Consider the following 72,089-nt stretch of genomic DNA (forward strand, 5'->3'; position numbering starts at 1 on the left):
CAACGACACCCAGGAACTGGCAACAGTGTGAAGCCCCTGGAGCGGCCTGATTTGGCAAGAAGAGGGACAGCTCCAGTGAGAGAGGGAGGGTGGCTGAGAGGCACAGCTGCAGGATCGGGAGCCAAGGAAGGCAGCCTCTGTCCAAACTGCAGCTCAGCAAGAAGGATGGGGGTGGGTGAGGGGTTGGGAGGGAAGCAAGCACCCCGAACTCTCTCTGCTCTGGGGCCCCACTCACATATGATTCCCTAACAGCGCTGGGCCTGCTTGGACACCAGCGGATAAGGAGGCCCAGGTGATGTCGCCATAGAATGAGGTGCAGAGCAGAGAAGGGTGAGGAATGGATTTGAGTGGAACGCAGAGGCTAAGCGGCATAAGTGATCAATCTAAAGTAAAGTGTTCCTTTCATAAGCAGAATTTTGTTTTAAATGCCACTTGCTGATCCTACTGAAGAAGTTGTCTGTCAGTAACAGAATTGTGTGCATTACTAAGGATATCCCATTTCTGGGAAATGCTAAGTTACTTACAAAGCCATTGTACCTAAGGGTCTATCTCTCCCCATTCAGGTGGTTTTTATTTGCTCTTTGATGTTATGCTGCCTCAGGTACCAGGACACCTGCAGAGTAAGGCAAACCCTCACAGGTGCCTCCTACCCCCAACCAGGTTAGGTTGGGTCCCGCTTCCTCCCCAGCTCTCCTCATCCCACTGCATCCCAGCATCAAACCAGCACGCCTTTGCCTGAGCTGAGGGGCAAGGAAGTGGAGGCATCTCCCCTGCCCACAGGCCTGCTGCCTTGCCCAAGGTATGGCAGCTTCCGCTGGGGGACTCACTAGGCACCTGGAACAAGGGAGGGCAAGAGCCTGGTCCTGTCAGTCACCTTGGATAAGCCACACTGCTGCCAGCCCAAGGTGGGGACAGCTTCCGCCATGCTCAGGCCAAAACATTGTGGTCCCTTGCCCGCATCAGCACCCAGGTAGATCCTAGGAAGCCAGAAAGGGGCCAGCAGGTGAGTCCAGGGACCAGGGGCCTGGAACAGGTGACTTAGAACCTGACTGGTGGGAGCTGGACTATGTGAGCTGAGGCTCCAAGCCCCCAGGGCATGTTCCATTGTCCCACGGGATTTCACAAAATTCAAATTTGAAGAGAAAGCTGTTCACAATTCCAGCACAGAGATTAACCCACAATTGTGAGACCCGTCTGACTGTGGAAGCCTGGGCAACTGTGCTAGTCCCAAGCCCATAGAGCCAGCTCTGGTTAGGGCTTCAGAGTACTTTTTTTTTTTTTTCCTAGAAATTCTCTCAGGGATTTTAACCACGCAGCCAATTTCCTGTGTCTGGAACATCTTGCAAATATTCATGAAATGAGACTGAATTGTTGAATGTCTGGACCTCGAGATAAAGATTTTTTTGTTTGTTTGTTTTCTAATTTAGTGATGGGGTTTTCTATTTATCAAGTAGTCATTAAGTGATGTTCCTATAATCTGGCTGCATTTCCAATAACAAGAAATGTTTAATACTGATCTAGGATGAGAAGGATTTTGTTTTGAAAGACACTTGGGATTGTTGTGAACTCGAGGTGGCTTTGATAAGCAGTTGGAAGATATTTTACAAGGCTCCAGTTCTGATTCTGACTCTAAAAAACAACTATTTTACTTCTTTCCAGATATTAAGGTTTTGAAGTTTTATTCTGACACTGATAAAGTGAACTATTGCTACTCTTGGACAATACTTAACTCTTTTTAAAAATTTTTTTTAAATGTATTTCTTTATTGATTTCAGAGAGGAAGGGAGAGATAGAAACATCAATGATGAGAGAGAATCATTGATTGCCACCTCCTGCACGCCCCCTACTGGGGATCGAGCCCACAACCCAGGCAAGTGCCCTTGGCCAGAATCGAACCTGGGACCTTTCATTTCCCAGGCCAATGCTCTATCCACTGAGCAAAACCAGCTATGGTATTTGACTCTTTTTAAAATAAACACTAAAACTAGTGGTTAGGGGCAGCTCAGCTGATTGAGTATTGTAATGTGTACTGAAAAGTTGCCAGTTCAATTCCCGGTCAGGGCACAAAGGCACAAACCCTGATTGCAGGTTCAGTCCCTGGTTAGGTGTGAGGGAAGCAACCAATTGATGTTTCTCTCACACACTGATGTTTCTCACTCTCTCAAATCAATAAAAACATTAAAAAGTAAAATAAAATAAAATAAAAATAGAAGATCCCATGTAAGCATTTCCACAGCCCACTTGAGTTCCTCATAGCAGAGCTATTGGTATCAATTAATTTTATTAAAACTGAATGTCAGTTTCAGTGTGGCTATTCCCACTGATTTGATACATTAAAGAAACTATAAAAATTTGCCTACTACTTTTATTATTTTAGTTATTTTGAAAAAATTAACAGGAAAGCTCTGATCTTGCCTTTTAAATATGAACTAGAGGCCCGATGCACAAAGATTCATGCAAGAATAGGCCTTCCTTCCCCTGACTGCTGGCACCCAGGACCCGGGCCTTCACTCTGGCCGCTGCCTTCCGCCTTCGCTCTGGCCCGGAGTCGCCTTCCGCCTTCACATGCTGCCCAGAGGCCCGGAGCAGCAGGGGCGGGGTGGAATGCCTGCATCGTTGCCATGGCGACAACGCAAGCGGCCCGGCCGCTGCCATCTTTGTTGCATCAATTTGCATATTCCCTCCTTATTGGCTGTGGGTGCCGTATCTTTGTCATGAAGTGATGGTCAATTTGCATATTCTATCTTTATTAGATAGGATTATTTATAAGCATAAAATAATTTGCGAGGAACCAAGATGGTGGCATAGGTAAACACCTGTACTTGCTGCCTCCCACAACCACATCAAAATTATAACTAAAATACAGAACAACTATCATCCAGAACCGCGGGAAAGCTGGCTGAGTGGAAGTACTACAAATAGAGAGGTAAAGAAGAAAGCATACTGAGACTGGTAGGAGGTGTAGAGGCACAGAATGGGCTGGTCCGGCACCTGGGTGTGCCACTTTTTTAATTGGGCGGGAGTTCGCCTCTTTAGAGGTTGCCTGGAGGAGCAAGGAGTCCCAGCCCCACACCAGACCCCCAGCCCAGGGTTCCAGAGCTGGGGAAAGAAGTCCCTATGGGCATAAGAACTACAGACTGTAACAACAAGTGCGGATTGGGGCTGAGTGACACACAGGCTGCTGGAGACCCAGCTGCTCAGCTTAAAAGGCCAGCACCGTGAACTGAATTTACAAGCTCCCACCTGTTCTGAGCTCCAGTGCCGGTTGAGGCTCTGGGGGACCCAGACAGATACGAGGAGAAACTGCACTGCCTAGCATCAGGGTGGGAATGCGGTGGCAGCTTTCTTCCAGGCAGAGGTGCTCCCAGTAGTCATTGTTCCCATTCTGGGACCTCCTCAGTGCAGGGCTGACTGGCAGACATTTCTGTTTGCTCCGCCCTGGAGATTCCCTGAGACCCCGCCCCACCCAATTTACAACACCACCCAAGCTGTGTGCAGCAGCTTTTGCATATGAATGGCCTGTCCTTTCTCAGCCTAAAACCTGTCAAACAAGCTGCAGCTGGGTCAGGAAGCCCAAAACTTATCAATAAAAGGCCCAAGGCCAGCACCAGCACCAGCCTTCCTGCTTCACAGCTGGGCCTTGTCAATGCTGTCAGTTACCCAGTTCCAGCTCAGGTCTACAGGTCCACAGAATCCACGGGTGGCTCCCTCCCCTTGGCCTGCCTCACTCCCAGGTGCAACCTGTCTCTTCGTTCAGCTGCTGGGGGAGGGCAGCTCCAGTCGGTCTATGTCCTTCAGCATTTTCATGTGTGAGTCTGACACCAGGCCCTCCACAACTCAAGTACCAAGGGCACAGGTCAGGCCCTCTGGTTTTCTTGAAGGGTCTCATTCTTTGGCTTAACATAGGGAGGCAACAACCCTTCGCGCTCTCTCTCATGGAGGAGAGAACACATCTCTTTTGTTCCCTGAAGCTAGGTAGGTTGGCTAATTCTGGCGAAACAGGTTTGGAGCCACTCCTTTTGCAAATCTGGCCTACTTTAGCCCTTAGTGTAAGGTGCTCAGCACCTATTGTTCCCCAACCTCCAGCCAAAACTCTGAGCCAAGGTGACATTAACATGGATCCTGGAGGGGAAACCAGTCACTGAAAACACCTCACAGTACTTCTTGCACAGCGGGTGCCTTTGATCTCCCAGGCCCTCAGCCAGCCACAGCTGACATGTGACTCAGATAGGAAGTCTATTCACACCAATGCCAAAGGTGTGTTCGTTACTGCTATGCCACAAGATGTTTGAACGACTAATATGTTTTTCTTGCTCCAGCACAAATCTCACGCTTTCCAAATATACCTGCTGTTCATTGAAAAGAGTAAAATTAGTTCTATATAAATTATACTCAGTCTAAATGCTTTCATACTCACTGATTGGTGGCCTTGTGTATCACGACTTATGATACACATTCTTCATATTCGTCTTGGGTGGCTCACTGAGTGATGTAACACTACACCCTGACAGCTCCAAAATCTGCCCCTTTAATTAAGGAGATAAATCCTATGTTCAGCACAATTAAGGTATTCTGTAATCTGTGACTGGCTTCATTCTTAAGAATGTATCTGAACAGTAAACTCAAAGACAGCTACCCTAAAGTAATTGTTGCCGATCCAGCACTTTTTAATTTTTAAAGGGGATCTGTACATGCCAGCCTAATATATGCCACGTTGGCACATTGGTTATTTTGAGCTGACGGCAATTGAAAAACAGCAGCAGACAAAGAAAGAGCTCTCTGCCCTCCTCCTTAAAAGCAGGGCATAAAGGTGACATAAATTTCCATTTATAAGGGTGTTCCCCTCTCGAGAAAACAGAGATGTGAGAGATGAGTCCGCATAACAAACCTTATTAAACAGCCCTTAATCACCATACATTTCTTAGTCACTTTTCTGTAAGTTTCTGCCCCTGGAACCCAAACACCCTTTCCTTTGTCTGGTCACCTTTCTATAATTTATCTCCTGCTCTTAAAATTCTACATAAGCCCTCAAGTTTAACTGCTTCTTTGGGTTTTCATTTCTTTTCTGTGAAGCCCTGTGCACATGAAAATATTAACATCAATTTAAAAAATGTATATGCCTTTTCTTCTGTTATTCAGTCTTTTGTTTAATTTGCATGCCCCAGTAACAGAACTTAAGAGGTGAGAAATTTTTCCTCTTTCACACTTTGGGTAACTAGCCTCTGAAAAACTAAAAGATTTGGTAATGAATTAGGCTTTTATTGACAGGTTTCAGAACATGTTACCCCAAAATATAGCACTTCAATATATTGAAGATTTCAGGCTGAAGAAATTTGAAGAATAGTTTGTGTAGTGTCTGACCTTCCTTGAAGCAGGTCATAAAACTAAGGAAAGACTTTCTAATCTAGCTCTGATGCAGGTCAGATATGCTCTTTTTTCTTACCTGAGGAAAGGAGCATCCTTATCTCCAAAGACAGATGGACAAAGAGAGAAATCTGAACAAACACCTTGCTAAGCTTCCTCAACTTACTACCCTTAACTCAAACTCTTTGTCCTAGCATATCTTTCCGCAACTTTCCACTCTTCATCAAACCTCGGATGAAAACACTCAGGTTTAAACCTTTCCTCGGGTCTTATTTCTCTTATGAAACCTACTGTGTCATGTAAAACTTTTCACCACATTCCAGCCAGATCCGTCTTTTTCCTTCCTCAAATATGCCAAGTTCTGTCACGGCTCAGAGATTTTCCTAGAATACCCCTTTGCTACGTTGTCTCATCCTCATCCTTCAAGTCACTTGCTCAGGGTGGCCTTCCTGTACCAACTCATGTAAATGCCACCGACCCCTTTCCTAGTTACTATTTACCCCATCACCCTGTTTATTTCCTTCATGGAGTAGCTGTAATTTTTTGTTCAATTGCTTCATAATTTGGTCTTCCCTCTCCTCTCTTCCCCTACTCCCATTACATTAATCTTTTTAAGGTCAGATACCTGGTCTGTCCTATTCATTCCCAGATCCCCTGCACCTAGAACAATGCTTGGAACATAGGCGATGCTCAATAAATACGTGTTGAATATTGAAGGATTGAAAGCTACAGCCTTGTTCCATGCATCCCAGCAGTCTTCATGATTGCTTCCTTTCTACTTGAATGAGATAATCTTGTAAGTTACCTGTGTTTGTTTCCTAGAGTTGCCTTAACAAGGTACTACTAACCGAGTGGCTTAAAACAACAGACATGTATTCTCTCTCAGTTCTGGAGGCGAGAAGCCTGAAATCAAGGTGTTGGCAGGGCCATGCTCCCTCCTAAAGCTCCAGGGGAGAATCCTTCCTGCCTCGTCCAGCTTCCAGTGGTTGCCAGCGATCTTGGCATGCCTTTGCTTGTAGCGGCAGCACTCCATCTCTGCCTGCATCCTCGCAGGGCATTCTTCCTGTGGGTCTTTGATAAATGCTCCTCTCCTAAAGAACCAGTCAGTGAATGTGGCCCAATCAAATCCAGTATCATATTATGTTGATTACATCTGCAAAGACCCTATTTCCAAATAAATTCACATTCACAGCTTGAAGGGTTAGGACTTCAACTTACCTTTTGGGTGATACGTTCAACCCACAACAATACCTGATACAGTATTGAGACTAGAGGCTCCAAAAAATAAATTCCTTTCAACTGACTTTTCCGTGAGCCCTACCTGAAATTCCCTGCTTAGATTGATTGCTAGCCCTAGGCCGTTGGCTTACCTGAAGCTCTGATACCCTCTAATCCTCCCAGCTCTTCCTCTTGGAAGCGAAAACCTGGTATATGAATAGCTCTGGTTGAACCCCCTGGTTGCCAATTGCTACTCATTCCTCAGGAGCCGACCACTAATACACCAGAATAGCTTTCACATGACATGTACTTCATTGGATCACTAGGAAGACCTAATATCCATTGTGGTTGTATAATTTAATTGTAGCATCGGCTTTTTTAATGGGGTAGAGGAGCTAATCTGGGAATCTAATGGCCATTTTTAACACTGCATTTGTCCTTAGAAACATTGTAGATTGAATTGATAACCTAAATTACAAATAAACCGTTGGAATGGAATTGCATAAGTAAACGGGAACACATAGATATAAGAAAGTTAAAGATGATGTGAGAATCAAATAACAATATGCTTGTAACATAGGATTACAGGGTAATAAACAACTGATGACATTTACAAGTGCTATTGCTTCTAGGGAGGTTACAAATACCTTCAATAACTCCAAATCTCAAGGAACACAGCTGCAATCAGTTTTACTCAATGCCATAGGAAATACAGTCTTTCTTCTTTTTTCTGATTGCCAGGCCTTCCTGTTGCTTTCGAATCCCAAACATGGGTGGAAATTTGTTTTATCTGTAAATGCTGACCCTGCTATGGAGTTCCAGCTTTCGAATTCAGTATACTAACAACTCACTCCATCTTGCCATAAAGAAGGGAACTTGACGAAATGGGATTCTACCCAGGTAGCAGTCTCGCTGGCAAGAGATGGTAGTTTGAGGCCACCCTGAGCCGGCCAAAGGAGCTCTGGCTCTCTGCCTATTGGAGGGAAGAATTCCAGTACTTTCTTCCATTGTTGGGTGCATAGGGGGAATTTTATGTGATGTTATTCTCTGCTGTAGGACACACCTCCTCCTACGTTTCCAGAAGACGCAAACACATGCCATTAACTCCTCATAATAAAATGGGTATTTGCTGGATTGCTTTGCACTAAATCAACAGTTATCTGATGAAGTGAAAGACTTCTCAGCGGTCAGAGGGGCCTGGATCATGGAAGCAGAGAGGGCAGATAGGAGTGAGGTATTTCTTTTAATTATCTACAAATAAAAATCTTTGATCTGAAATGGAAAATAATGTTTAGCTGGGCTTGATGTACCAGAGACTCTTGTCACGTAGGAATAATATTTGCCCAAGTGATACCTTTCTGAGGAAATAAACAGGTACACACCTACCAGGTCTTAAAATTCCTCAGAGCCCCTTGTTCTGGGAAGAAGGCATCACTCCTTTGTCCTCAGTAGGTCCCCAGCGAGCAGAACCTAGCTGCTGATGGAAAGAACACAGACATTTTCCCTTAGTAATTATACTCTGGAAGGAAGGTATTTTTCACTTCTTAAAGGACAAACCAGCCACTCCTATATCTTAAAAATGAATCTTTGAAAGCATTTTGAAAGCCCATTTATCTCCAGGCTAGTCTCAAATAGATGGAGAGAGGAATGGAATATTCATCTTTATTCATCCAACATTTCTTGAGTCCCTCTTGTGTGAAAAGTCTTTTTTCAAGGCACTGCTATGCATAACACAAAGATGAGTGAACAAAACACCTGCATTCAAAGGAGAAGAGAGCAGAATTATGGTTGCAATCCCGGTGGAGTATGAAGTGTGCTCTAAGGGCTTGACCTAGGTGGGGTTTCTAATGGGGGATCTGATCCTTGACTGATGATGGGCAAGATTTTTTAATATGAGGTGGAAGAATATTCTAGGCAGGGAGAAAAGCATGAGTTGGAGGTGAAATTACCCAGCCACGGGGCAAAGTGTCATTTAAGGAAACAGAGAAATTCCAGGTAACTGAGTCATTATTTCACACTTCAGGTGGAAGGCAGAGTGAACACATAATTTATTATAACCTGGTTCTGTCCTGGACAAGCTGGGACCTATTGTGACACTAGTAATTGGGAAATTGCAAGAACAGCCTTTTTTTTTTTTTTTTTTTAAATCCTTACCCAAGGAATGAGGACATTTTTTCCATTGATTTTAGAGAGAGTGGAAGGGAGGGGTAAAGGGAGAGAGAGGGAGAGAGAGAGAGAGAAAGGAGGGAAACATTGATGTGAGAGAGATACATTGACCAGTTGCCTCCTGCCTGGGGTGGGGATCAAACCTGCAACCCAGGTACACGTCTAAGACCAGGAATCTAACCTGTGACCCTCCAGTGCGCAGGCTGACACTCTAACCACTGAGTCATGCTGGCCGGGGCTGCAAGAGAAGCTTTGATTGGGAGGAGACTGCAGTGACTTCATTACAGAGAACAGGGGTGGGGATGGGGAGAAAGGTGGGGAGGCGTGGGCAGGCCTAGGAGTACTATATTAGTTTCCTGTGGCTGCCACCACAAAGTACCACAAACCAGGTGCTTAACATACTAGAAATATATTCTCTCATGGTTCTGGAGGCTAGCAGTACAAGGTCAAGATGTTGGCTGGGCTGTGCTCTCTCTCAAGGCTCTCGGGGAGGTTCCTTCCTGGCCTCTTCCTAGCTTCTGGTGTCGGTAGAAATCCTTGGCTTGTGGACAAATCACCAGCGTCTGCCTCCGTGGCATTTCCTAGTGTGGTCTTCGGCGGCATGCTGTCTCTGTGTCTCCTGTCTGAGACACCCGTCATATTGGATTAAGGATTCACCCTACTCTAGTATGCCTTCGTACTAACTGAACTACATAGGCAAGGACCCCATTTCCAAGCAAGGTCACATTTGGAGGTTCTGGGGGACACTCCTCAACCCAGTACTAGTACCAAACAGGGAAGTTTGACTGGGTGAAGATGCTCATGACACTCAGGCAGGAGGGCAAGGGGACAGGGACAGAGGAGTCCAGGTTTGGAACTGTGCTTCCGTGGGCGGCTCCCCCCAGGGGCACAGGGGGTGCTTTAGCTCTGAGAGGGCACTTGAAATGTCCAGGCGAGGCTGGAAGGCTGCCCACTGTATTCCGTCCTGTGTCCAGCCAATGTTCTCACGTCTACGCTTCTCTAGTCTCTATTTTCCTCTTCTGGAAATCAAACCAGACTTGAAATTGGGTGATAGGAGTTCACGTCATGATGACTCAGCTACTTTCAACTTTGGGCAGTCCTGTGACTTCTGAGTCTGTTTCCTCCTCTATAAAATGAGGATGTTTGGAGGATGATCCATAAGGATCCTTCTGGCTCCAGAAGCTATGACTTTAGGAGGAAGAAGGTGAACTATGCTCCGCTGCCCCTGTTAGGATACTTTCAATAGGACCCTTCATCATCCCCATCTTTTCCCCCCAATGTATCTATCGACAACATTTGTGGTTGCAAACAACAGAAATTTATAATCTTTTTAAAAATATGTTTTTATTGATTTCAGATAGGAAGGGAGAGAGAAACATCAATGATAAGAGAGAATCATTGATCAGCTGCCTCCTGCATGCCCCAACTGGGGATCAAGCCCGCAACCCAGATATGTGTCCTGACCAGGAATCGAACTGTGACCTCCTGGTTCATAGGTTGACACTCAACCAGAGCCACGCCGGCCGGGCCAGAAATCGATTATCTTGAACACAACAGAGATTTATCAGAAAGCAATTGGGGGCTGGCACCAAGAACAACCTGGTCCCCCCTCATCTCCCATGAACTCTCCAAGTTTGTGATCTCTTACTCAAGGGTCAGCTCCCTGGGTGAGAGTCTCCTCTGTGTTGGGTGTGAGCAGAGAAAAGATAAGATTCCCCAAAGGGAGATTGAGTTGCTGATAAAAGGAAGGGTTGGATGGTGGACAGCCAAGAGAACATGTCTACAGCCAATAAGTACAGTGTTTGGAATTCAGCCAAGGATGAAGATTTTCATAGTATATTTAGCCATTAGTATCTCTAAAGTTGTTGTATTATTAGACTGTTATCAATCTTATTTTAAGTTAGTGGTGAAGAGCTCATATTCTGGAGTCAGAGAGACCTAAGTCTGAATTCCAGCTCTGCCCCAGGGTAGTGGTGACTTTGGGGGAAGTTATTTATTGCTTATACTTACATACAAGGAGCCTCATCAGTAATGTAGGGATGGTCAGACTGACCTTATAGATTATTGTTAAAATTAAAGGAGATGATATATACAAAAGAGCTTAATGCAAAGCCTGGCCCACAAATATATACATTGCCTAGTAGTACATTCAGCCAATTACCAAAGAAATGAGTCAAGGTATCGGCTCCATAGTACCTCTGAGCTCAGCGGCACAAACCAGAGTGAACTCTTCCTTGTAGAAAACCCCACTGAAAAGGACTACACGGAAACGCAGACGGCTTGAAATAAGGACTAAGTTCTCTCGGAGCAAGCACATTTCACGATTAAGGCAGAGGAGGTGTGGCAAAGGCTTCCCCACGGCGGCCCTGCCGTCCCCGGCCTCCCCCTCCCCGCGGGGACAGGCTGGGGTCCCCGCGCCAGGTGAGCGAACCTCGGCGGGCAGGCGCCGGAGGGCGGAGAGAGCAGTCCGGCCCGCCTGGGCCCGGGCCCCCGGGCGGGGAGCAGAAAGGGAGGACGGCGACCGCAGGAGCTGCCTCCAGGGGGAGCGCGGGGCAGCCCCGGCTCGGACCCCACTGCAGCGCGGGACGGCTCCCCGCCTCCCTAGCCCCCCGCGCGTCCCCGTCCCCGGGTCCCGGTCTCCACGCATCCCCGCCTCCTCCGGGTCCCCGCCCCCGCGCGCCCCCGCGTTCCCGCCCCGCACCCCCCCCCCTCCCGCGCGCCCCCGCCCCCCGCGCCGGACGCCCGCCAGCGCCGCGGGCCGAGTAGTGGGCGCGGGCGGCCGCCGGGAGGTGGAGGAGGGGGCGGAGGAAGAGGAGGAGGAAGGCGGCGGGAGGAGGAGCCGTGGGGAGGAGGGCCGCGGGGCAGTCGCGCCGGCGCTGGGCGAGGAAGCGGAGCGGCCGCCTCCGGGTGAGCGTCTGCGGGGGTCGGGGCCGGCGGTGTGTCTGCTGCCTCCTCGGTGACCCGGCCGCCGGCCTCGGGACGCTTCTTCCTGGGGCGGCGGGGCCGGGGCCGGGGCCGGGGAGGCGGCCGGGGCCGGGGTCCCGGCGGCGCGAGGCCCTGCGCCTCCTCGGCGGGCCGGCGGGCGGGGAGCGGCGTCCAGGAGCCGGCGGGAGGGCCGAGGCCTGCTTCCGCCGCCGCCGCCGCCCGACCCTCGGCCTCCCGGGCCGCCGCGCGCCGGGCCGGCCGCCGCCTTTGTGGCTCGCAGCCGCCGAGAGAGGCCGGGCTCGGCGAGGCCTGGGGCGGCGCGGGCCTGCGCGCTCCATCGCCCGCTCCACGCCCGCTCGGCCCGCTGGACCCCTCGGCTCGGGGCTGGGGACCGGGGACGGCGGGGCCCAGGCGGGGCTGGGGCAGCCGGGACCCCGGGCTGCCCTCCGCGGGGGTGCTGCTGGGTGCATTCACTTCCCGGGCTGTGTGGATTGTGGGGTTCAGGCAGCTCCCCTGGACCCGGGGCAGGCCGCGATTCCGTGTGCTTCGGGAGTTGGCAACTTCAGGGACACGGCGGTGGCTCCGTGCGGAGCCGGACTGTTGACATTTCTCAGTGTGGGTCCTGGCACAAAACTTGGAATGGGGTGCAGGTACCTGTGTGCCAGCGTCACGGGCAGCCGGGATGTGGAATTCGGGGTTCCGTCCCCGCTCTCTGGAATTCGGGGCCAGGTGGGAGCACGCGGTAGAGCCCGGGCTTCCGGGAAGGAAAGCCATACCTTTGAATTCAGTGCCACCCAAGTTCCTTGACCGCTTTCCCTGGACCAGGCAACGCGCATCTCAGTAACACTGTGAACGGGACAGAAGGGCTCCAAAACACGTTTCTCATGGGCCGTGTGCCCTGGCATAAAAGCATGTTTGTAATCAAACAAAAGTAAACTGCTCTCTCCTTTTAGATGAAATCACCGGGGTGTTCTCACCCACAGGAGGCATGCGTTTCTCCACGTTTTTCCTTAATCCACCAGATACCACCACAGGAGACTCGCTTCACTTACTTTAATGAATGAATGTTAAGTGGCTTATTTAGTGCTAGAGAGAGTTAAGCGTTATTTGCAAACATGAATGGCATGGTTGGCCAAGTTTCACAGGTAAAACCCCAAAACGTAGCCCCTGATACAACTTTCCCCAGGCTCCTGATTTCTCAGTGCCGCTCGCCTGGTGCGCAGGTGGTAAGGTTCAGGATTTCACGGGCTCTGATGGAAATGTGTGGCCTCAGCACTTAGGTTCCAGCCCAGTCCCTGACGCCCTTAGGGAAGCTGGCTCTGATCGGGGACCTGATAAGAATTCTTAGAAGAAGTTACTCGGTTTGGTCAGTGCTTGCCACTGGTCTAGTTGAGGATCAAACATGTTATTCACCTGAACATTTGTCTTTTTTAGGACTCCCTTCAGCATCTCTTTGAAACATTTTTCCCTCTTTATTATGGTCCTTAAATATCTTCTGAGTTGGTGGGAAGTATACTGTCCCTTTCCCCTTCTTTTTATTTTTTATTGATTTTTTTTTAGAGATAGAGGAAGGGAGAGGGAGAGAGAGATAGAAACATTGATGAGAGAGAAACTTCAACATCAATTGGCTGCCTCCTGCAACAGCCCCCACTGGGGATTGAGCTGCAACCAAGCATGTGTCCTGACCTGGAATTGAACCAGTGACCTTCTGGTGCATGGGTTGATGCTCAACCATCTGAGCCACACTGGTTGGGCCCTTTCCCCATCTTTTAATGGGAAGATCTTAAACATGACTGCCACAGGATCCAGGGACACACTGCTGGGTGTCACCTGGCGCCCTCCCAAGGCAGCACCTTGCCAGGAGTGGCAGAGAAGGGGTTTGGGCATCATTCACCTGGGCTGCAGCCCACCTGGGACTGGATTCCTACTCGTTCCTTTCAGTGGCCCTCTTTATAGGGAACAGAAGCAAGTATCTTAAGACTGTCTTGTTATGCAACTTCACTCCTCACAGATAACCGGTAGTTTTCTCCATTGTGGCCAGTTGTCAGGAAACTTTCGTGTTACTAATAGTGTGTCTTTTATTTTGCTCATGGAAGTCATTGTGCGATCTTATTGAAAAGTCTTAACTATACTCTGAAGAAAAGGAAATGTTCATTTCTGAGTTTGTGGCAGTTACTGTCTTCTCTCAAAAATACACAGTCATGTGAAATGGGTTGGTACAAACTATGTTGAATTATGATCTTTATAATACAGTATAAATTTATAATCCAGTATAACTAGTGGGTGTGTATGCATCCATTTTAATACTTCAGAAGGGTAGACATGTAAATGACCCAGAACTAAGATCACTTTTTTGCTGTTTTCTGTTTGTTGTGCCTGTTATGGGAAGTGAAGGTTGTCTGTTTTGGTCCTCTGACCTCATCCCTCACCTCCTCCAGTTTTGGCAAGGGTACATCTGTGGTCCCTGTGTACTTTTGTAAAATTATTCCTTTTACAAGGGAGGAGTTCATAATGTCACAGAAAGAGCAGACTTTTTTGTGGGACTAGATTGATCAAAAGAGTTGTCCAGGTAAGTAAACTGGGAACAGCGGTGGGACATGATTTATGTTGGACCAATAGTGAAATTGGCATTAATATTTTATGGTTAATTTATTATGCTTATAAGTAGTGAAAGCTTTAGGGCTAAGTGTACATTTTATTTATTTATTTTTTTTAAAATATATTTTATTGTTTTTTTTACAGAGAGGAAGGGAGAGGGGGAGAGAGTTAGAAACATCGATGAGAGAGAAACATCAATCAGCTGCCTCCTGCACACCCCCTACTGGGGATGTGCCTGCAACCAAGGTACATGCCCTTGACCGGAATCAAACCTGGGATCCTTGAGTCTGCAGGCCGATGCGCTATCCACTGAGCCAAACTGGTTAGGGCACATACATTTTACTTTAAACTCGGGGCCTTCTCTGATGATTCACACAAACATCAAATTTTGCTTAGTTGGAACAGTTGTTTTTAGGGGGCTGCTAGTCTTCTTGATGCTTTCAAGAATAGACATACTAGGTAAAGTCATTTAAGATTTCAGTTCTCAAATTGCACCTAAAGGACATTTTGGAGGTGTTAGATCTTCAGTAAGTATACCTTACTAGCTTTGTGACCTTGAACATATCTTATGTTCCCTCCGAGTCTATTCCTCATATGGGGCTAACGTGGGGATACTCATCCATTTGACAGTTATTGTGAGCGTCATTTGTTTAAAGTAAAATCCAAGCTCTCATGGGTTACAGTATTTCTATCTGGTTCTGCAGAATTCACAGGTTAGGTATTTATTTTTAATTGACTTTATTGGGGTGACATTGGTTAATAAAATTATATAGGTTTTGGGTGTACAATTCTATACTAAATCATCTGTATATTGTATTATGTGTTAACCACCCAAATCAAGGTTCCTTCCATCACCATTTATCTCCTCTTTACCCTTTCCTACATCCCTCTACTCCCCCTCCCCTTTCCCTCTGGTAATCACCATTACCAGACATTGTCTGTGTCTATGAGGTTTTTTTTGCTTAATCCTTTCACCTTTTCACACAGCTCCATATCCCCAGTCCCCTCTAATAGCTATCAGTCTGTTTTCTAAAGTCTGTTTCTATTTTGTTTGTTATTTTGTTCATTAGTTTCCACATATAAGTGAAACATATGGTACTTGTCTTTCTATGAATGGTTATTTCACTTAGCATAATGCTTTCCAGGTCCATCCATGTTGTCATAAAGGGTAAGATTTCCTTCTTTTTTTTTTTTTTATATAGCTTTGTAATATTCCATTGTGTAAATGTACCACAGCTTTTTTATCCACTTATCTAGTGGTGGACACTGATGTGTTTCCAGATCTTAGCTATTGTACTAGTAAATAATGCTGCAATGGTGTGTATATTTTTTTGAGTCAGTGTTTTGGGCTTCTTTTGTTATATTCCCAGAATTAGAATCACTGGAACATAAGACAGTCCCATTTTTAATTTTTTTGAGGTATCTCCATGCTGTTTTCCACTGTGGCTGCACCAATCTGCATTACTACCAACAAAGGACAAGGATTCCCTTTTCTTCACATCTTCGCCAGCACTTGTTTGTTGCTTTACTGATGGTAGACATTCTGGCAGGTGTGAGGTGATACCTCATTGTAGTTTTAATTTGAATTGCTGTGATGATTAGTGACTTTGAGCCTCTTTTCATATGTCTATTGGTCATCTGTATGTCCTCTTTGGAGAAGTGTCTATTGAGGTTCTTTGCCCATTTTTTAAATTGGATTGTTTGTTTTTTTGGTGTTGAGTTTTATAAGTTCTTTATAAGGGTAGGTTTTTAAAAATAAACAGGAAATCTCATTTGCTTTATCTGTACAACTGCCTTTCTCAGCATTGGTGTGAACTTTAAAGAGACAATGCATGTAGATGTGTGAGTTAAGTGCCTGGCCTATAACAAGTACTACTACTAATAATTAGATTAAAATAAACTGTGATCGGTTGAAAGGAGTATTCTGGCTTATCAGCAATGTCTATGTAAGACTTGGTTTTCTTGTTAAGGAAACCCTGTGTGGGAAAGGGTGAGAGTCCAAAGGGACAAGAAAAATGTCAATAGGAGAGGAGAGAGTGGGAGTCCACATAAGTACTAATGGTGCCAGCTACTAGAAGCGTGAGGTTGGCAAAAGCTTCCAGTGTCAGCCACCATTGGGTTCCTTGGCCCTGGGTCATGGCGGCCAGTGGTGGAGGATCGAGAACAAAAAAGGTACTACACATGGCCCTCTGCAAGGCCCCATGCTCGATTCATGCTGTTTTAATATTGCTTTATCAGTCTTAACAGCTATCATACTAAACTTGTTTCTTTAAATTATTAAAAGGGCATCCACTCGGCGACTATGTTTGGGGAGCAGTGGCTATCCCCTTGTCCCTGGGAGCAGACCATTGAATAAAGAAAGAAAGAGGAGAAGAAAGAAGACAAGATCTGGTCTCTGAAGACCTAGATGACAAGCAGTTATCTGAGCATCACTGAACCCTGAAGGTGTCACTGTGCCATCCTGAAATTTGCCAACAGGTAAATTTAGTTATCTGAAGAGGCATCCATCTCCAGCAGTTCAGTAGCAGTCTGAGATTACTGTATAATCAGTGTACACATTTCTATTCAAAGCTTTTATTCTGAAGGCAAAGGAATATATAGTTCATATTAGATAAAATTTTCATCAAAAATGATAATAAGAGTTTAATGTTATTCTTTAGAACTATGTAGACAAGGTGTGTTCACCAAGTGCTCTAGATAGCCTCTTAGGTCGCTGCTTATGGTTGAACTTGTAGTGGTAGCTGTTGTTCTGGCCACACCAGAAACATGCTGAATGGTTGAAGCAGCAGTACAGTAACACACTTTTAAATCATACTTTGTATGATTTTCCTTTTATGAATTTTGCTTTGATGTTTATAATAAGGAAGGTGTTTGTTATTCAAGCTTAATTTCAGTTTTAAAGTAAATATTTTTTGGCAATAGCAATTTTTGTCTCTTGGCATTGCTTTTAAAGTGAACACATACACAACACACACACGGAATAATAGTACTACCAGTTATAACAGACTCCGATTATGTAAGCATGTATCAAACATAGAATTGCATTAGGATTTTAGTGGTTTGGCACATTTGCAAAATTATTTCATTGTAGAATTAGGAGGAACCTCCTTATTATTAACCAGCTTCTTTCTTACCTAGATGATGAGGAAATTGAGACTATAAGTGATTACATAGTCTTCCCAAAGTCACATACCACATTACAGATTTCATAGTGGAGTCTGGTATAGACACCTCTTCTTGCCATTGATGCAAGATGTTTTATTTCCTCCTGGGAGCAAGGGAATTTGGGTTTGTGGAGGAAACCCTTCATGGAGGACGTCACAGTTGAGCTGGCCCTTGGAGGGTGACCTGCGTTTGATTGGGAAGAGCTATAGACGACAGGAACATTATCTCAAACAGGCTGAATCAAACCGGAGCTGTATGTTTACTTCCCTGACTTGATGGAGCTCATCCTCCTAGTGACTTCCTAGACAGGTGATGGGGCAGGGGGTCATGTGTGTGTGTTTGACACCTGGCATGTCAGAAAATGTCCATGTTCTAAATATTTGATGTATAGTCCAATTGGGTATAGATTTCTAGGTTACCATTTGAGTTGGTGGCAGCCTAACTCTGAAATCTCAGCAACAGATAAAGGTGTGTTTCTCGCTTTCACCACATGGGCCTCGCGTTGTGCTGTGGGCCTGGCGTTCCTCTAGCTTCTTCCTTGAGATCCAGCCTACTGTCACCTGCGTTCCCCTCCCATCACCCATGGCTCGGGCTACCACATCAGATACAGGGAGAGCCAGACAGGCTGGCACTGAAATACTTGGCGCAGAAATGACACATGTCACATTTGCTCCACAGTTCATTGTCCAGAGCCAGCCATGCCCCAGCTGGGATGCCGAGAGATGTGGAAGCACACTGAAGTGATTGACCGAATGTGTGCCATGTTGAAAGTCAGTTTCTCTGGGAATTTTTAAGGCGTTGCTCTGCCAACTTCTAGTGCTATCTCTTAGCAGCATTACACATCCCAATCATTTGTATGTAATTATTTTCTCTTTCTGGATGCTTTATAGTACCTTTGTATTATCTCCTTAACTCTAAAATGTTACCATAATGTGTCTGATTGTTATTTTTTCTTTTTGGATAGACTGAGCAGTCCATGGATCCTTAGACTCTACACTTGGATTCTTGGATTCTTGCAAAATGTTTAAAATTTCTTTTATAACTTCTTTCCCTTGAATTTTTTTCCCGCCTGACTGAAGCTCTTTGTTGGATGTTGGGCCTCTTGAATTGATGTATTAATTTTTTCCCCTCAATTTTTAAGAATCAGCTTTTTTGTTGTTGTTGTTGTTCTTTTTTGGGTGGTGAATATTCTCCATTTTTCTCCTTTTGAATTTTAATTTTGGCTTCAGGAGTTTTTGTTTTTTAACTGTTCTCTTCCCCACTTTTGAAAATAAATAGCATATGATTCTTGTTTCAGATTTGTGATAACATTTTGTAGGTGTGTTTTTTGTTGCCTTCCCTTCCATTTCAGCTTTCTCCAGTTTCTCTAAGCCAGTTAACACTGTTGTCTGCTTTCCATTCCTCATTGACCTTGTGTTTTTGGGGGGTGAGGAAGAGGGATAATAAAGATAAAGAAGTATATGTTTCATAAGCTCATGCAAAGTTTTTTTGTTCTTTTCAATAGTTTGTGTTTGTTTTTCTAGCATCGGTGAATATTAAAGCCTTTTACCTTAGGGGGAACTCACATCTAATTTCTCTTTAAATAAAGATTTTCAGTGTGTGTTCAGCTAGTGTCATCATGGAGGCACATCTCTGTCACTGAGCTCCATGTAACTTAAATATGAAATGCCTGCTCTCCTACAGTGGGCAATGCAAATTATTTTAAGTTGGATCATTTTTAAAAAATATGTTTTTATTGATTTCAGAGAAAGGAAGGGAGAGGGAGAGAATCAATGAGAGAGAAACGTCATCGATTGGCTGCCTCTGGCACGCCCCCGTACTGGAGATCAAGCTCGCAACCCCGGCCATGTGCTCTGACAGGGAATCGAACCATGACCTTCTGGTTTATGGGTCGACACTCAACCACTGAACCACACCGACTAGGCTTAAGTTGGATCATTTTAATATCGAGAGGTCACATGTGCAGATCCTACAATAAATTTTATGTTAGATAATTATCAGTTTACAATGCACATAATGTTTTCCATTTTGTAAGATTATTATTTGCTTAATAGGGCTATAGTATTAATTTGAATAATTAATGCTCCCCAGGATACCCTTTATCTCTAAAAATCAGAAGTGAGGTTTATGTATGCTCTTTTTAAAAAAATATATTTTATTGATTTTTTTACAGAGAGGGAGAGGGATAGAGAGTTAGAAACATGGGTGAGAGAGAAACATCGATCAGCTGCCTCCTGCATATCCCCTACTGGGGATGTGCCCGCAACCAAGGTACATGCTCTTGACCGGAATCAAACCCGGGACCCTTCAGTCCGCAGGCCAATGCTGTATCCACTGAGCCAAACCGGTTAGAGCTTATGTATGCTCTTAATATATATTTAGTAAATCTTATGTGTATTACTTTTTGTATCCCAAATCAACTATTCTTAATTTCGTTGTACTTATAGAAAATGAGGAAAGACGATATTAACTGAAAGTTCATATTTTGTAATGCACTCTGAATGAAAAATTCATATATTCTATGCGAAAGCATTTGAGTAGTTGATAAATTGTTATTTAAATTGGATACTTTGTGTTGAGCTCTAAAGGTTGAGAGCATTCAAAACAGTTGTGTCACTTTTCAGTATTTATATTTTTAAATACTTTAAAAAGGATTTTTAATTGATTTTTTTGAGAGAGAAACATCAATGTGAGAGCGAAACATTGATAAACTGCCTCCTGCATGCCCTCTACTGGGAATCAAGCCCACAATCAGGGCATGTCACCTGACTGGGAATTGAACCAGCATCCTTTGGGTGCATGGGATGATACTCAACCAACTGAGCCACACTGGCCAAGGCACTTTACAGTTATTTTTATGTGCACGTTACCTTTAGGAGTTAGAAGTTTTTGCTTTAGTAGTTCAATATATTTAAAAGATTTTGTGTGTAAATGAATATAACTTTAAATTTTGAAGAATGAAAAGTAATGAAAGAACTTCATCATTGCACTGTTTGGTACAGTACCTCTGCCACTGAATGAAAACAAAAACAGCAGACAGATCTATGGGCCTTACCTAATTATAACTATCCTATATAATAAAGAGCTAATATGCAAATGGTCATCATGCCCTCAGACTCTCATGCCAGAACTGCTCAGACACTCAACACTGGGGAGAGAGGAATGGAGACCAGCCAGGCACAAATGAGCTGGCCAGAGAGGAATGGGGATAAGCCGCCCACCCCAGCTGGGGCTGCAGCCTGGGAGAGGGATAGTCTTCCAGCCCTGCAGTCCCAGCTGCCAGTGGCTGTGCCTGTGCCTGCGGCCCAGAAGAGGGACAAGCCACCTGCCCTGTGGTCCCAGGCTCCTGCGACTGCAGCCCAGGCAAAGCTGCCCACCCACAGTCCCCTGCGGCTGTGGCTGACCCAGGCGAAGCTGGCCCGGGTCCTGGGTGCCTGCGACCAGCCAAAGGAGGAAATCCTGGGTCCTGGGTGCGGGCCGAGGCAGAGGCAGTTAGGGGCGATCAGGCCAGTAGGGGAGCAGTTAGGGGCAATCAGGCAGACAGGCAGAGGGGTTAGGGGCGATCAGGCAGGCAGGCAGGCAGGCAAGTGGTTAGGAGCCAGTAGTCCTGGATTGTGAGAGGCAGTCAGACATCCCCCGAGGGGACCCGGATTGGAGAGGGTGCAGGCCGGGCTGGGGAACCCCCCCCCCCACAGCACGAATTTCATGCACTGGGCCTCTAGTTTGTCATAAATTCTGAAAGGGTTTTACCTGCTCAGTAGTTTAAACAGTGAGGCCATTCTTTCTCCCAGGCAGTCAATGTGCTGAGATTGCTTAGGGTATTTGCTATGTTTTTAGCTGAAACATTGGTGAGTGCCTAGAAAGGTATAAAAATATGTACATTAAAATTTTATATGCACATTTATAAAGATTGAGGATTTGTTACATAAGTATACTTTTTAAATCCAACATGTTTAAATCTGAATTAGAAAATTAAGAAATGAGTTTATTTCATTAACTAATTCTTATAAGCCAGCTCCATTAATATTTTAAATGATGGAATCTGTGAACTCTTGTTTCATATTTAGTTGACTAGTAATGGGTTAAACACAGTTACAGGGAAAGATGCTTAGAAATGCTCACATAAAAGTTCTCTGCAGGTTTAGTGTCTGAGTATCTGCATAGTTTTATTTTCATTCAATCAGATACTCTTGGAGCTAGATAGATTTTAGAGATCAATGTGTTATATGGGAAACTGAGACTCGGGAGAGTCACCCAGTGTCACACAGGGAACTTAGTGATACTTTATGTTTTTATGTAAGTGTTCTACAAAGTGGGAGTGAATCACTTGAACATTTTTATCAAAGCTTTTGCTGTAATTATAAATTCATTCTTAATTTATTAAATTTTAAATTAAAAGTGGACAACTTTAAGTCCACTTTTTTAATCCTCACCAGAGGATATGTTTTTATTGATTTTAGGGAGTGGGAGAAAGAGAGAAACATCAATATGAGAGGGAAACATTAATCGGTTGCCTCCCGTATGCACCCCCACTGGGGATTGAGCCCGAAACCTGGGTATGTGCCCTGACCGGGAAGCGAACCTGCGACCTTTTGGTGTATGGGACAATGCTCCAACCAGCTGAGCCACACCAGGACAAGTCTACTTTTCTTAACTTGGTTATCTTTAAATTTCTTTATCCACCTTTGTTAGCCATACAAGTATTCCTGTTGCTTTTTAAAATGAAGCTTATTGTGGTAAGATCTAGAGGCCCTAAAAGAAGGCAAAGCAATTATATTACATTTACTCTGTTTCGGTTACTTTTATTTGCATGTAGTTCTCAAGAATGTGAAGAGCCAGAGATTTTAACGCTATGTGCAAATAAACAAGATAGCTTGACACGGTTACATGGTTGCTGCCAGGAGACATGAGACGCCTGGGCCTGAGATAAAGGACTTTTTTCAGGATATTGTCCTTAGCCAGGGTATGAGCCTTTGTGCCACCTCCCTGAGCACCAATACCTTGTTGAGAAAAGAATGTAGGGGACCAAAGGAGAAAGCAAGGAAAACACCTAGAAGGCCACTCTGCAATAATGCCGGTAAGATAGGACAGTAGCTTGGACCAACAAGATGGTGGAAAGTGATTGAATTCTGCATGTATTTTGAAGATAGCTGAGATTGGGATGTGGGGTGTGAGAGAAAGAGAGGAGCCATGGATGATCCAAACTCTTTGTTCTGAGCAGTTGGGAGAATGGAGTAACCACAAATGAAAGTGGGAAAGGCTGCAAGGAGAGCAGGGGTGGGGTGGGATGGGAATGATCCAGCGCTTCATTATGAACTCGTTAAGACTCAGGTATCTCTAAGACAGCAGAGTGGCCACGTCAAGAAGGGAGTTGAGCCCTAGCTGATTTGGCTCAGTGGATAGAGTGTTGGCCTGTGGACTGAAAGGTACTAGGTTCGATTCCAGTCGAGGGCACATGCCTGGGTTGTGGGCTTGATCCTCAGTAGGGGGCATGCAGGAGGCAGCCGATCAGTGATTCTCATCATTGATGTTTCTATCTCTTCATCTCTCTTCCTCTCTGAAATCAATAGAAATATATATTTTTAAAAAAAGAAGGGAGTTGATTGATCACTGGGTTAAAGAGATAGAAATTTAGGCCCGCCTGGTGTGGCTCAGTGGTTGAGCTTCGACCTGTGCACCTAGAGGTCACTGGTTCAATTCCTGGTCAGGGCACATGCCCAGGTAGCAGGCTTGATCCCCAGCAGGGGGTGTGCAGAAGGCAGCCAATAGATGTTGAGGTTTTTCCCTCATCGATGTTTCTTTCTCTCCCTATCCTTTGCTCTCTAAAAATTAAAAAAAAAAAAAAACATTTTAAAAAAAGGAAATTCGGGAGTAGATGACACATCAGTATTATTTAGAACATGTGAATGAGTGAAGTTGCTAAAGACATGAGTGTAAATGAAGAAGAAATGACCAAAGTCGAGTGCTGGGGAGCTCCAAAATTAAGAGATTGGAGGCAGTTGGAGGCGTGATCAGCTGTGTCAAATGCTGCTGAGAGAGCACCTAAGATAAGGACTGAGAATTGATGCTGGATTTGCAGTGTGGACATTATTAGTGACTTTGACAAGAGCAGTTTCTGTGTAGTGGTAGAGTTGGTCTCTGGTATGGTTTAAGAGAAAATTGGGAGACAGGTAATGATAGGCCTCAGGTATGCATGATTTTCCCAAGGTGCTCTGTTGCAGAGGGGATTAAGAAATTGAACCTCTTTCTCCACCCATAGCTGTGGGGCAAGTGGGGTCAAGACAAGTTTGTTTATACATGTAAGAAGTGATATTTTTAGGAGTGATCCTGTAGAATGGGAAAATTGTTGGGTAATGAAGGAGATCACGTGTGCCAAGTGGAGGGTGACTTTAGAAAGGTGTGGGCACCTGCACAGAGACAGGATAGATGTGCAAACGTGTGTTGCCAGGTCAGTAGACGTAAATTGAAGTGTTGGAGTTGAAATTTGCTTGTGATGTTTTTAATTTTCTCAGTGAAACAGGAAGCTGGCCCATCAGCTGGGATTGAAGGTGGGGCGAGTAAGTGTTATAGGAGTGAAGAAAGCTGTGAAATGCCCGCAAGTGCAGAGTGAATGGAATGTAGTTTGATTTCCAGGCACATGGAGGCTCCATCTGAAATTCAAGTCATGACCATAAAGTGAAATCAGTCAATGCTTATGGGTTTGTGTAGCCACACTCCCCTCTAAGGGCACAGATGTGGCTCAGGTGGAGTTGGATTTAACCAATGTTGTGGTTTTGCCAAGAGTTTTTCAGAGTGAGAATGGGGGAAGGATTAGGGTTAGGTCTGTGCTGGGGAATGATTAGGATTAATCGTTGAAATAAGTGGAATAAGGAAGGGAAAGGGACACTGAAAAGTTGAGCCTATGACTCTTGTCTTCATTTATTGTTTATGTTTCTTATTTTTTTAAATTTATCTTTATTGTTGAAAGTATTACAGATGTCCCCTCCTCCCCACCCCCCCATTGACCCTCTCCTCCCCACTCCCACCCTTTCCCCAGGCCTTCATTGCACTATTGTCTGTGTCCATGGGTTATGCATATGCTATATAATAAAAGGCTAATAGGCAAATTGTCTCCTCCACCGGGAGTTCAACCGGAAGTTTGACCAGGGGGTCAGGCCGGCCTGCCTGCCAACTGCTTCGGCCCCTCCCCCTGGCCAGCCCGGCCCAATCACCCCGATAGGGGCAGGCCGGCCGGACTCCACTGCATATAACTCCACTCCGGTCTCTAGTATGCAAATAACTTCTTTGGTTAATCTCTTCTCCCTCCACCCTCCCACCCCCAACCCCTTCTCTCTGAGAATCATCAGTCTGTTGCATGCTTCCATATCTCTGTATTTATTTTGTTTGTCAATTTCTTTTGTTCATTAGATTCTACATAAAAGTGAGATTGTGTGCTCTTTGTCTTTCTCTGACTGGCTTATTTTGTTAGCATATTACTCTCCAGGTCCCTCCATGTTGTCTCAATACTCTTGTCTTTTAGACTTTGAGTATTTCAGGCCATTCCCTGAATATATATACACCAAACAAAATGTTAGATTTGCAAAACATTATTTTGGGTGGGGTGAGGAGAAGGAGGAGGCTGCCTAGGTTCTAATAAGACAAAGATAATACAGTATTCTTATCTATTGATTTATATTTTTGTTTGGTTTCCAGTCACAGTGTAACTGGAAGCCAAGAAAAGGCCTTGCATTTTGATTTAACCTGATGGATTTGTTCAGCCATTCCCTTTAAAAAAGGAACAAACAAGTTCACATACTTCATTTTTATAAAAATGCCCCATATTTATTAGAGAACATTTAGAAAATAAAGTACTGGAAATAATATTTACAAAGTCTTCTGCAGTCCAGTTGATGGTTCTGCTGTATTTCTTACTGGTCTGGTTTTCCTCCCTATTCTTTCTACATAATCAAGACCACACTTTACATATGATTTTGTTTCCTGTGTTTTTGCACATAACAAATGAACAATAATATGAACTTTTCCCCACGTTATTTATAACTTCATATAAATATCAATTTTAGTGGTTCCCTCAAGTCCCATTGTGTAGGTGTGCGGATTTTATTTACAGTTCTCATACTATTGGAACTTAGAATGCTTCTGATATTTAAGACTTAAATTTATTTCTTTATTATATATACTAATGCAGGTGACATTATGCTTTGGTTTTATATTATTTCTTTAAGATTTATAAAAATAGCATTATTGGCTCACAGAGTATGCATATTTTTAAGATTTGCATATATCCAAGTTATATTTTTACAACTATACTAAGACATTTTCATGTAAAGGATATAATTATTTAGATAAATCTTTTGCTGATTTGACTTGTGTAAAATCATTACTATTTTAATTTGATTCTTATGAGGGTTGGTATTTTTCTGGGAATGTGTTGAGCCAGTTGGTTACTTATGTGAAAAAATGCACATTATTCCCTGCCTCACACATATCAATACTAGATTAATCAAGGACTTACATTTGAAAAATACAACTTCGGTACTTTTATAGGATATACAGGAGAATTTAAAGCTGTCAAGTGTCAGGGGATTTCTTAAGATAATAGAAGGGCAAACAATAAAAGAAGACTGACAAACTTGACTAAAGTAAAATGAGAAATTTCTGTTCAAGGTACTACAGAAAGAAAGAAAGTCAGGATACAAGTCCTACACACTATACAGCTACAGAGAAAAGAAAGATGATCTGTGGAACTGTTGTGGAGTGATTTCTGGGGCTCTGGAATATACCTGCCATCTCATAAATCTTTTTGTTCTATATATTTAGCCATGCATTTGAATTATTTTTCCCACAGTAATAAAAAAACCCACGTTGTTTAAAAGCCAACCCATTTTACATTCCCACCAGCAATGTACGAGGGTTCCAGTTTTTCTACATTCATGCGAACACTAGAGCTCTTCATTCTAGTGGATGTGTAGTGGTATCGCATTGTGGCTTTTAGTTACAGTTTCTCAGTGACCAGCACTGTAAGCACCTTTTCCTGTGGTTCTTGGTCATTTTCATGTCTTCTTTGGTATAAGGTCTATTTCAGTCGTTTGCCCATTTAAAAAATTGTGTTATTTGTCTTGCATATAAATATATGTAAATATATATATCCTATATAATAAAAGCCCAATATGCTAAGTGTCCAGTCGACTGGTCGGCCATTCAACCAATCAAAGCGTAATATGCCAAGGCCGCTCAACCCCTTGCTATGACATGCACTCTCCACCAGGGGGCAGACAGTCGACCGGTCGACCAGTTGCTCTGACGTGCACTAACCACCAGGGGGCAGACACTCCGAAGGATAGGTTAGCTTGCTGCTGGGGTCCGGCTGATTGGGACTGAATGAGATGGGACGGACACTCCCTGGACCCCTCCCCTGCTGGCCAACTTCCCACATCTCTCCCCAGCCCGGATTGTGCAGTTGTGCACCGTTGGGGTCCCTCGGCCAGGCCTGCGCCCTCTCTCAATCCAGGACCCCTCAGGGTATGTCAGAGAGCCAGTTTTGGCCCAATCTTGCAGTGCAGGCCAAGGGATCCCACTGGTGCACGAATTCATGCACCAGGCCTCATATATATATATATATATATATATATATATATATATATATATATATATATATATATACTAGAGGCCCAGTGCACGAAATTCGTGCACGGAGGGGGTTTGTCCCTCAGCCCAGCCTGTACCCTCTCCAATATGGGACCCCTTGAGAGATGTCCGACTGCCTGTTTAGGCCCGATCCCGGTGGGATCGGGCTTAAACGGGCAGTCGGACATCCCTCTCACAATCCAGGACTGCTGGCTCCCAACTGCTTGCCTGCCTGCCTTCCTGATTGCTCCTAACCGCTTCTGCCTGCCAGCCTGATCACCCCCTAAACCACTCTGCTGCCAGCCTCTTTGCCCCCAACTTCCCTCCTCTGCTGGCCTGGTCACTCCTAACTGCCCTCTCCTGCAGGGTTGATCACCTCCAACTGCCCTCCCTTGCAGGCTGGGTGTCTCCCAACTGCCCTCTCCTGCTTGCCCTCTTGTGGGGGCCATCTTGTGTCCACATGGGGGCAGGATCTTTGACCACATGGGGGCAGCTATATTGTGTGTTGCAGTGATGATCAATCTGCATAGTACTCTTTTATTAGATAGGATAGAGGCCTGGTACAGGGGTGGGGGCCAGTTGGTTTGCGCTGAAGGGTGTCCCTGATCAGGGTGGGGTTCCCTTGGGGTGTGGGGCGGCCTGAGCGAGGGGCCTGTGGTGATTTGCAGGCCGGCCACACCCCCTGGCAACCCAAGCGGAGGCCCTGGTATCTGGAATTTATTTTCCTTCTACAATTGAAACTTTGTAGCCTGGAGCGGAGCCAAGCCTGGGGCTCCCTCTGAGGCCGGCCGGCAGCCATTTGTGTTGGGGTTATAATTGAAACTTTGTTTCCTTAAGCGGGTGGGCCCAGCCAGGGTGTGCGGAAAGCTTTGCTTCCCCTGTTGCCAGTGGCAACCCTGGCCTGCTCTCTCAAGCTCCATTCTGCCGCCATTTGTTTGAATTTGTTTATCTTCTATAATTGAAACTTTGTAGCTTGAGTGGAGGCTTAGGCCTGGCAAGGGCAGGCGGAAAGCTTGGCTTCCTCTGTTACCTAGGAAACCTTGCTCTCTGTGGCTGTAGCCATCTTGGTTTGGGTTAATTTGCATACTTGCTCTGATTGGATGGTGGGCGTGGCTTGTGGGCGTAGCTTGTGGGTGTGTCGGAGGTATGGTCAATTTGCATATTTGCCTATTATTAGAGAGGATATATATGTGTGTGTATACACACACACACACACAAACACACACACACACACACAAACACACATACATACACACAAACAAACACACACACACTGAGTGGTCAGATTATTATCTCTGAACGCATAATAATCTGGCCACTCAGTGTGTGTGTGTGTGTGTGTGTGTGTGTGTGTGTGTGTGTGTGTTAGAGCCCCGGTGCATGAATTCGTGCATGGGTGGGGTCCGGCCAGCCTGGCCAGTGGGAGGGGACATGGGCTGTTGGCCAGTCTTCCTGCTGGCCGAACTTCTGGTCGAGGGGACAATTTGCATGTTAGCCTTTTATTATATAGGATATACACTGAGTGGCCAGATTATTATGCATTCAGAGATCATAATAATCTGGCCACTCAGTGTGAGTGTGTGTGTGTGTGTATTTTTTTTTTTCTGGGTACAAATTCTTTATCAGATATGTGATATGCAAATATTTCCTCCCAGTCTGTGGCTGGTCTTTCTCTCAACAATGAGTTTTGGAGCACAAGAGTTTGGACTTTTGAACATTGTTTTAATGAAGTCCAAAGTTGAGTGGTTTTCGGGAGTAAGTTTCTCGGTTGGTGCTGTTTGTCTCCAAAGAACTGAAGTGATTACTTTGGACAGGTTGCCCCACTTCAGAGCTGTGTTTTGCAGAGAGGATTTATCAGCCTCTTCCATCATGCCAGACATGGATCCCCTGGGTGTGTACTTTTCTTATGCCCATATTCAGATGAGGAAACTGAGGCATGGATGCCCCAGGTCCTTAGGCAGTAGTGGCTGTGGTCTGAGCTCAGTCCATGTGGCTGCAGAACTGTGCTCAGGATCACTGGACTTTGTCCCTGTGCCCCATGATGTGTTCACACAATTAAAGTGGTGGTTACTGATCATGTTCTGAGGGGTCAGCACTATGTCTATGAACCTCCTAAGGTTTCATTTCCTCTTCTCTAAAATGGAGATAAAAGATAGTATGTTCCAAATTGAGTACTTGGGAGGATTCCAGAAGATTCATGTACATTTCTTAGTATGCACATAGTAACCTTTGACTGGGTGGTGGTGGCAGTGTTGTTAGTAACGGAAGTAGTAGCAGGGTGACAGGAACCTCCCCTCCTTCTGGTGTGAGTTGGGCATCTCAATGATGGTAGCATCCTAAATATTTATTTTAGGGGGGGGGGGGCAGGCGAGGGCATGTACTGGGGGGTAGGGGAGGCTGGGGGGAGGTTAATGGGGGAAAAAAAGGAGGCATATGTACTACTATTTGTAATACTTCAAACAATAAAAAAAAAAAAAAAGAAATCGAACCCGTGACCTCTTGGTGCATGGGACAGTGCTCAACCAACTGAGACACACCAAAATAAATAAATAAATATAAATAAATAAATATTTATTTTACAGCCCTTCTCATAGTCCTCTGTCAGTGTTTGCTTATAGTGAGTACTGGCACCTAAGGATCTTGAGGGTCTAAGGACTTGCTTTTTCATCCTGTGGTTTGCAGCTTTCTCCTTAATACCTTTCAAGGGAGTGCAGCGTTTTATTAGGACCAGGATGTGACCTGGAGTGATGAAATAAGGCAGGCAAGGGAGGCGAAGAGGTCGGCTTCCGTTTCGGAAAGTTACAGAATCATAGTGGCTGATGAGAACTGCATGCTGTATGGGGTGAACTCAGGTGCCAGGGTTGTTAGATGTTGTGTGTTGGGCTGGGTAAGGTGTTCATTCCTGGTGTCCATAGGTGCAGAGCTACCAGAAGAGTCTAAGTCGTGAAGAGGGAAGACAAAGACTGAAATGTGAGTGTGAGGTCCATGGAGGGAGGCAGGTGTGGAGGGGAAGACTGTGTCACAGATTAGAAGGTAGGAAGAACCAGGTACAGTTGGGAACTTTTAGCCGTAAGGATTAAAGAAAGCTGTGGAGACCTTTGAGCTCAAGGGCATCAGAGACCTGCTTCTCAGGATTCCAGGTGGCTGAAACAGACACACATTCTACACGCACTGCCTCTTCTCTTTTGTAAGTATGGATAGGGTGGTTTTTCTGTAGTAAAATAAAACCTGCCCCATGGTTACAGAAAGATCTGATGTAGAAAATATGGACTACTGTGGGCCTCCGGATCGCTTTTCCTGTTCCTAGAGATAATCACCTTTTAGGCATTTACTCTACATATTTAGGCATCTAGATGTATACACAAATGAGGTCATTCTTGCCTTTTGTTCTGTAGCTTGCCTTTTTCCAACAATGTGTCTTGGACCTCTTTCTTTATCTGTGTAGTATTTCATTGTATTGATAGATTTTAATTAATTATACTAATCTACTGATTTTTGATGTGTATTATTATTGTTGTTTCTTGGAAGATATTTAAGTCTGCATTTTTACCAAAATGAATTAGGCAGTAGAAGTCTGTGTAGTGATTAAGTGGGCTCATTCTATAGAATCAGTTGTGTGATTTTAGGCAAGAGCCTTAATCTCTGCCTCAGCTTCCCCATCTATGCAATGGGAACATTACTATTGTTATTGCTACTATTAGCCGCAAACACCCACATAGCCTCATATGTGCTAGATATTTTTTAAAGAGCATCACATATATGAACGTATTTAACCTGCACAACTAAACTCGAGTGATCGATACTGTTATTTCTAAGATCACACAATTGTTAAATGGTGGAGCCAATGTGTTTGTGAATTTATGCATTCTGATTCCAGACAAGCACTCCTGCGTGCATAATACCGAATTTACAGGGTTATAAGAATTAAATGAGACACAACATATTCTGATGGCTTAAACTAAGGCCTAGCATCTAATAGGCCAATGTGGCCTATTTTTACCAACAATAGACCAGTACTAGGTACATGATCAAGTATTGTTAGTGTTTGGAAAAAAATATCAATGCTGTAGAACATTGTTTTCCATATGTCCTTGTTTTGGCATGAATATATATAAAAAAGACAAATTCCTAATAACATAATCACTTGGTTAAAGCATATGTGAATTTAAAAATTTGATAAGTATTTCAGATAATCCTCCACAGATTGTACCATTTACACTTCAACAGTAAGTTATGAGTGCCCAGTTTCCCGTACCCTTGCCAACATTGTTAGTGATTGAACTTTTCAGACTCATAGGTGGAAGATATTATCTTGTTTTGTTTTGAATTTCCTTTTCAGTGAATTTTTAGAGTTGAGATACAGTTTGCATACAGTGAGACTCACTCTGTAATGTACTGTCTGCTGTTTATACAAGTGCATTCAGTCATGTCACCACCACCAGCACACCCAAGATTTAGGACAGTTCCATCACCCCAAATTTCTTTGGCTTCTTTTTGATTAATAAACTGAAAATCTTCTAGGGTGTTGTTCAGTCACTTAAATTATTTACCCGTCTCTTGCTTGCTTTAGTTTTGCTTGCTTTCTTGCCTGTCTTCCTTCTTTCCTTCTGTCATTCTTTTTGTGTGAACTGTTCATTTGGACATTTTGCCCATTTGCTGACAGAATTGCGTGTTTTTCTCTTACTGATTTCTGAAAGCAGAGTCTGTATTACAGAAATTTATCTTTTGTCATATGTGTTTGCAGTTTTTCTCCAGTTTATCTTCGTTTTCTGCCATTTTTTTGGCAATCTAAAAATTTATAAATTATGCTTTATTAGATTTGTCAATCTTCTCTTTTGTGGATTCAAGGTTTTATGTAATGCATAGAAGGGCTTCTTGCAGTGCAAGATTTTTATTGTAATATTTTTCCCCCTCCATACATTTAGCATGTCCTTTTAACCACATACTCTTGATTTGTATCTTGGTCTGTTTCTTGACTTTCTAGTCTTTGTTTCCCCCTTTAATTTTAAGCTGTTACAGTGTGTTTTAATGTCTTGTGCATCTCATTCTCCCCCATTTGTCCTTTGAGTTTTTTACTTCTTTCATTGTTTATGCACCAAAGTTAGCTTCATTATAATTTTGTCAGGTTCCTTACAAATTCATTGTTGATGATTTCTTGGATCTTGAGTTAATATTTTGACAGGAGTGAATTGTTTTATTTAAGAGCAAGGTCTGTCTGCCCTGGCTGGTGTGACTCAGTGGTAGAGTGTTGGCCCATGGACTGTAGGGTCTCGGGTTTGATTCTGGTCAAGGGCACATACCTGGGTTGCAGACTCGTTCCCCATCCCCTGTCGAGGTCCATGTGGGAGGCAGTCAATCAATGTGTCTCTCTCACATCAGTGTTTTTTCCCCTCTCTCTCTCTTTCCTCCCCTTCCACTCTTTAAAAATCAATGGAAAAATATCCTCGGGTAAGCGTAAGGTGTGTCTTTCTGTATATCTGTAGAACAAGGATGATCCTCTGAGTAAAATTCTTGATGTGGTTTCAGATTTTGCAGTGCAACTAACTTAAGAAACTATCACTTGTTGATTTTTGGTGTAGTATCACAGAATATCCACAGTTATGTGGAAAGGTTATATGAAACGCTCCTCCCTTTTCCAGCTCTGTGTCTGTAGGAGGCTGGATTTTCTTCTTACACTTGAACTAAAATAACATACTTGAACAGACCAGATACAGATGCAGATGTGAGAGTCCACTGCCTTAAGTCAGCCAGTAATCTACAGCAGTGCCACTTCTCTCAGTGAGTTTTTATTGTTTGGAAATTGTATTTATTTTTCATGAAAATATTATTTATGTTAACATGAATGCATATATTGTCATTTAAAAATGAATTAATAATTAAGTGTTTTTAAATCTTCTCAGTTTTAATTTCTAAGAGAGTAAATTTCAGTAGCATGACCCACATAGACAAAGCTTCTTGTGGTTCACATTCAATTTTAAGAAGATAAAGGGGTGCTGAGTCCAGAAAATTTGGGAACCACTAAGTTGAGCAACGGACCAGCAGGGCAGTTTGTTGTAGGGGAAGAGGTGAGCTTTGGTGTCAGCAGCCAGGCTCAGATTCCAGATATGCGATTCCCTAGGGACAAATTATTTTTAACTCCATTGGGCAAATTTTTCTTTTTGAGACCCAGTTTTCTCACTTGTAAAAATGGCAATGAAAAAGCTGTTTTAGTTGTTAAAGGTTAAGTAGTTTGATGCTGTCTTTTAATTTATTAGGTGTTACAATGACAGGTATGACTCTGTCCAATCATTTTTTAAAAAGAGATTGGGAAATTTCTTAAAGTTGTTCTGCCCATATGTATAAAATATTCATGTCTAAAACCTTTTCACTTTATAACTTCATACACATTTTCAAGTATATATGTAAACTTAAGTTTTTACAATTAGGAAAGCAGTAAAACTAATTCAGAACATGTACTTCTGCATCATGAGACAGATGGTAATCCTATAAAGAGATGGCCTATATTTTTAGAAGTGCAAACAGAAAAACAGATACTCTTAAAAATTCCAGAGTAATCTTTGCCTAGAAAATGAAGGGATGCGATAAAAAATCATATAGCCTGATAGAACTTTTTATAGTTTCTCATGTCTAGAATTGAATCATATTTATTTAGTGTTAGTATTGAGTTGCATATGGATTGGTAGTTGAAAAAGAAATAATCGATCAAGTAGATAATTGCCAAGTGCTTTTATTGTGGTGATCAGTCTCTTGCTTTCTATGAAATGGATGCAGTAGTGGGAAACAGAACCATGTGACCCCAAATTTAGTGAGGTTAATTTACATGTGAATACTTGTCACATGGGAGCAACTATATAACACATCAGCCTCAAGGTGCCTATCATTGTGGAGCAGTGTTCTTATTAGTTCACTGCACTGTTCATTCAACACATACTTACTGAGTACTTTCTTTGGGCCAGGTGTAAGCTAGGTGCTAGGGATAAAAAGTTGAGAAAAAAATTGACACACTCTCTGTTAGGATGATAGACATTAATCAAATAATTATACAAACAGGTCTAAGAATACATACTAGATGGGAATTCTAGGCAGGAGAGGTATACAGCCTTCTGAGAGCCTGGGATTGGGGGATTTCACATAGGAAGATAAGGGATTCTTTAGGAATTGGGAGATGAGCTGAAGTTTGAACAAACTAATAAGAGGAGAGTGAAAAAACAACAACAACAACACATTTCAAATCAAAGGGCCAGTAGCTTAGAAGTTCTGTATTTAGAGAGACTGTGATGAATATGGATGCTTTCAGTGTGAGTGGAGCAGAAATCAAGTCAAGAATGGACCTACCATGTAGGATCTTATGGGCCACATTACGGAGTTTTATTACTTTATTCTAAATAATGATAATTTGTCCTTTCATGTGAGGAATGAGAGTGAAGGTGGTCAGGGTATCTCATTAACATACCTGATTAGAATTGCATGTCTAAAATTTATTTACTCATAATTACTGAGCATCTCCTACAACCTTGGTCTGGTCCTGGACTCTTGGAAGACATCAGTGGATAAAGTAGGATTAAAATTCCTGCTTTTGTAAAGCTTACATTCTTTAATATAAAGAGGTGGAGAAAGACAAAGGACATAATAAATCTGACTAACGTGATGCAAACACATTATACATCTTTTTACCAGAAAGCCAATTTGTTCATTTTTGCTTACTATTTATTTCCTTGTCTCTTGCTATTTCTGTTGATTTTTTTTCTTGTTTTTATTTTTTATTTTTACAATTTCAACGTGTGTGTGTGTGTGTGTGTGTATACAAATATATATATTGTTATTCCCAAGTGAACTAATTCTTTTATTTTACTTACATTTTACATAAGCTACTTTCTAATGGCAGATAGTAATTCATCTTAATTATATATCAACAAAATATCTAAATTCTGTTCCTTCCAATAGGCTTCTTATTCTTGTCAAAAGAGATTAGGTATTGTGATATGTCTTACTTTGCGTACAAAACCTATACTGTCTACTTAAAAGGAGTGACTTGACAGCTAAAGTCCATTGTCATTATATTATCTAATTTTCATAAATGCCCGTATTTTTGTCAAACAGTATATGTTAATAAATGTTACATGTTTATGCTTTGATAGAAGGTAGTGGTACTTGGATACTGAGTTCATCTGATATACAATAATGTTAAAAAGTAACTGGTGTTCCAAATATTTATATGTATTTTGTTTTTTGCAACATGCTCAAGAACATAGGACATGACAATAAGACTTTAAAATTGCTTCTTCTTTATAGAGATAATGTTGCTGATCCCCCCAATAAGTTGTCTGATCTGACTGTTTTACTATAAATGATTTCACGTAGATTCTGGCTACACAGTAAGCAAGTTCCATTTATAACTAAAGTAATCGTTTGTAAGACATCTCTCTCCTTTCAACTTCTACTGTGTCATCATCACTATATCACTAATGGATTTGTGTTATAATTTATCTGTTGATCAATCTCCTACTGGATTATGAGGCCATAAACCCTTTATTAATCTGCATTTTACCACACAGTGCTGGGTATATAGTAGGGCTTTGTAAATGCACAGTGAATTAACGAATGTCATCAAGGTTAGGGGAGGTCACAATCTTACTCTTAATTTTGTTAGCATTTTGCTCAAGTTCAAGTTTGTTACATTATACTTTGATGGTTGCACAAACTGCAGGACATGGCCACAGAGGAAATAAACCATGCGAAGTAAACAGAATGATTTCTGTGATCAGTTAATATGAGTTAGGAAGCCAAATTTTTTTCCTCTAAAATGACTTTCAGAAAATCTCTACAGAATTGAAATCCTGTCATTTCAGTGATGGAACAGTGTACAAAAAAAAAGTTTAGAAATTATGTTTCTGGATACAGAAGTAAAAATTTGCCATTGGACATTGCAAAAAAAGAAGAGGAAGACATGATAATTCTGGAACTATGTTTCATGATCTTCTTCCCAGTAGCGCTCCACTGGCCATGCCCAGCTGTACGGGAGTGCCAAAGATGGGGCACGGCCGGGTGTAGGGGGGTTGGGGAAAAGGTGAGTGGGCCTGGAAGGGAGAGAGCAGCATTGCTGAGCTTTCCTAGAGAGCTTATCACAGATTGTGGGATCTTTTATCTTTTCATATTTACAGATGTTTACATTTTTAAAAACATGTATACGTTGTTGAGGAATCCACTAGGCTTGATATTCTCAAAGTTTTCATAGTTCCTCCTCCTCTAAGTGTTTGGTGTTTGTGGGACACACACTGATGGCTGGGCCCTGTGTGAATTAGTGCTGAAGGTGAGCATTAGGAAAGACCAAAACTCTGACCCATAATTCAGGAGACAACAAAAAGCAAGGTATAAAAGGAAACAGGTAGATTAGGGTTTGTTCTTTAAGCATTATTCGTCAAATGCTGATTACATAGGAGGCACTGATCTATTTCGCTGGGGGAAATGGGCGAAAAAAAAAAACACCTGTTTTAATGGACCTGACCTTCTTATGAACATACCTGGGTGTCTTTGTTCAAAAGCTAAAGGATTGAAACTGAGTAAGATAAAAGTTTTGTGAAAAATTTTTTAATGTGACCTTTTAATAATATTTATTTATTTATTTTAGAAAATGGCTCCAAAGGGTAAATGAAGCTGGAAAAATATGCAGATGCAGCGTTGCATATGGCCTGTCCTGATGTTCAAGGACAGTATTCCAGAGAGAAATTGATTCCCTTGGATTTGGTCACCAGTCATAATGAAGAAAATCAGTCTTAAAACCTTCCGGAAATCTTTCAATTTGACTAAAAGTAAAGAAGACGCGGATTTCATGGTAGTACAACAGCCCTCACTAGCCGGTGATTTTGGGAAAGAAGATTCCTTGTTCGGTAGCTGTTATGGGAAGGACATGGCCAGCTGCGACATCAACGGTGAAGATGACAAGGGGGCCAAAAACAGATCCAAAAGCGAAAGCCTCATGGGTACGTTAAAAAGACGGCTTTCTGCCAAGCAGAAGCAGAAGGGCAAGGGCAGCGGCCCCTCCGGGAGCTCTGCTGACGAGGACACCTTCTCCTCCTCCTCAGCACCCATAGTCTTTAAAGATGTGAGAGCTCAAAGGCCCATCCGGTCCACGTCCCTCCGCAACCATCACTACAGCCCTACACCATGGCCTCTGAGACCCACAAACTCTGAGGAGACATGTATCAAGATGGAGGTGAGAGTCAAGGCCTTGGTCCACTCTTCCAGTCCAAGCCCAGCCCTGAACGGGGTTCGCAAGGACTTTCATGACCTTCAGTCGGACTCGGTGTGCCAGGAACAGAATAGTTCCCTGAAGAGCTCAGAGTCTCAGAATGGAGACCTGCACCTTCACCTTGATGAGCATGTGCCTGTCGTTATCGGACTTATGCCTCAGGACTACATTCAGTATACCGTGCCTTTAGAGGAGGGGATGTACCCTCTGGAAGGACCCCGCAGCTATTGTCTGGACGGGTCTTCTCCCATGGAAGTCTCTGCGGTCCCTCCTCCCGGGGGAGGGAGCTCCTTCCCCGACGACGAGAATCAGGTTGACCAGGAGCTCGTGGTGGCCCCAGAGATCTTTGTGGATCAGTCAGTGAATGGCCTGTTGATCGGCACCACGGGGGTCATGCTGCAGAGCCCCAGAGCAAGTCACGACGATGCCCCTCCACTCTCACCGTTGCTACCTCCAATGCAGACGAATCCGATCCAAAGGAACTTCAGCGGGATCACCGGCGCAGACGCCCACGTGGCAGAGAGTATGCGCTGTCATTTGAACTTCGATCCTAACTCTGCCCCTGGGGTTGCCAGAGTTTACGACTCAGTGCAGAGTAGCGGGCCCATGGTTGTGACAAGCCTTACGGAGGAGCTGAAAAAACTTGCAAAACAAGGATGGTACTGGGGACCGATCACACGCTGGGAGGCAGAAGGGAAGTTAGCCAATGTGCCCGATGGCTCTTTCCTTGTTCGGGATAGTTCTGATGACCGTTACCTTTTAAGCTTGAGCTTCCGCTCCCATGGCAAAACACTTCACACTAGAATCGAACACTCAAATGGTAGGTTTAGTTTTTATGAGCAGCCAGATGTGGAAGGACATACGTCTATAGTTGATCTAATCGAGCATTCAATCAGGGACTCTGAAAATGGAGCTTTCTGCTATTCCAGGTCTCGGTTGCCTGGGTCTGCAACTTACCCTGTCAGACTGACCAATCCGGTGTCCCGGTTCATGCAGGTTCGCTCTTTGCAATACCTGTGTCGCTTTGTCATACGTCAGTATACCAGGATAGACCTAATTCAGAAACTGCCTTTGCCTAACAAAATGAAGGACTATTTACAGGAGAAGCACTACTGAAATTAGGGGAGCCCCGCGTCCTGCACTTTGGGAGGAAGGAAAAGAGATTGAAATACAGTTTACAGATGTTCATTGCTATCAGAATCTTTGCTGCCATACTATTTCAGTTTTATATGTAAAAGAGTAATCAATTTGTTTTCAGGTGGGAAGTGTGGGCAAGGTGTCTTGGTTTTATTTTGGTTCTTTAAAAAGGGAATCTTGAGGCTTAACAAGTGTGAGTTCTCTTTCATCAATGTGCAGAATAATCACAATGTGAATTATCAAATTCTCCTTTCCCCCACCCCCATCCTTTGCTGCTATCCACTGTGATTTTTATGCATTAAAAGCACATTTCATGTGTATTCAACCCTAAGTAAAGTTGAATGAAACTTACAGAATGAAATTGTCATGTCTCTTTAAATGGCCCATTTTCAAAGATAAAGTTGAGTAATCATACCCTTGTGATAGAACACAGAATTTACACGTACACTGAAAATGATTTTTTAATCTCATACTTGAGAAAGATTTATTTAGAATTATGAATTGATGTAATCTTGGTTACTGGAACGTGGACCTGCAACATATTTTTTATAACATTCATTTCTAAATTATTTTAAAGGCTGTGCTGTTTTTTTGTTTTGTATTGTGAAAATTTGAATTTTTCTGTTGCCTTCATTTTCATCTTGTGATTTGTCTATTTTAATAAATGGCCTTACATAAAAAAATCATAAAGAAATGCATATCACCAGTTTAGAAATTGTTGCCTTTTCTGTCCTAAGTTCTGGTACAAATTGGCATAACATATAAAGATCTATGGAACTAGAGATATTAAAGAAGTCCTAGATGGTCATAGTTTCCTGTGATAGTGGTGTTTTTGTGTTACCTTTATTTTTCTTTGCTAAAATGTTTTTTTGTCTGTGATTTCTTTCGCTTAGTCAACATTTTCTTGGGTGAACTTGATATAGAATTGATTTTCGTAAATGGACTAGATTCTGTTGGAACATTAAAGTTTCTATAAAATTGAAATTGATTTGAATAGAAAGAAAACATTGTTTTAAAGTTGGATTTTTTTTTTTTATGTGTAGTCACTATTAAGATGTGCTAGATTGACCATTCATTCCACCAAGAAAACAAACAACAAACCCAGTGATTTTAGTTGAAAAGTTGTAGAAATTGGGAACACCATGTAAGAAAAACATTAAAACCATATCAGATATATGGAAGTCTTGTTGCCTTCCATATATACTGCCATTTAAAAACCGGTTTTTATTGTTTTATTTTTTTTAAGTCTTAGGTAAATTGGCATTGTTAGTTATTTTAACTTTTAGATTCACTTTGTTGTTTTTTTTTTGGGGGGGGGGGGGGTGATATCCCTAGTACTTTGTAGTTATTTTGAAATGTAGTGTTTACTCACTTCATGATTCTTTAGTGTAGTATTTTGGGATTGCCTCATCCAGAAAATGTTTTCATCTCAGATGCATCATGTAATTTAAGACAGTTTTACCTTTTTCATTCAGTTTTCCTAGCTTTTACCCCCACCCCAAACACACACACCCCACACCCCCATTTAAGAACAAGAGTAAAGGTCTTAGGTCAAACTTAATGGCTTTGTCATTCAGACATAGTAGTATCCCTTTTTTCCTCTATTTGTTTTTTAGGGTCAGAACTGAGAATTAAGAAGAAAAGGCACAATGCCATAACATGGTGTTATGGTATTTTAACTTAAAGGGGGAAAGGTACTTAATTTTGGTGGCATGTTGATTGTACCTTGTTACAAAGCCTCATTTTCTGATGTTTTCACCTAAGAAGATGGAGTGTTGAGTATACTGTAATAATATAATTTAAGTGTTCACTATAAGCTATTCGGATTAAGAACTATTACAGAGTTGTAATCTTATCAAATTAATGCAAGACATTTAAACTTATTTTTTTGCAAAACTATTTATTTTTAAACAATTTAAAGTCTATCTAGGGTGAGTTAAAAGTCCCTGTGCATCTATATTAGATGGCAGGTATTGTCACAGAGTCACTGTGTATTAATAATAGATGTTGAGATGGCTTCTCCATGTTTCTAGAAGCATTTACATGTACCCTTTGTGAGATCACGGTGCACAGAGGTCTTTGGACCGCCCAGAACCCCATCTCAGCATGCGGGCGTAGCCTGTTCCTTACATTTTCCTCATGGGAATGTGTTTAAGATCTAGCCATTTAGTTTCCAGTTAAGATTATTCTGATTTTCGTCTGAATATTTTTAAAATTGTATTTTGTGTTTTTATGGAGAGCAAGTGTTGATACTCTTCTAATTTAGAAAGTCAGTTCTTATGTGCTTTTGTATATTCGTATATCAAATTCTTTAAAGTAAAATGCCCTATTCTAATTGAATTTGAAATTCCTAGGGTCTGATACTCTGTTGATAAAAATAAAAGTATTTGCCAAGAAATTATTTACAAACAAAAAGAAATATTGCAGTATTTTCTGCTTTTGCCTAGAGAGAACCATTTGGAATAGGCAATGCAATATAATAGGAAAGATTGGCTTTATAGGATCCTAAAACAGTCTGATTAAAAATGGGAAGGGGGAAAAAGAGATAAATGTTCATACTGTAGTTTGGTCTAGATACAATTTGGATAAATTTCTGGATTATATTGAATGGTGGCTTAGATGACTTGGACACAAACAGGGAGTGATTTTTTAAAATATGATTCTAAAAGTCTGAACTCAAGGCATGAAAGAAAACAAAAGCTGTATCCTTTTTCCATAATAAAATGAATCATCTGTTTTTATCAAATATTTCATCAAAAACCACGATGGAGGCCAGAACTATTTCCAGGCTTACTAGGACACTATTATGCATTTTTATAAAAAGAAAGCATAGAAAGTACTTGAAAAATATCTCACTCTTTCTCTTTCTAAAGAAAACTGTTATCTTTCTACTTGGTGCAATAATCTGAAGATTTCGAAGTCAAAAGTATTATATCACAGGAAATGATCACAGAGCTAAAAATAGTTTTTAAGGAAGCCAGCTGCACAGGGCAACCTTCTTGCTATGAAGAAAATCGTGTGCCAAAGGCTAAATCATTGGCACACAGGAACTACAATCAAGTATACATTTTCATTTCTGAGCCAGTATTATTGAAACAGGACAAGTGTTACTAACATCTTAAATAGAGGTTATATGCCATGTCTCTGCTTGTGCTAAAGTCTAAGTATCTTTCTTAACAGTGCTTTCAGAAACACCAGTCTTAATCATTGTACATTTCACATTGTATACGAGAGATTTGCTGTATGAGTGATTCCAATAATATATTTTCAATCTTAGTGGGTTTTCATCAGATGTGCAGTCTGATTTTGAAATTGAAGTCTCTACCAGCATTGGACAGTTTTGTTGAAAACTATTTAGTTTCAATTAGGAACAATGGCCAGTTCCGTAAATAACTTAAAAATTCTGAAGTATGGGTACACTAGTAATCACAAATTTGGTTTCTCCAAATACTTTTTTAATCCTGCAAAGATGGTTTTTTATAAACATCCTTTGTATTAATTAGTCACAACATGGCAGATGCATAGTTGCCGTTTCTGAAAAGTGATCCAAACAGTCCATCCAGAGGCGATGAGGAATTCTTACAGAATTTTGTAATAGGTGTACACGTTGGGTTAAAGGAATTTTGTAGTCGTTGGAGTGCCATGAAATTAATCCTTGCAATCCAGATTGCTGTAGTTTACACTTTTATGTATGTTTTCAATCAGGTGTGTATCATTTGTACGAGAGCACCACACAATGAATTATCCAAAGTCCATTGATTTTAATACGTGTTTTGGTTTGTACACGAATTATAGTAATTTCTTGCACATTTTTGGAAATTAATTGTATAAGAATTTATGTATCTGCTTCTAGATACAGTATGTAAATAAAAATTTCGTTCCCAAGATCTGCCTTGTAGTGTATTTAATAACCAGGTGCAGATTTTAATTCATAGAGGGTTAGTAGATAATTTCTAGATGTCCCCTAAACAGGGCCGAGACTGGAGGGCAGGGGCCAGCAAATTTTAGTAAAAGGGGGAAAGTGAAATATTCTCCAAGGGAGACATCTAATTAGGGGTCAGCCAGTGTTGCTAATATCCTGAAGCCTTTGACATAAAGGCTGAAGAGAATAGGCATAGGCAGAACATTTAGACAAAGGATCGTTAAAGTTAACACAATACTGGAATTGGATTGTGACATTTAAAAAAGCATGTCTCCTATTGCTTAATAGTATTTCATGGAACTAGAACCAAGTTATCCAAGTGCATTGTGTAGAAGTTATTTAGATATTCAGACAAGAATGATTTTTTTTGTCTAAAGTTTTACCTATGTCTCCTTTTCCCCCAATTGACCCCCCTGCAAGCCATTCCTACCCCAGCAGGCCCCCACCACCCCAGTGTCTGTGTCCGTTGATTATGCTAATATGCATGCATACAAGTCCTTTGGTTGCTCTCTAACCCTCCCTCCCCGACCATTTGTCTCTAGATCGATCTATTCTTGTTCATCAAATTATGTTCATCATTATATCCCACATATGAGTGAGATCATGTGATATTTATCGTTCTCCGACTGGCTTATTTTGCTTAGCATAATGTTCTCCAGTTCCATCCATGTTCTTGCAAATGTTAAAAGTTCCTTCTTTTTTTATAGCGGCACTAGAGGCCCAGTGCATGAAACTCGTGCACAGGGTGGGGGAAGGGTGGTCCCCTCAGCCCAGCCTGGACGCTCTCCAATCTGGGACCCCTCGGGGGATGTCTGACTGCCGGTTTTGGCCTGATCCCTGGAAACCGGCAGTCAGACCTCCCTCTCACAATCTGGGACTGCTGGCTCCTAACTGCTCACCTGCCTGTCTGATCACCTCAACTGCCCCCCCCCCCCCCCCCCCCCCCGCCAGCCTGATCACCCCTAACCACCTCTGCCAGCCTGATTGCCCCTAATTGCCTCGCCTGCTGGCCTGGTCACCCCCAATTGCTCCCCACCCCCCCCGGCCACTGGCCTGGTCGCCCCTCTCTGCCCCCCCTCTGCTGGCCTGGTCACCCCTCACTGCCCCACTCTGCTGGCCTGGTCACCCCTCACTGCCCCCCTGTCGGCCTGGTTGCCTCACAGCCTGCCGGTCAGTTGTTTGGTCGTCCCTCGCTAACCCCCCTGCCGGTCTGGTTGCCCCACGCAGCCTGCTGGTCAGTTGTTTGGTTGTCCCTCACTAACCCCCCTGCCAGCCTGGTCCCCCCACACACTCTGTTGTTCCGTTGTTACTGTGAGGGCATCGTAACCAATTTGCATATTACCCTTTTATTAGTATAGATAGTATTCCATTGTGTAGATGTACCACAGTTTTTTAATCCACTCATCTGCTGATGGGCACTTTAGCTGTTTCCAAATCTTAGCTATGGTGAATTGTGCTGCTATGAACATAGGGGTGCATATATCCTTTATGATTCTTGTTTCTTGTTTCTAGGGATATATTCCTAGAAGAGGGATCACTGGGTCAAATAGGAGTTCCATTTTTAGGTTTTTGAGGAAACTCCATACTGTTCTCCAATCTGTATCCCCACCAGCAGTGCACAAGGGTTCCTTTTTCTCCACATCCTCTCCAGCACTTGTCATTTGTTGATTTGTTGATGATAGCCATTCTAACAGGTGTGAGATGGTACCGCATTGTTGTTTTGATTTGCATCTCTTGGATGATTAGTGACTTTGAGCAGGTTTTCATGTGTCTCTTGGCCTTCCTTCTGTCTTCTTTAGAAAAGTATCTATTTAGGTCATTGCCCATTTTTTGATTGGGTTGTTTATCTTCCTTTTGTTAAGTTGTATGACTTCCCTGTAAATGTTGGAGATTAAATCCTTATCGTTGATATCATTGGCAAATATGTTCTCCCATGCAGTGGGCTTTCTTGTTGTTTTGTTGATGGTTTCTTTTGCTGTGCAGAAGCTTTTTATTTTGATGTAGTCCCATTTGTTTATTTTCTCCTTAGTCTCCATTGCCCTAGGAGCTGTATCTGTAAAGATATTGCTGCAACATATGTCTGCTATTTTGCTGCCTATGGAGTCTTGTAGGATTTTTATGGTTTTTCCGTCTTACATTCAAGTCCTTCAGCCATTTTGAGTTTGTTTTTGTGTATAAGTTGGTGATCTAGTTTCATTTTTTTGCATGTATCTGTCCAAATTTCCCAGCACCATTTATTAAAGAGACTATTTTGACTCCATTGTATGCTCTAGCCTCCTTTGTCAAATATTAATTGAGCATAATGGTTTGGGTCGATTTCTGGGTTCTCTGTTCTGTTCCATTGGTCTATATGTCAGTTCTTGTGCCAGTACCAGGCAGTTTTGAGAACCGCGGCTTGGTAATATAGCTTGATATCTGGTATTGTGATCCCTCCAACTTTGTTCTTCTTTCTCAGGATTGCTGTGGCTATTCAGGGTCTTTTTTTTATTCCAGATGAATTTTTGGAGAGTTTGTTCTAGATCTTTGAAATATGCCGTTGGGGATTGCATTGAATCTGTAGATTGTTTTGGATAGTATGGACATTTTGATGATGTTGATTCTACCAATCCATGAACATGGCATGTTCTTCCATTTGTTTATGTCTTCCTCTATCTCTTTTTTCAATGTCCTGAAGTTTTCCGAGTACAGGTCTTTTACATCCTTAGTTAAGTTTATTCCTAGGTATCTTAATTTTTTTTGGTGCAATGGTAAATGGGATTGTTTTTTCATTTCTCTTTCTGTGAGTTCATTATTGGTGTATAAAAAGGGCATAGATTTCTGGGTGTTAATTTTGTACCTTGCTACATTGCCAAATTCATTTATTAAGTCTAGTAGTTTTTTGATGGAGTCTTTGGGGTTTTCTATGTATAGTAACATGTCATCTGCGAACAAGGAGAGTTTTACTTCTCCTTTTCCAATTTGGATGCCTTTTACTTCTTTTTTGTCTGATCGCTATGGCTAGCACTTCCAGTACTATATCAAACAGGAGTGGTGACAGTGGGCATCCCTGTCTTGTTCCTGTTCTTAGGGGAAATGAGTTTAGTTTTTGCCCATTGAGTATGATGTTGGCTGTAGGTTTGTCACATAGGGCTTTTATTAAGTTGAGGTATGATCCCTCTATTCCCACTTTGCTGAGAGTTTTTATCAAGAAAGGCTGTTGGATTTTGTCAAATGCTTTTTCTGCATCAATTGATATGACTGTGATTTTTGTCTCTCAATTTGTTTATGTGATGTACCACATTTATTGATTTGCGGATATTGTACCATCCTTGCATCCCCAGGATAAATCCCATTTGGTCATGGTGTATTATCTTCCTAATGTAATGTTGAATTCAATTTGCTAGAACTTTGTTGAGGGTTTTAGCATCTATGTTCATCAAGGTTATTGGCCTGTAGTTCTCTTTTTTTGTGGTCTCTTTATCTGGTTTTGGGATTAGGGTAATGCTGGCTTCATAGAAAAAGCTTGGAAGTGTGCCTTCCTCTTGAATTTTTTGGAATAGTCTGAGGAGGATAGGTTTTAGTTCTTTGAATGCTTGGTAGAACTCCCCTGTAAAGCCATCCGGACCAGGGCTTTTGTTTGCTGGAAAATTTTTGATCACTGCTTCAATTTCTTTCGGTAGTTATTGGCCTATTCAGGTTTTTTTATTCTTCTTGATTGAGTTTTGGGAGCCTGTATTTTTCTAAGAATCTGTCCATTTCATCTAAGTTGTCCAATTTGTTGGAAGATAGTTGTTCATAGTATTTTTTCATAATAGTTTGTATTTCTGTGGGATCGGTTGTTACTTCTCTTTCATTTCTGATTTTGTTTATTTAGGTCCTCTCTCTTTGCTTCTTGGTGAGCCTGGCTAGAGGTTCATCAGTTTTGTTTATTCTTTCAAAGAACCACCTCTTAGTTTTGTTGGTCTTTTGTATTATTATTATTTTTTTTTTGTCTCTATGTTATTTATCTCCACTCTGATCTTTATTATTTCCTTCCTTCTGCTTACACTGGGAAGAATGATTTCTCATATCACTTAATTTAATGACATGCTTTTAAAGTTCTTAAACTCCATATTGGATTAAAGGTTCACTTTAAAATTTTGTTCTATTTTTAATAAGTTCTTTAAAAATCCTAGTTAATTCAAAGATAAATTGTAAAATAACCTTGTTTGGAAATATCACAGATTTTGACTTCCCTAGAATCCAAGTAACATGGCATTCTGTTGTTCAGAGCTGGTCTCAGGCAACAGCACTGACTTTAATTTTAAGCTCGTATTAATCTGTTTGCTGGTGGTAGTGCTGAAATACAAAATGATGGGAAGAGAATGGGCAGGCCTCAAGTGTAAGAGGCTAGACTTTACAAACTTACACCATGCCAGGCAAACAGTTTTATTCTCATCTGCCCCTTCTTGAAGTCCTTCAACAGATGGAGCAATGGGGAGTGACCGGGTGCTTGTGCTTCCAAAAGCTCAGCACGGAGAAGGGAGAGGGTTGGAGCGGACACACACACACACACACACACACGCACCCGCACGCACACACGCACACGCACACGCACACACGGTGGTTGTACTCTCCATAAAGATTAAAGACCTCTGCCACAGTAAATGACTTGTTGAGAATCTGGGGTCGACCTCTGAACTTCCATACTTTTTCATGATGCTGACCATAGCCAGTTTCTTTTATTACCTGCCACCCCACCTTGTACTTACCTCACAGGTTTTACTTACCCTCTTACTAGGCTTTCAGCTTTCTGAGCCAAAAATATTTTAACTTTTATTTCACTTGAATTTAGTCCTTACTGTCTGCTATTTTAACCTCCAGTCTAGGTTTTTATAATTATGTTTTTTAAATATTTAGCTTTATTTAAATTTTATTATTAAAAATTATTTAATTCTTTATTTTATTTTTTTATTTTTTTATTGTCTAAAGTTTTACATATGTCTCCTTTTCCCCAAATTTAACTCCCCCTATTTAATTCTTTTAACTTTTTTATATTCCAGTTTCCAGTTCTAAGGGTTTCCTAACCTGAAACTTTTTTGAAAATTTGACTGTTGTGTTCCTCCTTTGTACATGACTTATCTTGCTAATCAATGGGTGTCTTTGGCCAGCAGCTTTGTACCCCCTATCTTCCCCCACCAACACCTCCTCGAAGGAGTCCCGGCCCTGTGGAGTAGTAGGGTTGGGTAGCCAGACTCCTGAAATTATTTTTGTCTTAAGCTGCATTTTCCCTCCTTAATACCAGGCCACCTCACCATCTCTTCTGGAAGAATGAGGGTCCCCCTCTCATCCCCCAGAACAGGCTTCCTCAGGTGGTAAAAGCCGAGGTGAGGCTTGCCAGTCTGTGGGTTATTTGATAGGGGTCATGAACAGCACAAGCTGCCTTGCCTAGAGGTCATTTGGGACCAGCAAATCCTGTCCTTGGTAACTGGCCTGCAAATTAGGATAAATCTTAAATTGAAAAGGAAACTCTTTGATGGTGTGACCTGGATTTCTCCACACCAGGAAAGTTCTAGGAAGCACAGGTCTCTATACAAGGCTATTTCTGATCTCTTTTGGCTTTGTGAGTCTAATAGACATGAGGATTTGGTTACACTAGCCTAGGTCACATGTGAATTTATACAGTGTTCTTTAAATGTATGGAATTTCATCCTGGAATCCCATTAAGGAGAGCCCCTGTGTTCCTTGTGTAAATAATGTGCTCTGTAGCCCCTCCCCCGCAACAGTATTAAGAGGTGGCACCCCCAGCCCTCTCCATGGAGAATTGGCGTACCCAGGCTCCTGCTCACCTTGCCACAGTCCATTTCTCTCCTCACTGCAGTGCTTGACAATCTGGTTTTCTTGTGGTTGGCAGGTGGTGAGCAGCATTTGGCCCAGAGGTTTATCAGCCTAATAGTGGCCATGGGATGTGACAGTTGCCTAGAAAACCAGTAGATTATGTATCTATAAACACAGGAGAATCCATTGCTCCACAACAAACAGGCTCTCCTGGGATCTAGTTATTGGAATCAACAGATCAAACTAGACAGCTGGATTTTATACCCAAAGTCTGTTGCCACGTTTGTATAGCCTTAGACTCCTCTCTCCCTAGTACCCGCACTTTATTTCATTTTCTTTTCCTTTTTATTTTGCCTCACTTTCTTTAGATGTTGTACACTTAAGTTGATATAGTACCCCGTATAGAGGATATGCTCACAGAACCCTTAGAAGACATCTCTCAATGTCAACTCTGACTTACTGTGCTCCTATTACAAATTCACCTTCATTAACTGTATGGTATGGTCCAGTGTTAATGAATTCATTCATCAGTTCATTCACTCAGAAAGGAAGTATTGAGCTCCTAGTATGCCCAGGACTGTGAAAGTAATTTCAGTGACATGAGTGCCAAGGAAGGACAGGGTTCAACAAGACCTGACCTTGAGGGGAGGGGTGGTGAGTAGGGAATAGAATGTAGTCTTCAAAGGGGGAATGCTTTTGGTTCCCCAAACCATTATAATATGATGACTTGGTGGGTGGGACTCAGGGACTCCAGCCAGGATTTCCATGCTGTTCTCACCCTCTCATTTCACCTATAGTCTCTGGACGTCACCTTTATTCTCCAGCTTTTCCATGTGGTGAGGGATCTAGCCACTGGCAGCCCTGTGGACACATTGTTAGAGTTTTGAAATCAGCAGGGAAAAGGAGTTTCTTTTCTCTAAGGTTCTAGCTAAGACTCCAAATTGCTTCAACTGCATCACATGTTCATTTTCGACCCCAATCACTGTGGTGGCCAGAATCATGGACTTGTCAGATGGGTGGAGCTGAGCCTCAGGGCTCCTGTGGTCAGGAAACAGGAGCCAGTTCCAACAAGACTTTCTCGCTCCATTCAAGGGGGAAGTGTTCATACATAAAGGAAATGTGCTAATGAAAGAAAAGATTTGAAATATGTATGAAAATGTGGGTGCTTTCCCACAGAGAGTTTTGTATTAAATATGATCCATTTATATGAAGCATATTTAAATATTGTGGTAGACCTTTCACATTCTTCTGAGGTAATTGACTAAGGTGACTTATATTTAGGTTATGCCTAAATACAGGGTGGGGCAAAAGTAGGTTTACAGTTGTGTGTATATTTAGATTTTTTTTCATAGAATAGTGCAATTATCTGGCCAACTCATCCTTAGCAGGTAATATAGTAACTGATGTGCAGATGTGGGACAGTAAGCCAATATTGACCATTTCTTGGAAAATTATGTGAAAACATTTGAAATCTTTTAAGTGCCATGTGATTTTTTAAAAACCCTCAGCTTATTGATCCATTAATGGCTGATAAAATAATTGATTGAAAGGTTTCCTCTGTTTGCTCACTCTGTGAGAACCCACCTCTAGTCAGAATTGTTTTGTTTCCTCCAACTACCATTTATTAACTTTGTAAATCTGTTGATTATGTCAATCGCTGCACATGGAGTTTTGATAAAGATCAAAGAAAATGTAAAAACGATGTCAGAATAAAGCCTTTCCCAATTGTTTAGGACAAGGGATAATATAAAGTGAGAAGAACAAGGAACACGATATTTGGAATTCTTAATTTTAAAAGATTTTTAAAAAATATATTTTATTGATTTTTAATAGAGAGAAAGGGAGAGGGATAGAGAGTTAGAAACATCGATGAGAGAGAAACATCGATCAGCTGCATCCTGTACACCCCCCACTGGGGATGTGCCCACAACCAAGGTACATGCCCTTGACTGGAATCAAACCTGGGACCCTTCAGTCCGCAGGCCGACGCTCTATCCACTGAGCCAAACCGGTTTCGGCTTTAAAAGATTTTTAAGAAGCAATGGGGCGAGGAGCAGAGAGAGAGGTTTATCTGAATTTGACTACTTGTTTGACTATTTTAATTTTAATAAATATTGCTTGAACTAAAACATTTTTTAAAACTCAAAAGTATCTTAATTAAGAATCACTCTGATTTATAATAATATTTCAATAGCTAATAATTTTCAGATATGTGAATTGCAGAATAGATACAAGATTCCCTTGGCGTAAAATTTTCTGTATCATCTTCATTTCCCATTTTTGTTTTTTACCCTAAAAAAATTGTAGTGGTATAAAGATTCCGCTGTGCCGAAACCGGTTTGGCTCAGTGGATAGAGGGTCGGCCTGCGGACTGAAGGGTCCCAGGTTCGATTCCGGTCAAGGGCATGTACCTTGGTTGTGGGCACATCCCCAGTAGGGGGTGTGCAGGAGGCAGCTGATTGATGTTTCTCTCTCATCGATGTTTCTAATTTTCTATCCCTCTCCTTTCCTCTCTGTAAAAAATCAATAAAAATAAAAAAAAAGATTCCGCTGTGCCCAGAACATATACTTTATTGAACAGTATCAGATACTACATGTATGGAAATGAAATACTTTTTCTTACTGAATTATTTAAAGAGACAACTTTTATTGTGATAAGTTAAGAACTTAGTATGTATGCCTAATGTGCAAAAATTACATTTTTCCCCATTGAGTTAAATGTTTAGTTGTAAGGATAATTCTCATAGTACATATGACGCTACAATGGTGTTTAAAAATTCTAGATAATCCATAATCAAGAGAACTTTCCCCCCCTTTTATTGTCAGATGAATCTATTCTGGATGGAAAACGTCCTGTAATTAATTTGCTTTTATTCTGCTCTTTGCCACCCCATGCCAGGAGTCTTTTAACACTAACCCAGCCTCTTTAACTTTCCAGAAACAGCAATTTTGTAATTCTGTATGGCACATGTGCATGGTGTTACACAGTGTCTAACAAAACTCCCTTCTTAAAAACAAGAATTGATTTATTTTGGGTAGAGATTCAGTTCCAAGATATTTCATTTGGTCTTCACATATAAATAAATTAAAGGTAAAAGGAATTTTAAGTGGCTGAAACTATTCCATTGAAGATTAAAATTGATAACTTCTTTTCCCTCCTTTGGTACAGCCTTGCTTTTCTTTATGGATCTCCATGTGAAGCCATTTTAATGAAAAAAAAAAAAAATATGGCAAAGCACAAGGCAAATATGTAAATCAATACTTTTTCTCCTGCAGTGACCTTGGGGCTCTCAATAAAATGTGCTCGCGTGTCCCCAAATAATTTGCAAAATGATTTTTTCATGACTTTGATCACTTCCTGAGCTGCTGTCTCCATTTACCCAGGCAATAGCCTCATTTTCATGTGAGAATGCTTCTTGAAGGCGCAACATTAGGAAACCAAACTTTAATCTGTATCCTTTGATTATGGGAAAAATATGAACGTAATTCACTTATTAGAAACCACATAATTTTGGAAGCCTTCAGTTGGAAAGTACAGCTAAAGTGTGGTGTGTAGAAGTTTATATTTATGTCTTGGAGGCTTCACTCAAATCTTGACTACTTATTTCCCCAGCAATGATAGCTGATGGTTGGCTTTGATTGCTTTAAAAAGTGACTTAGGGTTTTTTTTTTTCTCTCTCTATTTCTAAGGAAGTGGTTTTTCACTGTTTAGAATTTGAAGACAACTGGTGGAATCCAGAAATTCAGCCAATGCCAACTAGAAAGGGAAATCTGAACTTGAGTTTTTAGGGCAATTTGTACAAGATACTGATTCTCCCCCTCCTCACCTCGCGCCCCCCCCGCCACCCCGTTCTGCTTTATATGAAACTAGAGGCCCAGTGCACAGATTTGTGCACCGGTGGGATCCCTCAGTCTAACCTGCACCCTCTCGCAATCCGGGACCCCTCGAAGGATGTCGGAGAGCCTGTTTGGCCTGATCCCCACAGGCCAGGCCGAGGGACCCCACCGGTGCACGATTGGGGCTGGAGAGGGAGAGGGACCACAGGAGGGCTCCAGGGTGTGTCTGGCCCATCTCGCCCAGTTCCCATAGGCCGGACCCCAGCAGTTGGAGTGGTCAGTGCGCGTATATAGACTGGTCAAATGATTGAACAAACTGTCAGACACTTAGCATATTAGGCTTTTATTATATAGGATAACTACACATTTATATTGTTTCTACTCATTTGTAGTTTTTTAAGCCATCTATGTTTGCCATGTAAAAAGAAGATTAAATGTAAATTTTTCATTTAACAAAATTAATAATTTATTTAGTTTGAGTTACTCATTAGCTCAAGGGCATGAAAGATTTAAGTACACTGACTAGGTAACATCTATCAACTACTAAATGCTAAACTTCATTGAGTGATAGAATATTGGATTTTAACCTTGCTGCTAAACTGTTTCAGTTGAAATGATTTCTCTATAGGAGCTGAGTGATAAGGCTTAACAGGGTGGGAATATATTTCTATTGTTTTCAGAGGAAGTTAAAATACAAGTCTAAACATTCAATCACTAAAAACTCTTAAGTAAAGCTCAGAGTAAAAGAAATACATGTACTTATTTTTTTCCAGATTCCATTTCCATGTTAGCCTTAAGGTAAAAATTCACTTTTAATATCATAAAGTTGTTTTTCAGAACTTGTGATAGAAATGAATATGCTTGGGCCCAGGGGTTGAATATATATTAAGGTAATCTGTTTGCATTTTAGCATGAATTTTTCAATTGTATATATCTTAAAAACTTACAGCTTAGTAAATTTTATTTTTCATCTAAATAGATTATAGGATAAAGTTCTGGAGGAAACTGTAATCGCCTAGGTCTTTCAGGATACTGGATGGATTATTGTCTGTTTACAGCTCTCATTTTAGCAGTTAATCATAGACTGCATAATTGTTCACTCTGTAGCTGTCTGGTCTCCACAAAGAGATGCTAAAAACTGGAAAGAAAGGTATGACATTGCTATAACATCCAGTGTGTAGGACTTGATTATATGATTAAAAACATCTAACTAACCCTCTTTAGGTCAGCCTCTTTCTGGCTGCCTTTCCCTTAGGCATGGTATGAATTCTGATGGCTCAGGCAGTCCATGAAATCTGGGAAGGGCCCCTGAGTTCCAGTCCTTTGAGGATATTCCGAGAGGTCTAGGACCAGTCTATCCAGTTGTGGCTGTTTAAAGTCATGGCTGCAAAGTTTTTGGCACGCCCACCACCCAAAGGTAGGGATCATGTGCCCATCCCTTTTATTTGGGCTGGCTTGTGACTGCTTCTACCAGTAAACAGTAGAAATGACACGAGGTAACATCTGGGGCTGCATTATAAAAGACCAAGCTGCTTCTGCCTTATTCGCTCCTGGAGTCCTGAGCCACAGGGTACAGTGTCTGGCTACTCTGACATCGCCATACAGGGAGATCACAGACCTGCTACACCAGTTCTTCAGTCATCCTTGCCCAGGCACATGTGCATGAAGGCTTCTTGTGCATGAAGCCATCCCTCACCCAAATTCCAGACCTGCCAAATCACCAACAAAATGTTTTTTGTCTTAAGTTAACAACAACTTGAAGTTTGGTATATTTGTTATGTAACAATACATGACTATAACAATGTTTTATTAGAAGGCAGCTTCCAAGGGTGGCTCCCACACCCTCAACATCAAATTTGGCCTTGTGGATCTTGGCTGAAACTCCAAAACCCAGGGGCTCAGTGCTTTACTGGGGGCCATGGTGCCAGCCTCCATCCAAGGTCCTCCGCCTACAGAAGACCACTATGACCTCCCCAGGAAAGGCCACATTCTTCCCTTACTCTTAAAACAACTCTCACTTCCCCAATGTGTCTCACAAAATGAGTTAGCTCTTCTCTAGGCAAGGAAATTCAGAACTCAAGGACCTTAAGACTATCTTGCTTAAAAAGAAAAGAGGACAATTTCTCATGTGTCCATGGCAGGAGAAACTACCATCAATAACCAACCAACCCCCACCCCCATAAAACAAAATGTCTTATTCAGTGGTGGTGGATTGGGGTGAGGAATGGGTATTTGAATTTTGCCAATTAAAAAAAAATTTGTTGGTTACTTCCTGTACGATAGCCAGAGAGTTTTTATAGTGTGTAATTTTTAGAATCTATTAAATGTTCTTAATATCCCAAGATATGATAAATTCTTTAAATCTATCAAATGTTTATACCAAATACATATATGTGAATATATTTTAAAACTATATGTTAATTATATTATTCAATTCCTTTTTAAAACAATATTTTTATTGACTGATTTCAGAGAAGAGGGAGAGGGAGAGAGTGATAGAAATATCAATGATGAGAGAGAATTATTGATCGGCTACCTCCTGCATGCCTCCTACTGCAATCCGGGCATGTGACCTTGACCAGAATCAACCCAGGACCCTTCAGTCCGCAGGCCAATGCTCTATTCACTAAGCCAAACCAGCTAGGGCTTATTCAATTCTTTTAATAATAATAAACATGTACGTACTATTTACTCTGGGCCATCCACTGTTCTAGATATTTATATAAATTAACTCTTCATCCATTTACTTTTAATCTATATGTGCCTTTATATTTAAAGTGGGTTTCTTGTAGACAACATATAGTAGTTGGGTCTTGTTTTTTGATCCACTCCAATAATCTATCTTAATTGGTGCATTTAGACCACTGATGCCCAAAGTGATTATTGATGTACTTGAATTAGTATCTAACATATTTGTTACTGTTTTTCATTTGTTGTCCTTGTTTTTGTTCCTATTTTTGTTTTCCACACCTTATCTGCCCTTTGCAGTTTTATTTTATTTATTTATTTATTTATTTATTATTTATTTACTTACTTACTTATTTAATTTCTTTATTGATTAAGGTATCACATATTTGTCCTCATCTCCCCATTCCCATCCCACACCCCTCCCCACAGATGCCCCCACCCACCTGTTGTCCTTAACTGCTGGTTAGGCTCATATGCTTGCACACAAGTCCTTTGGTTGATCTCTCCCCTTTACCCCCACCCTTCCCTACCCTCCCTCTGAGGCCCGACAGTCTGATCCATGCCTCCTTGTTTCTGGGTCTGTTCTTGTTCATCAGTCTATGTTGTTCATTATTTCCCCTAGATGAGTTAGAAATACACTTATAAGAACCGAAAATGAGACAAGCAATAATGGTTATGGTGACAGGCAAATGAATCAGTCTGTAGTGAGTTTCTTTCTGGGCCAACAGTTCTTTTGAGACCCAATTTCAATGTCCAACAGTTCCTTATGTGTACATGTCAGCACTGACATTACAGTTCTGGATGGTGGACAAATGGTGGTAATGCAGGTCTGACTCTCTATGGTTTGGTCCTGGGCAACCTGCAGAGATGCACAGCTGCTAACTGCTAGTATGGGAAGGCCACATCAGCGTCTTCCGTCTCTGGACTGCTTCTCTTCTGTCTTCATGGCTGGAGTAGTCCTGTCGATTCCTCTCTGTTGCTGGAATCCAAATGGTCTCGGAGTTGTTTGCTGAAAATATACAAACATATTCTCGACCAAAAGTTAATAAAGGAATATTTTCTATAAATTTGACTTGGGATCCCATTTCATTTTTTGCCCAAATGATTTTCCTCTGGCTTGTTTTGTCACCTTGTGTGTTTTTCATGGGTATCTTGCTTTTAGCCTTACAATTAATTTTCTAAAGTATTAATTTTCTAGATGTAATTTACTTACAGGATATTTTTCCTTACATGATATTCCTCTACTACCCCCTCCTTTTTTGATTTAAATGTTAGGAGGCTTTTGAAAATTTTATAATGTAGTCTTGATGGCTTTTAAATTTTAATATTTTGCACTATAATATTACTGTTTTAGGTTCATTACATGGTGCACAATTTTATCATGAGATGAAGTACCAATAAAAATTTTAGTTAACACTTTAGGAACACCTTTTTGTCCAGTACAATTAATTTTTCTAGAATATTCGCTTGTTTCAACTAGCCAATTTAAATTTGCCTGAAAACTTGACTACTATTTTACTGTCAAATTTATTACTCTAACAACAATCTTATTTTACCCTGTAAATATTGGTGGAAGGAATTATTTGCCTTCTTGAGTAGGTCCTGAGCATTCCTGGTGGTAGGCTGGATTTAGATATTGTAAACCCACTTCCCCACACCATGGGTACTAGACAACTCAAACAATTCTTGTTGGAGTGAGAGGGCAGCTGCTGTCAGCCAAGTCTCTGTCGGTCACCTGGGTCCTGATCTGAGCTGGGCATGGGAAGCACAAGGCAGCCATGGGGGCAGGAGACCTCCCTCAGAAGGGGCTAGGTTTCAGGCCCCTGCAATGTTGGGGGGTTGAGGGTCTGTGCCCCACCTCTGTTGATCCCCAAATTCTCTCCTGATGGCCCCTCTGCGACTGTGCCTGTCTTAGGTTGTTCCTTCCTTGAGGAATCTTACCCGTCTCTGGCTAACCAGCCATCCTCCGGGGCCAAGCAGGGAGACGTGAGGTTCAGTTTTGTCTCCTTGGTAGCCTATGCCCCCGTGGCCTCCATGCCCAGCACCTGCCTTGGGATCCCCTCGCCTGCTGGCGGGGCCCCAGCACTGATCACATATCTTGTGGAACCTGGGTTTCTTCTCCAGGGAGGGCTCAGTTCGCCCCACTAGGTGAGAGACAGATGCATGGCACCAGTCATCACAAGACTTCAACCTCGACATGAACAGAGAGCTCATGCAACAGCTGTGAGCAATTGAATTGTGAGAAGAGGGTCTCTCTTGGCCTAAAGGTTAAGAGGGACCAATATAGAGTGCTCAGATGCCTTCCCAGGAGGCCCTCTACACAATGAAAAGGATTAAATCCTTACATGTCTTTTTTAAATTGCTGCCCGACATTCAAAGAATTAGTTTGTACGTTTGCTTGGGATAATTGTATATTATGCTGTAGTAATTTTAAAGTATCAAGAGATGTGTTAAGTTTGTCTCCAAGCACCAAACAGATGATTTTTTTTAATCCCCATGCCCTTTGCAGTTTTAATTGAACGTTTTATATGATTCCATTTTCTCTCCTTAGCCTGTCAAATACTTTTTTCTAAAAGTGATTGCCTTAGAGTTTGCAATATACACTTACCATTAACCCCAAGATCACTTTTAAAAATATATATTTTTATTAACTTCAGAGAGGAAGGGAGAAGGAGAGAGAGATAGAAACATCAATCATGAGAGAGAATCATTGATTGGCTGCCTCTTGCACACCCCACACTGGGGATTGAGCCTGCAACCCAGGCATGTGCCCCGACCAGGAATTGAACCATGACCTCCTGGCTCATAGGTCAACATTCAACCACTAAGTTACATCGGCTGGGCCCAAGTTCACTTTTTAATACCACTACATTTCACCAGTTGTGTGAGTACCTTATAATAACAAAATGATCCTAATTCCCCACTCTAGTTCCTATATCATTGCTGTAATTTATTTCATTTATATGTAAGCATACATAGGCATAGGAATATACATAAGCATACATAAATACATTGTTGCTATTTTTATTTTGAACAAACTGTTATATGTTAGCTCGATTAAGAAAAAGAAAAAAAACTTTTATTTTATCTACACTTATTCTTTCTTTATCTAGGTCTGAGTTTCTGGCTTAGATTATTTTCCTTCTATCTGTAGAACTCCTTTTCATATTCCTTGCAAAGCTGGTTTGCCAGCAACACATTTCCTCAATATTTGTTTGTCTGAGAACCTCTTTATTTCCTTTTCACTTTTGAAGGATAATTTCTCAGGGTAGAGAATTCTAGTTTGGTGGTTTTCTTTTTCTCTCAACAGTTTAGAAATTGCCTTTTCACCCTCTTCTTACTTCATGGTTTCTGAGAAGTCAGATGTAATTATTATCTTTGTTCCTTTATAAGTAAGGTGTTTTCCCCTCCCCTTTGGCTGCTTTCAGGAGTTTATCTGCAATGATTTTCTGTGCTTTGAAAATGACATGCCCTGGTGTAGACTTTTTATTTTTTGCATTTATCCTGCTTGGTGTTCTGTAAGCTTCCTCAGAAAAATGAATGTTAAATGAGGTAAGAGCCCTTTGAGGCTGGTGCTGTCATTGCTCACTCCCACACAAGCTTGATTGGTGAGCTTAAGGCAGTGAGAGGGTGAGTCACGTGGCCAGTATGTGGCAGAGCAAGGTTTGCACTCAGGCAATTTTATTTCTGTTTTAAAGGCTCTATGGTTTGTGTAGACTTTATCTCAAGCCACCTCACATTTTTTTGAAAGTGTTTTAGTGTGCCTTAACAAATGAAAATAAAATGCTGGCTTAACCTTAGTTAACTCAAATAATATTTATATTCCTAAAATATTTTTTCCCTCTCTGCTACTCCTGGTTACTCCATTTTTGCTTTCTTTGTAGCCATTCTTTGAAAATCTCTCTGACTTTTAAGTATACTTTTATATTCTTTTGTGTTGCTGATTGCCTTGTATTTTTCTCCTTTTCTGTTTATTTAATTTTATGATTATTATTCCAAATGTTTAGAAGTCAAAAAATGACCAGGATGCCTTCACGACAATGGTTTGAATGAGCTGGCTTGATTCGCCTTTTTGATCTGTGTTCTCTCTTCATCCGAGCATAGTTTCTGGGAGGTGCAAGGACCTGAGTCATTCATTTGGATTATTGTTGCATCATCAGGAGAGTGCCTGTCAGGGATTGAAAATATCTAGAATCTAACCTCCCCTGGCTTACTGGCTGTCTTTATGTGGGGCTACATTTTGACTATGGTTTAAAGGTAATCCCTTAATTTCATGTTCTTTGCATCTTTTCCTCTCTAAAATAGTAGCAATGATCTTTCATCTCTCCTCCCCACCAGGATATTGCAAAGATGAATTATTATGAAAACAAAATGAAATTATCAATCTCTCCAGAGATGTTTGCTCTATAAATACAACAAACAAACAACAAAAAAACCAAAAACCAAAAACAACAAAACCCTGGCTCTCATGAACTCTGTGGTCTTCATAGCTGTGCCTGGAGGGTAGGTAAGGAAGTAAGTTCTCAATGAATGAGGTGTTTTGAAATTCCTTCCAGAGAAGTCTGGCATTTATTTTAAATTCACTTGGAGGCTGAGGAAGCCTGGAATCATTCCAGCTGGTTCTTGCTCTGCAGGTAAATATTTCCATGGATTAACAAGCTGTTTTAGGCTGGTTATTCACAGATTTGGCGGTTATGTTGCATTGTTCTTGAGTTACTTTGATCTTCCTAGTATATCTTTGGGACCCCTGAAATATTGTAGGTCCCAATGCTTAATCTGAGTCAGAACATGTCTTTTAGTCATATGCAGAATACTAAACTGGGAGAAACAATCTACCTCTTCAGAAAGGACACATATTGTGAACTTAGTAAGATGTTTAGAGGCAGGTGTTTCCAGATAGGTTGGTGACAATGTTCTGGGGTCCCTTGCTCTTCCTTTCCTTCCTCTCCAACACTGGTAGCATGTTGAGGTCTTGTCTTTAGTTTTACTGCTTTGTGGTCACCAAATGGTGGCCACATATTTAGATAGCAAGTCTTACTTGGCCACCTACGAGTGTAGAGGTAAAGGTCTGCCAAGATGGCAAGAGAAAAGAACATGCCTTCCATTTTCACCCAGGAACAAAAATCTTTCAGAAGGCCCCCCACCTGTCATCTGTTGGGGTAAGAGGGGGTGTGATGGCTTCTTTGAGCTGCGAGGGTGCACCTTGCTTCTTCAGCAACCACACTGAGAGACAGGTGGTCAAGGTGTTGTCATAATTACAATATAGCTAAAGTACTGAGTGATTTTTGTAGGCACTGGCTATGTGGCTTATAAGTATTATTTCAATTGGTCTTCAATGCAATCCTATTGGGAGGATATTCTCACCGTCTTTTTAAAGGGAACAGGACAGAGAGGTCAGGCAGTTTGCTCTGGGTCACACAGCCAATGAGCTGCAGAGACAGGATTTGTTCTTTTTGACTTTGAAACGTGTATTCTGAAGTTTTTTGAATGACCTCTTACAGTACAAGAACACTCTTCTGAACTCTTAGTGTTTGCCCACATGCTTTAAAAAAAATCAATAATTAAGCAACCAGTTTTAACTTTTGACACATTTTGGAAACAGGAAGGAGATGGCTCTTGTAGAATGAGGAAACAGAAAATGCTGGTATTCTGTGTCCCTTTTGATGGTGAAACTTCAGTGGTTTAGATTTGCTCTGGAAGGTTTTTCCTTGAGAAAGCCTTGGCTCTTGGGTTTTCTATGCTGTTGGCAACGCAAAGACTCCTTCCTGTGAAAATGAGCTCCCCATTGTCCTGGGGAGCAAATAAAGAATTGTCTCACTGCCTGACAGCGTTTCAATCATTGTTTTTTTGAGTCGCAGATTTCTACATGTAAAAAGGAGGGTGGGAATACTAATGGGTAAATTATTAAGGTAAAATGGGCATATTTCTTAGTTGTCTCTTGTCTAGAAGACCTTTCCCAAGAGTTCTAGGGCTTCCCACGCAATCTTTGCGTATTTGTCTTCCTCCAGCTACTGTCCGAGGCCATTTTTATTGTCTTTCTCAGTCATTCAGTGAATGAATTCAGAGAGATCAGTTACCTACTCAACCACCAACTCTTCATTCATTCTCCTTTCCAATAGAAAAACCATGTTGTTGGGATTGACCTCACCCAACATCCAAGGTTGGATCCCGATTGGTTTCACACAGTAAGCGCTTACTATTGTTTCCAAAAATATTCATAATTGCAGAGTCCTAACCTTACACATACAAGGGGCAGGTAGAGCCTGCGTATCTCCCCTGAGATCTCATAGAAAACCTTACCTGCACTCTAGCACAAAAATTTAAAACATGATCCACCAAAAGGAGCAATTTTTCAGCCTCCCCCCCCCCCCCTACCGCCCCCACAATCAGCACTTACAGCTTGGAATTTCTCTTAATATGGAATGAATCCCCCTTTGTTTAGTGCTCCTGTTTTTAGTCAGTTTATAGTGCCCCCTTTTTCTTTTAGTCGGTTTCTGAATGAGTGGCTCTCTTTTTCCTTTGCTTGATTCTCTGCATCTGGCCTGCTGGATTCAGCACGTGGTTTTGTTATGGTGCAAGACCTGAGTCAGCCCGATAAAGACCAGAAGTTACCTCTTCTTGGATGTTGAGTAAATGAAGAAGCTTGTAGCCCTAGACACTCCTGGAAGCCATCTCCAGGGCAAGAGGAATCTAGCATAATATACACTTGCATTTATATTATGCTTAAAACTATCTGTAGACAAGAAGATGGAAAGATGTACAAAGTAAAAACAATTGTTAATTGTTCAGCTATAAGGATACTTTTTCTTAAACATTTATAAAAACTCTATAATTTTGCTTATTCAGTATTCTTATACCAAACCAATAAGCATAACATAAGAAGCTGGTTTTTACGGTTTTTTTTTCTCTCTTCTTGTTCTGCTGGAGACAGATAAAATAAAAAGGGGGTTAATGTTTATTGTGAAGTTAGCAATTTACAATGGAATCCTCCAGGGTCAGAGGCAAGGATCCAAGTTTATTTAGTGAAGCAAGCAAGTATGCCATACCTCCCACTCCTTTTTGAAACCACTGTGGCTGTTTGTTGAATTTATGTTTGCAATTTGATATGAGCCAGGGGGTCATATTAGTAAAGGAATAGTCTTAAAAAAGAGAAACCACACACGAGAAAAACTTCAGCCAATTTTTGGAACAAAACTAATTACTTATGCATGGATATCCTGAGAAGTAGCTCACGGTGTCCTGCACCATGCAGCTCACTGACTGGAGCCCTGCTGAGAGAATTATTTGGTTTGTTTTAATATATAGGGTGTCCCCCCAAAATGTATACACACACTTTGAATAATTTTAAAGGCATTGCTTATTAAAATACAATTTCTTTTCAAAATTGAGCTATCAGCTGTTAAAGTGTGTATACATTTCTTTTGGACATCCTGTATTTTCATTCCTTGGATTTATGCAGGTTTGTTTTTTAGGTGCAGGGATGTGTGACCTTCACCGCCTTCTGTTGTCGGGAAACTCTTAAAATCTGAGTTGACAGGGTCGGCATTTTATCCTTATTGTTTGTCCCAGTCATTTAATTGTGTGATTGGAACTGGTGTATTACAGCAGTTCCTAAAGGATACCGGCTTTTATCTTAGGATGCCGAGTTTCAAATAGAGAACAGCCTAGGGTTATTGAACAAAAAAGGTCAACAGCAAACCCAATTTCAAATAATAACCTTGAAACATTGCTGTCATGTGGAATGACAGGATAAGATACATTTTATTTTAGCTTCTTTGACAATTTATGAAAATTAACATTAATGTTTAAAAAACTAGCTTAAACATAAGAATAAGAGTTTTACAGATATGAGAAAAATACCTTTACCTATATACAGTATATGAGCTTTTATCATATATATTTACTGCTATGTTATTTATCATCTTTGTCAGCTTTTTATTATTACCAAATAATCTTTTGTATTAAATGTCCTATTAACTTTTATTATTATTGCTATTCCTACATTTTTTTTTCTTATTTACCTGATAAATTACTGCCCATCCCTTTATTGTCATAGTTCCTATTTCAACATTTCCACAGCTCCCACCGCACAGAACTTAGAACGGCGCTGATCTGGTTCCTCACTCCCCCTTGACCATACTTGCTCCAGAGCAAGCAGGGGGTTGTACTGTCAGCACGGAGGGAAACTTTCAGCCTCACGTGATGGAAAACACTGAGGCCCCCGAATCCCATGATTTTCTGTGCTTCAGTGATGCACTTACGTGTTGGGCTATAAGAAGAACTCAGTAAGTGTGTATTCTTTCCAGTTGAATCCTTTGCCATGCTTGGTGCTGCTAAAGAGAAAGAAGATTCTGTCTGATCATGTGACTCAGAAACTTCATTCTGAATCAAGGTGTCGGGCGGACCAGGGTGGGTGCAGATGTGCCACCCAGGTCCACCCACACTAGTCCTACTTGCTTCTAGCTCTGTGATGATGGCCTCCAGAAATGAGCAGAGCTCCCTGGTCCTGCAATTCCTTCTGAACAGCTCCTTTGGTGTCCAGAATGCACCAGATAGAATGTTCTCTATCAGCAAACAGTCCATGTCCTTGAGAAAGGAGCTGGAAGTTCCAACATAACACTCCTTATCTCTAACACAAATCCCCAAGGCTGGGACTTGAAGACAGTGGCAAATGTTTTGTTAATTTAATATTAGGTAATGAATTGGAGGAGCCTTTCCTGGTCCCACCCAAGGGTCCACCCCCTCTGGTTGGACTGGTTGCCACCCACTCATCTGTCATCTTGCTCAACTGTCACTTCCACAAAGCCTTTCTTTCTACTCCCGGGCAGTGCCAATGGCTTCCTCCTCTGAGTCCCGCAGGCCTTTGTGTGTGCTATATTTAGAACTAAACACATTGTTCTGTGATGACTTGCTTAGACATCTGCCTCTCCCAGGAGGTGATGAGTTCCTCGGAGCCAGGGACTATGTCCTCATCATTTCTATACACCCATCTCCTTCTGCAGAATAAGTCTTTGAGTCTGTTTTCAAATCTCTGAATCCTCCCTGTGGTCCCTATTGTCATGTGCATAAAACTCCTGTCTTCAATCTGTTTAGCACCTCAACACCGTCAGAGTGGATATCCCAGCTCCCCTGAGCACATTGGCTGCTCTCTCCCCTCTCTTTATTGATAATGTCCCCTCTGGTGGAAGGTATCTCCCCAAACATTTCTGCTCTGGGCTCACTCTTCCTCTTTCTCAAGATTGGTTAGGAGCACACCCTGGGTGATCCTATAACATTCTGTGCTTTTCCCAACATGTGATTTTACACATGCTATTGTGATCTCCTGCCTGGTGTCTACTTTACCCCCTAGAGTGAAAGATCCTTGAGCCCATACTCAGTAAATATTTGCAGATTATATTCTTTACCAAGTCTGTGTAATGTATCATTGAACTTTGTAATAAAATAGAACAAGTGTGCAATCAGTAAAAAACTTGAATTCTTTCCTAGGTTCTGCTACTTATAGCGGGGAGGAAAACAAACTAATAAAAGCTTGCCCAATTGTAAGAGTGCTTTAGCAAAAAGTAGACAGAAACAAAGAAAAACAGCCCCTGCCAGGAAGTAGGACCAAAGTACAAGGACAGTGAGGAAACAGACAAGTCAGCTTAGCAGCACCTGGGGTCAACGAGGTCCAGTAGAAAGGGAACAGCAACTCTTTATTTTAGATAACTCATTTGTTGATTGATTTTAGAGAGAGAGAGGAAATTGATTTGTCGTTCCACTTACTTATGCATTTATTGGCTGCTTTCTGTATGTGCCCTGACTGGGGATCAGACCCACAGCCTTGACGTATCCGGATGACACTGTAACCAACTGAGCTACTTGGGCAGGGCTGTGACAGCAACTCAATGGCCCGACCATGCAGGAACCAGGATAGGCCTGTGCCCAGGTGGAGTGGCACCAAGACTGCCCAAGGGATAAAAGGAAAGAAGAAGTTGTTGGTTTTGTATAAAAATAGGACATTGAGCCTGAGGTTTATTTATTGGTGTGCATGTCTGCCATGCATTCCCCTGGTGGAGCCGCTGGGACAAATCTGTCAGCCCTGGGGCCTTGCTGCATGGTGGGGACCTGGCGGAGCTCATGCTTCTGCAAGACCAGTGACATGATCGAAATGTGACAGCTGCTTGGACGGCTTGCCCTGGGTGTTGTCAACATGGACCATCTGAGCGAGAGCTGGCAGGTTCTGCAAAGCTTGGGCCTGAGCATCTTCCTTGGTGAAAATGAGGATGTAGATTTACATTATAAATTTTAGACAATAATTAGCCTTTCAAATTTCATATATATATATATATATATATATATATATATATATATATATTTGCTTATGCTTTCTGTCCGTGGCCACTCATGGCATTGACTATAGTTCTAGGGCAGTGGTCGGCAAACTCATTAGTCAACAGAGCCAAATATCAACAGTACAACGATTGAAATTTGTTTTGAGAGCCAAATTTTTTAAACTTAAACTTCTTCTAACGCCACTTCTTCAAAATAGACTCGCCCAGGCCGTGGTATTTTGTGGAAGAGCCACACTCAAGGGGCCAAAGAGCCGCATGTGGCTTGCGAGCCGCAGTTTGCCGACCCCGGTTCTAGGGTAACAGATATGTGTCTTGTGTCCTCTGTACCACTACTGAGCTATTGTCCCGGCTGTCACACACAGTGGCTGTTGTAAAATGTAATTCACTCCAATATATGTAGAGCCATTTCTCTTTAAACCTCTCCCTGGTGGGTGAGGCCCATAGAGCCTGTATTGGCAAACATTTCTTCCTTTTTAGCATATTTATTGAAGAGTTATCTGTCCCTCACCTGCGTCAGCACTGAGGACAGGGAGTCAAAGTAGAATGCTGCCTGAACACTGGAAACAGTGAGGGGTCTCGCTCACAGAATGATGATTAAGTGGGACTTATTGCAGTTGAGAGGGATCAGCATATTTGAAGTCCTGGCATTCAGGAGGCGGAGTGCTGGTGACTGATTGACATCACACGCACTGGCTCTGGGTTCCGGTGCCTGCTCTCCTCTCTTTGCCTCTCACCATTTGTGTGATTTGGAACAAGTTGCTTACTTTTCCAAACCTCAGTCTCCTGACCGTGGGATGAGAATAAAGGTGCCTGCCTCCCAGGTCGATGTAAGCGTAAGTAAATGAAGATTAAACTTTTCATTAGGAGCTGATTTGGGTTTTGAAGCAGTTTTGTCAGATACCCAAAAAGAAGCTCTCTTTACACTGCCATGCTGAATTAGAGATGTCCTTAGACTTGGGGAGAGGGGGTCTTTTAGGAAGAGTCACTGCTACAGCCTCTCTTCACGGTGAGTCTTCTTTTGGGTAGCTCTGTCAAGACTGAGTTCAGCTGTCACTGATTGCAAGCACAACATAGCCAATTCCTTGAACATGAACACTTTCCCGTGGACACGGACAAGTTCTTCCAGGGCTCTAGGGAGGCTCCGTGCCATCATCGGAGACCCAGCCTCGTATTGTTTGTTACTCACCATCCCCACAGCTTCTGTTTGTGGATGTACGGTGGCTCCAGCTCCAGCTGCAGATGCTTGGGAAGGACAGGGCAGGAGAGACCACCTTCTCTCTCCCAGAACTGGCACAGCCCATTCATGCTCACCCCCCTGGGCTAGCTGACACTTAGCCAAATGGTCATGCTTACTGTAAGAAAGGTCACAAAACAGAGTTTTTATTCTGAATGGCTGTACACCCAGATCAAATCTGGGGGCTGCATTTCTGAGGAAGAAGTGGGAAATAAGGAACAAGCAGCGGTCTTGGTTATGATAGCATTTACATTAAAAAAAAAAAGAACAGCCCTTGTGCATCTCTTGTTATGCTTATCACCAGTTGTTTCATCATTTTGGTTGGAATTGCAGAAATGGGTCTCCCTATCCATCATATTTTATGACTTGGTGATTTATTTTTGTTTATTAGTTTCATGTATTTTTTATTGCTCCTAGTAATTTTTCATCAATTCTCTTCTGTTTTCTCTGTATACAAGTCCATCATCAGACATTGATTCCAAATATTATTTGTTATTTTATAATTTTGTATCTTTTCCCCCTTGGCCTTATTTCATTGGCTAATATTGCCAGTACAATTTTTTCTTTATTTTTAAATGTTTTTATTGATTTTAGAGAGAGAGGAAGGGAGAGGGATAGAAACCCATCGATCGGCTGCCTCCTACCACTGGGGACCAAGCCCGCATGTGCCCTGATGGGAATCAATCCAGTGACCTCTTGGTTCATGAGTAGATGACTCAACCACAGCCACACTGGCCGGGATCCAGAATAATTTCAATAATAATTGTGATGCTGATATCCTTATTTTTCATTTTAAAAGGAATGTATCTAGCCCAGCTGGTGTGGTTCAGTGGTTGAGCATCAACCCATGAACTAAGGGGTTGCTGGTTTGATTCCAGGTCAAGGCACATACTCAGGTTGTGGGCTTGATCACCCATCATGGGTATGCAGGAGGCAGGCAATGGATATTTCTCATTCATGTTTCTATCACTCTATTACTTTCCCTTCTTTTCTCTCTAAAAAGTCAATAAACTCTTTTTTTAAAAAGGAATGCATCTAGTATTTTTTTACTAATGTGTGTACAATTACATATCTTTGAGATTTTTAAAATGTAGGAATGTTAACCCATGGACACAGACAATAGTGTGGTGAAGGCCCGGGGAGGAGGTGGGATCAGCGTGGAGGGGGTCAATAGGGGAAAAGGGGGACATCTGTAATACTTTCAACAATGAAGGTAAATTGAAAAAAAAAGGTAAGAATGTTGAGTATTACCAAATGCATCATAGCATCTACAAAGATAGTTATATGATTTTTCTCTTAATATGGCAAATTGTATTAATATCCTAATAGTAAACCATTTCTTCATTGAGCTATGAATTTTAGTTCATCCAGATATATTATTCACTGTGTTGCTGGATTCTGTTAACTAATCATTTAGATTTTTGCACTCAATAGAATAGAAGTTTATCTGTAACGTGTGTATGAGTTTTGTTTTTGTCAGATCATTGGAATCAAGAATTTAGTCTTTCTGAAAGTAACTTTTGATTTTTCTTTGTGTTTAAAGTTGTTTATCAGCTTAAGTAGCATTGGAGTTATCTTTTCCTTATAGGTTTGGTAAACATTTCCTTTGAAAATGTCCAGATCTGGTAGTTTTTTGGGGGGATAATAGGTTGGCAGTTGTTCTATTTCAATCTTGTGTCTCTTCTGAGACCCAGTTTGACAATTTGTATTTACGTTTTGATAATTTACATTTATTATTTTTGGAAACTCAACCCTTCTACCTAGATATTCAATTTTTTTTGGCTAGAGTTTAGCAGGGAGTCCCTTCTGATGATATATTTTTGAAAAATATATGAAATATTATCAGGAAACACTGATGGTCTGCACCATGATAGACCCCCTCCTGAATTCTATCCTTACTCTTTTTTGAAAAATTACCTTTCATCCACATCTTCAGTTAGTTTGATAATTCTATCAGCTTTAATATTACTATATTGGTCTATATTTGAATCTCAATTTTACTTTGTTTCTGGTGATCTATATTTACAATTCCTCTACTCTGGATGACTTCATCCTTTAAGTATTTATGCTGTCTACTGCAGATGTCTACCCTACTTAGTTAATGTTTACCTAAGTTAGACCTATTTAATTATTCAATCCAATTTAGACTTTGGTCCTAGTTATGTAAGCATTTTGATATTTCTCTCCATGTTATCTTGGACTATTAGTCCTTGGAGAAAATTGCAATTAAAAAGTTGTGAAGAAATATCAGGGGAGCACATTGTAAAGTATGCGATTGTCTAACCACTATGCTGTACACTTGAAACTAATGCACAATAAAAATGAATGTTAACTGTAATTGGAAAAAAAATTGTGAAAACCAGTTCTCCATAAAGTAATAATAGCTATTAGTAAAAAACTACCAGTAGATTCAGTTACCAAGTCTCTCTGAGCAAGAGGAAGGGGAAGAATGACAGGACTGTGACTTACTGACCCCTAACAGCATGAGGGGTTGGAGGAGGGGTCCCAGCCTAGGCTTGGAAGGGTCCTCATTTATAAGGAAGAGGTTGAAAATCTGAGTGAGAAAGAAACCCAAAACAATTTATCTGTATCACTGAATTAAAAAAAAACAAACCAATAGGACAGATCAGGTTTCATGATAATTTAAAATATACTAAAAATCAAATTAAATGTAATTAATTATGCTTTAAAATATTAAATGTGATGGAGAAACACCTGAAACAAAATATAAATACTAAGCAAATAACACCATGTAATCAAATAAGCTTTAACAATGTAAACTGATGTTCATGTAGTAACATTCTAAATTGCCCACCAGGCGTGGTTATTAGGAATACATGAGAAACAGCTCGCATAAGTGATGGGAGGTATCCGAGTGGCAGGTACGGGCAATGCTGGGGTGTGGTTGGGAGAAGCCATCACCTGACTTTTAAATTACATCACATTTCATGTCTTAGAATGTGCCAGGATCTGACCTATGCCCTCGGGATGACACAGATTAAAAATGAACAGTTACAGCATAAGTTAGTATCAATAGTTGGGCATATCTGCTTTCTGATCTTAAGGTCAAAGAAAGAATGTGCTAGAAACAAAAGTGATGAGGTCAAGGAAACTGAGACACAGAGACATTAAGAACTTTCCTGAGGTCACACATCTAGTGAGGGAGTGCTTAGACTTGAGTGCACACTCCTGCTTAATGCTGACTCTCCTTGCCTTGCTACAGAGATGCAGAGTGTGAAGGCATATGCTAAGTACTCATTAATTTTAACTGCCATTTTTATAACCTTGATCTTAAGAAGTATTTCCTTGATGTACCAACAGTTTGAGTTTCTCTTCATGGTTATAAGAATTATCTTTACAAAGGAGCCCACTGTGCCTCTCAGATATCTATCCCTTGAGTTTGTCTGTATCTGAACCAGCAGGTGGTCCAGACCCTCAGTATTTCTGACCAGGGTTACTGCAGCAGCCTCTGACTCTACTTCCTGCCCAGTCTTTCCCCAATCCCACCCTTTTCCTACAGGGCAATCAGTCATCGTGCTAAAAGCCAACCTGATTTCATTTGTTGATTTCATCAATCACCAGCACTCCATCGATATTATGGAATCAGTGAGTGAATGAATGAATGAATGGAATGAATTAAATAGAAGACTTTCATTAGCTATAATTCTCTCTCCATTAGGTAGGACTTAGATAAACACTACCACATTAGACTTTCTCTTTTGTTTCTAGCTTTCTTTACTAGCAGTCTCTTCCAGGGAATTAAGTCTTTCAATGTTTCATTTAGTCCATCAAGTGATATTCAGGGACTTAACAAGTAAAGTGAACAGTAGTGTTAGTGTGGTTTACACCCTAAGGGCACTTTATACTCTTCATTTTCAAATTGCTCTCCGATTTTCAGTAAATGATTATAAAGAATACTGGTCTCAATCTCACATGGCTAGATCTAAGATACGTTTTTCTCTTAATTTTGTTGCTTATCTAATATCCATAAACTTTCACCACACCCATGCCTTTCACCATAACCGTCATCGTCATCATCCTTTTTATTAGTCAGCCATCATGTGACGCTTGAACCCTCACCACCTTGACCCTTTACTATATAAGGAACTTAATTGTGCCCCACCCCCCAAGTCATACGTAGAAGCCCTAACCCCCATGACTGTATTTAGAGTTAGTGCCTTGAGGGAGGTGATTAAGGTTAACTGAGGTCATAAGGGTGGGCCCTAATCTGATAGGACTGATAAGAAGAAAAGGACACCCCAGAGCTCACTCTCCATGTGAACCTGGAGGAGAGGCCATGTGAGGACCAGTGAGAAGGCAGCTGTTTACAAGCCTCACCAGTAAGCAATCCTGAAACCTTGATCTGGGACTTGTAGCCTCCAGAACTGTGAGAAAATAAAACTGCTATTTAGGTCCAGTCTGTGGTCTTCTCTTATGGCGGGCTGAGCTAAGGCACTCACATTGCCATGAGAATCAGTAATCCAGCACCTCCCACTTTCTTCTCTTCTTCCTAGAACACCCAGGTGGAGTTGTGCTTCACCTGGAGCCCAGCATCTTCATCACTGGACTTGAAGGGAAGAGAGTGGGCGAGAGGTGGGTGAAGACACAGGACAAGAGAGAATAAGGACTCTTGGGTGTCCAGCAAGTGTTGGGATTTCCAAGAATGAAGAGGGAATGAGGGTAGGCTAATGGCGAAGGTGAAGGAAGGAAGGCAGTCACTGTGTGGTGTGGACATCTGGGCAAGGAGCCCCCCATTCATGGGTCACCTGCTCTGACATAGGCTTCCCGAGACAGTGGGCTCAGCGATTGTGGTTGGGGGAGGTCTTGTGAGTGAAGCAGTGGCAGCTGCCCTTCTTTCCGGGTAGTCCTGATTACCTTAAAACACACATGGATTTACCTTCAGTTTTGAGCCTAAGACAATGTCAGCAATAACCTCTCTTTAACAGTTTCTGGCTTGTAATTTTATAACTTAGAGGGAAAGGGAAAGTTTCTTGTACCAATAAGTTTCATTCATGAACACAAAATATGTCTCCCCAGAGAGGGGTTGAGAAAACGGGAAGTCACTGGGTGAAGACGAAGGAGATGATGCTAATTAAATAGAAAAGGGAACAGAAAGTGGAGAACAGTGGGTGGAGGTGAATGTCAGGACACAGGGCCCCAGCTTCAGGATTCTGTCCCAGCCCATACACTTCAGTTCATCAGAACACAATGAAATAAAAATGGCATAGTAATCATTTCCCGTGCTTCTTGGTCAATTATGACCTTAGCAAGTACTGCAGGAACGAGGTGGGGGAATTAGAACTAAGTGGCCATGTTTCATTCATTCTTCACTTTCTCCCAGATTTGGTCGTTGGTTTTGTTTTTTTAAAAATATATTTTATTGATTTTTTTTTACAGAGAGGAAGGGAGAGAGATATAGAGAGTTAGAAACATCGATGAGAGAGAAACATTGACCAGCTGCCTCCTGCACACCCCCTACTGGGGATGTGCCCACAACCAAGGTACATGCCCTTGACCGGAATCGAACCCGGGACCTTTCAGTCCGAAGGCTGACGCTCTATCCATTGAGCCACACCGGTTTTGGCTGGTCGGTGGTTTTCCCAGACACGCAGCCCAGAAGGACAGCAGTGTGGCTTCCCATTTGGTGTGTCGGGACCATGTTCGCTTCCTCCTTCAGGCCCCCTAACCTCCAAGACAGCTCCAGGCTGTCCGTTGGACCAGATAATGTTGCCGTGACTATGTTTGGTGTCGGGGTGTGGGGACTAGACTTATGGGGAGCTCACTTCCTAAGTTATATAAATAACTGACCACCGAAACTAGTGTAATATTGAATGT

General features: G+C 41.8%; 1 protein-coding gene across 4 annotated transcripts; it reads left to right on the top strand.

Annotated features, from left to right (window-relative positions):
• Window positions 1-10,990: 10,990 nt before the first annotated feature.
• On the top strand, window positions 10,991-39,267 carry SOCS6 (suppressor of cytokine signaling 6). Of its 4 annotated transcripts, none has more exons than XM_028139348.2 (3): window positions 10,991-11,169; window positions 16,556-16,749; window positions 36,689-39,267. In XM_028139348.2, exon 3 carries the CDS (start codon window positions 36,818-36,820, stop codon window positions 38,423-38,425), a length of 1,608 nt encoding a protein of 535 aa, XP_027995149.2. In that variant the 5' UTR covers window positions 10,991-11,169; window positions 16,556-16,749; window positions 36,689-36,817; the 3' UTR covers window positions 38,426-39,267. The 4 variants fall into 4 exon arrangements, 3 of the variants coding, with proteins under 3 accessions (XP_027995149.2, XP_054579757.1, XP_027995148.2); XM_054723782.1 differs by lacking the exon at window positions 10,991-11,169 and adding an exon at window positions 11,490-11,655; XR_008557611.1 differs by lacking the exons at window positions 10,991-11,169; window positions 36,689-39,267 and adding exons at window positions 11,562-11,655; window positions 18,115-18,744.
• Window positions 39,268-72,089: the final 32,822 nt, after the last annotated feature.

The sequence above is a fragment of the Eptesicus fuscus genome, chromosome 12 (assembly GCF_027574615.1).
Source record: "Eptesicus fuscus isolate TK198812 chromosome 12, DD_ASM_mEF_20220401, whole genome shotgun sequence".
In the NCBI taxonomy this organism is placed as follows: Eukaryota; Metazoa; Chordata; class Mammalia; order Chiroptera; family Vespertilionidae; genus Eptesicus; species Eptesicus fuscus.

Coding starts and splice junctions, on each gene's coding strand:
- SOCS6 (XM_028139348.2), top strand. CDS start 36,818: ATGAAGAAAATCAGTCTTAAAACCTTCCGGAAATCTTTCAATTTGACT.